The following is a 72089-nucleotide window of genomic DNA, read 5'->3' on the forward strand; positions in this document are numbered from 1 at the left end:
GGGTCGCAAAGAGTCGGACACAACTGAGCGACTGAACGGAACTGAACTGAACTGACTCTGACCAGTGTGAGATAATACCTCATTGTGTATTTGATTTGCATTGCTTTTATAATGAGCAATGTTTCACATCTTTTCATGTGTCCATTAGCCATCTGTATGTCTTTAGAGAAATGTCCTCTGCCCATTTTTTGATTGGGTTGTTCGTTTTTCTGGTACTGAACTGCTTGAGCTGCTTGTATATTTTGGAGATTAATTCTTTGTCAGTTGTTTCATTGGCTATTATTTTCTCCCATTCTGAGGGTTGTCTTTTCACCTTGCTTACAGTTTCCTTTATTATGAAAAAGCTTTTAAGTTTAATCAGGTTCCATTTGTTTGTTTATTATTTTTTTATTTCCAGTACTCTGGGAGATGAGTCATAGAGGATCTTGCTGTGATTTATATAAAAGAATGTTCTGCCTATGTTTTCCTCTAAGAGTTTTATAGTTTCTGGTCTTACATTTAGGTCTTTAATCCATTTTGAGTTTATTTCTGTGTATGATGTTTTCCTTCTTTTACACACAGTTGACCAGTTTTCCCAGCACCACTTGCTGAAGAGACTGCCTTTTCTTGGAGTTATATTTTATGCAATAAAAATTAAAATGTTATAAATGGGCACAAGTATATGTCTATGTATGGAATCCAAATATGCATTAACAACACAAAGAGCTTTCCAAAGAATCCTTTATTTTGGTGACGGCAAAGATTATGAATTTCTTCTTTTCATTCTTCTCCTCTCCTTCCTCTTCAAATTCTGCTTCTTTGTATTTGTCTTCATCTTCATCTCTCTTCATCTTCTTCTTTAACCTTTCCATGAAAGAGTGGAGGAATATTGCCCTAGTTGCAGAGGTTGATGTGATCATATGGAAAGGAATAACTAGTGAAACCAGAGATCCTTCAACTGCCCTAAGATTCCCACACTTTGCTTTATCATCATTCATATTTACAATATATCTTTCTTCTAAAGATCTCAAAGGCTCTGAAACTCATATTATTATCTTAAGGCTGTGACTCAAATACACACATATTTAAATTTAAAAAGAGGATGATTAATTTCAGAGAGGCCTGGCTCACTTGGTGCTGACTTGCTTCTTTTTCCTGTGGTGAGCCTGAGTTTTCTGAATCAGCTATTGTGTCCCTCTGCAGTAGATGGGTAACCAGTACCTGTCTTTGCTAAGTCAGAATATGCTGTATGCTCACGTTCCCTTTGCCTGACTGACTACACTAGGCTCTGTCACGTATACTTTTTATTCATGCAATGTATCAGGTAACAAGCAGAAGCAAAGGTTAATTTCCAGGGAATGCAAGCCGGACTAGTCACTCAAAGGAAATGGTTTGTGATAAAGAGTCATCTGTAGCCAAAGGCTTTTATTCCAGTCCCCAGCTTGTTTCATGTTTAAATATTGCTTATATGGAAAAATCCAGTGATACTTTGAGTGTGTATGCATTATTTTTTAAGTCGAGGTGATTCTAATATGATCAGCAGAAATCATGAATGACTAATTTGGGTTCTGCTTGTTACGAAAACATCTGTGAGATTTCTTTTTCTGATAAGTACATTTGATTGTGGGTATTCCAGAAGATTCTGCTTTTTACATTTTAATACCCTTGGTAGATATTTATTCAGTCCTGATTGTGTGCAAAGCTCTGTACTAGATACTGAGGAAGGAGGTTATTAGAAGAAAAGAGGAAAGAGATATCAAAATGATTATAACAGAGGTTCAGCCCTCAAAGGACTGGAGGAGGAAACATCACATACATTTCAAGGGTGGAAAGTGATTGGTCCCTTATGTGGGCTAAATATGATAGGAAATCTCATTTTCAAACTGAGACCCTAAGGTTGAAATTGTGGCTGCTAGTTCTTCTAGTCCTAGCAATATCTTTTCAGATCTTTTAATTACAAACATTCATGCAAACATCATACTTAATTAATCCACCCATGCTGGATTGATATTATCCAAATTAACTGGAATTTATGGAAAATATGAAGAAGAAGGGGAAGTAATTTCTATAACAACTTAAAGCTATTTTGTTTTTTAGGATTAGTACTAACTTAATGTACTTTCTATTCTGAACAATATCTTCCTCGCTCCTCTTTTCTCTTTTAGCCCCTGCCTTAGCACAGAGTCGGCCATGACTGAAGCGACTTAGCAGTAGCAGCAGCAATCATAAAGCTACTAAGTAACTCCTTAGAAAAATTATCTTGAATCAGAGGAAGAAATAATAAAAGAGTGGTGTTAAAGTATTTTCACCATAAAGGATAAGGGGAAAGGGAAGAATTTTTCTAAGAGGACATTAAATATATTTTTTTAGACTCAGGAGGAAGCTTAGAGATTGAGTTGAAGATCCTTCCAATAGGAAATTCCCTCTTTCCACCCCCTGTTAGGTGCTCAAGAAGGTTTCCGGTGCCTCAGATGATTTCCAGGTGACTACTTTTGGGTGTCCAGCTCTTATCAAGGATTAGTCAGGTGTTCTCAGTTGCAAGTGACAGAAAGCTGAGTCAGTGTAGTGTAAATTAAAATAGGAATCTATAGCTCTGTGTAAGTCGATAGACATAGCTAAACTCAGGAATTTATAGACATGCATTAATTATCTTGTCTCCTCTTTCCTCGTATGAGTTCAGTATCAAGCATTCTCTTCTCATGTTATGGCAGTGATAGGCTTATAGCATCCTTTCAGCCAGGGTTTGTAGTGAAAAGTCCAAGCTTCCTTCTTAAAAGAATGTGAGAAAAAAAAAGCAACTCAGAGCCAGTTGGGGGTCACATGTTCTCTTTTGAACCAGAGTGGTGGATTACTCTGGCCAGTCTCTGACACTAAGGGGTGTGGTCAATCCCACTTGAACTGTATGGATTTTAGAAGGTGCAGGGTTGTTTCCCAAGAATCGTTTGGTATCTAAGCACATATATATTTACTGCATATGTCTAACTCAACCAAAACAGAACTCTTAATCTCTCCAACTTAAATCAGCTCTTCCATCTCTGTTTTCTCCTCAAAAAGTGGTTGTGTTAGCTCTTGCCTAGTTGGTCAAACTTGGAAACACCCTGGACTTTCCCTCTTCTTTGACTTCCATAACCAATCACCAGGTTTTTTCTGGTGATTTTTTCTGGACTTTGATATTTCTCAAATCTGTCTGCTTTTGTTCAATCTGAAGATATAATAATTGTTCAGGTTCACCATTATCTCTGGATTTTTATAAGCCTCCTAATGAGTCTCCTTGTCTTTAGTCTGAAGCAGTGTTCTGTAATCTAAACATGTTCCTCTTTGGAAAACAGAGTAACCTTTTCAAACAAAATTCTGATCATTTTACAGCCCATTTAAATTACTTCAACAGATTTCATTACCCTCAGGATACAGTGCAAAACTCTGCATGATTGAAAAGGTCCTTCCTGATCTGACCATTGTATATTCCAGTGCCATAGAATAAAAACTTAGTTTGGTTGTCAGTTTTGCTTAGTTTGTTACTTAGTGTTAGTCACTCAGTTGCGCCCGACTCTTTGCAACCCCATGGACAGTAGCTCACCAGGCTCCTCTATCCATGGGATTTCCCAGGCAAGAATACTGGAGTGGGCAGCCATTCCCTTCTCCAAGAGATCTTCCTGACCCAGGGATCGAACCCATGTCACCTGCACAGCGGGCAGATTCTTTACTATTTCAGTTACTAGTGGTAAATAAAAAACTTTATTTTTATAGTAATGGATTTAGCATGAAGCAGAATGCAAAGGTTGAATAATTTTAAGAGAAAATAATTAGGGTATATGTGTGGCACTCAGTGAGATCTGACTCTTATTTCTTTCTGGGAACATGGATGGATTATCCTTCTTGAACCCTAAAGTTGAATGCTTGGTTCTGGCTAATGATTTGTGAGCAGACCATTTAATTGCTTGTGTGAGGCCTTCTGGAGCTTTCTTTTCTTTTGATAAAGTGATTTGCAATATTTCAGATAGTGACTTCTTCAGCAGCTTGGATCTTGAAAGGAAAATGACACTAAAGATTTTCCCCAGTCAGCTTGTGATGAATCTGAAGTGGGAGTAAGAAGAAAACCTTCTCTGTTTTAAGAAAATATTGGAGATGTTAGTTACAGCAGCATAATCTAGCCTATTCTGTCTGAGACAATGGACCGATGCTCTCTAACTTCATGAGATAATTCTCTCTATTCTGCTATTAGGAATTCAGGTGCAACTTGAGAAGTACTGGTTTACGGCATCTAGCTTAGTATTATTGTATACTAGATGCTCAAATAATGTTCCCAGAAGAGAATTTATTCTATTCTGAACAATTTAAATGTGATCTTTTCTGGAGTTAGAAGGATGTATATTTTTTGCTTTTCTATAAAATGATCATAGCAAATTAATGATTAAAATGATGTGACACATTTTATTTATATTTTTTCCTTCACAAAGGGCAAATACTATTTTTGGAAAACATATAATCATTCTTTCAGCACATAGCCTAGTACTATTCAGCAGTCTTTTCCAAGTTTATTTTATAAATACCTGAGGAATTTTTAGCACATTAAAATACATTTCCTTCCTCATGATATAAATGTGATGCCTCTGACTCTGTAAGAAATACACAAAATGGCTACCAGTGGACTTGTATATTACACATATAGTATAATGTCTGTGTTTGAAGTTAATCTTTTCCCAAACAGGTTTAAGAGAGGTCTAAGTGAATGCTTGTAAATTTGAGTCAGTGTTGGCCAGAAGTAAAAAAGCAAATACGGAACCAGAAGATTCCAAGACAGTTCTTTATTGCTATAAAACTACTGTATGCCCAACCCACCCTAGAGTATCATTGCAATAGGCAACTATGGGATTTATAAAAAGCTAAAAGCACTTACATTGAGCTATATAATAGCAGACCCTGCAATTAACAATGCTGAGATAGGCTATAAGATTTCATAGGGCTAGTCAAATTCTCTAAGTGAAGATTCTTTCCTTGTTTAGGTTTGCATGTGTTTGGTCCCTGAAAGTTAACTATCATCTGTTGATTTTGATTGCTGGTTTTTGCTTCATTCATTCACATGGTACATATTCAAGTTTTTTTAAAGGCACATCTTTCCACATCTCTAAGTGTGGCAAGAGTTTCTAACCTGGCTAAAGTGTAAATTCTTTTAAAATATTACTATATGTATTTTCTATATTGTTTAGTCACATTTTTATAAATGCTTTTTGAAAGAGTGGTACAGTTATAAAGGGAAGTTTGAACAGAGAACCATCTTGTATAAAAAACACCTGTGACTATAGGTCTGTTTGTCTTTGAGTACTAGTGTTTTAGTTCATGACTAGAAACTATATTCAGGAAAAAGTGTCCCTTTTAAATCATTTCTAACGTTAATTTACTAGATTCAACTGCTCTTTTCTTCAAAAACCATTTTCTATTTAATTACATTTATATACTGTTTCAGTAGATCAGTTTTTGTACACACACTCTCTTTTTTGTTCTCTCTCTTTCCTTTCACATATATATACACCTAGTCCAAGTAATGGAAATGAAAATGATTTAAACCTAATTGTATTAGCAATAAATTATGTATGTAATATTAAGAGGTGTTTATTTTGATGTTTTTACAGAAATTTTTCAGATTTTTCTCAAATGTTTAAATTCTCTAATTTTTGTGGTATAATAGGGCTCAAAATTCTGCAAGCCAGACTTCACCAATACGTGAACCGTGAACTTCCAGATGTTCAAGATGGTTTTAGAAAAGGCAGAGGAACCAGAGATCAAATTGCCAACATCTGCTGGATCATGGAAAAAGCAAGAGAGTTCCAGAAAAACATCTATTTCTGCTTTATTGACTATGCCAAAGCCTTTGACTGTGTGGATCACAATGAACTGTGGAAAATTCTGAAAGAGATGGGAATACCAGACCACCTGACCTGCCTCTTGAGAAACCTATATGCAAGTCAGGAAGCAACAGTTAGAACTGGTCATGGAACAACAGACTGGTTTCAAATAGGAAAAAGAGTATGTCAAGCCTGTATATTGTCACCCTGCTTATTTAACTTATATGCAGAGTACATCATGAGAAACACTGGAATGGAAGAAACACAAGCTGGAATCAAGATTGCCGGGAGAAATATCAATCACCTCAGATATGCAGATGACACCACCCTTATGGCAGAAAGTGAAGAGGAACTAAAAAGCCTCTTGATGAAAGTGAAAGAGGAGAGTGAAAAAGTTGGCTTAAAGCTCAACATTCAGAAAACGAAGATCATGGCATCCGGTCCCATCACTTCATGGGAAATAGATGGGGAAACAGTGGAAACAGTGTCAGACTTTATTTTTTTGGGCTCCCAAATCACTGCAGATGGTGACTGCAGCCATGAAATTAAAAGACACTTACTCCTTGGAAGAAAAGTTATGACCAACTTAGATAGCATACTGAAAAGCAGAGACATTACTTTGCCAACAAAGGTCCATCTAGTCAAGGCTATGGTTTTTCCTGTGGTCATGTATGGATGTGAGAGTTGGACTGTGAAGAAAGCTGAGTGCCGAAGAATTGATGCTTTTGAAGTGTGGTGTTGGAGAAGACTCTTGAGAGTCCCTTAGACTGCAAGGAGATCCCACCAGTCCATTCTGAAGGAGATCAGCCCTGGGATTTCTTTGGAGGGAATGATGCTAAAGCTGAAACTCCAGTACTTTGGCCACCTCATGCGAAGAGTTGATTCATTGGGAAAGACTCTGATGCTGGGAGGGATTGGGGGCAGGAGGAGAAGGGGACTACAGAGGATGAGATGGCTGGATGGCATCACCGACTCCATGGACATGAGTTTGAGTGAACTCCGGGAGATGGTGATGGACAGGGAGGCCTGGCGTGCTGCGATTCATGGGTTCACAAAGAGTTGGACACGACTGAGCGACTGAACTGAACTGAACTGAGGGCTCTTTTATAACAAATATATTCTCCATCATCAAAATGACTCCTAAAGGTTGTCATTGTATGTTTTCCAACTTCTCCACTCTTAGACATTAATATAAAAATAGTAAGGATTTAATATGTTTTTCCATTAAATAGATTAGACTATTTCACTTTTTTTTTTGCTTCCATGGGGCTCAGTGGTAAAGAACCCATGACAATGAAAGAAATGCAGGAGCTGCAGATTCAGTCCTTGGGTTGGTAAGATCCCCTGGAGATGGAAATGTCAACCCACTCCCAGTTTCCTTGCCTGAAAAATCCCATGGACAGAGGAGCCTGGCAGGCTATGACTGTGGAGTTGCAAAGAGTTAGACATGACTAAACATGTACACATTTCATCTTTTTACTTTTGAAGCTCATTTAAGTAATGCCTAAGTGATTAATTTAAAAATTATACTAGATGTTCATTATATCTCAGTAAAGCTGGAAGAAAAGAAAAGTAAACTTTTATTATCATAAGTTCCATGAGATTGTATTTCCATTGGTATTTGTCATCATTATTACAGAGAACCCAAAGCACCGTTGCTGGTGTCTGGAATTTAATCAAGGTGTTGTTCTTTTGCAGGTGGAAAGGGTTCACCTTGTGTTCAGGCAATAAGTGATTTCAGTGACTGAGGAGAAACTTAAAGGCAACTTAAAGCCAACTAAATGCCAGTCTACTTTCATTACAACCACACACCAGGATTTCTAAACAATGTCAGTGAACGATGACTCTCCCCCATTGGGGTATACTGCTTCAAAGATTTCCTCTCATCTAGTTCTTTTGACCACAATTTTTTTCAGGCTAAATTTTCTCATTATTTTACAGAGATAAAGGATGTCAAAACACTACCATTTTACAAAAGAATTTTGCAGACTCTTAGCATATCTTCAGTTTCAAAGTCATCTTAAGAAAGGGAACAGTTTTGTCTTCATTTGGTGATGATAAAGAGCATCCATTTACTATGATTCTGGGCTCAAAAAACTGAGGGCTATTTTGGGGAGGCCTTTAGAAGAGTAACTCAGCCCTCAAAATTTCAGAAGACTTTCCAGTATTTCCCCTGATTCCTGCCCAGATCTTTTCTTCTCTAGCTGTTTTAGTATAAATGTAGGTGACTCTACTTGGCAATTAAAGTAAACCAAGGTAACTGACTAGAACTGGGAATCTGTGCACAAAGCACAATGCTTGAGTAATTAAGACATCAATATATCATTTTTACAGTTCTCATAATGTGTTTGCCTAGGACATCCCCACAAATTATTCAAGGCATATGATTTTATTTTATAATTTATTTTACTGAAGTATAGTTGATTTACAGTGTTGTCTTAATTTCTACTGCATAACAAAGTGATTTGGTTACACACATATATATTATTTTTTTTATTCTTTTCCATTATGGTTTATCACAGGATATTGAATATAGTTCCTTGTGCTATACAATAAGACGTCATTTATCCATTCTATACATAATAGTTTATACCTGCTAACCCCAGACTTCCAATGCATCCTTCCTCCACCCCTCCTCCTTGGCAACCACAAGTCAGTTCTCTATGTCTGTGAAACTGTTTCTGTTTTGTAGATATTTATTTGCATCATATTTTAGGTTCCCCATATAAGTGATATCATATGGTATTTGTCTCTCATTCTCATTTACTTCACTTAGTACGATAATCTCTAGGTCCATTCATGTTGCTACAAATGGCATTATTTCACTCCTTTATATGACTGAGTATTTTCCACTACATATATGTACCACATCTTCTATATCCATTCATCTGTTGATGGACATTGAGGTTGTTTCCATATCTTGGCTATTGTAAATAGTCACAGTGTGTAATTTTACTTCATTGAAAACCTAAAGCCAACAATCTTAATAATGCCCTTTTCCTCTCACAATTGTTCAATCACTTATTATCACTTTTAATATTCTAGTACCTATGTTTGAAAACTTAAAGCAACAGACAACAGGGGATTGGGATACATTTACTCTGAAATTGCTTAGAAAGGCAGTGCTTCATGGTAAAAAAAATTAGACTCTAGATCCACCATTACTAATTGTATGGTAGCTTTCAGCAAGTCAGTCAACCCCTTAGAGCCTGCATTTCTTGGTCTGGCTCAATGTAACAATAAGGGCAATGGGGTATATGATTGGCCTGAAAAGTGCAACCCACGGCTAAAGTCACTCATGCGTGCATGTTAAGTCACTTCAGTCTGTCCAACTCTTCACTACTTTATGGACTGTAGCCTCCCAGGCTTCTCTGTCCATGGGATTCTCCAGACAAGAATACTGGAGTGGGTGGCTATGCCCTCCTCCAGAGGATCTCTCCAGACCTGCATCTCTTATGTCTCCTGCATTGGCAGGTGGGTTCTTTACCACTATTGCCACCTGGAAATCCCAAAGCCATTTAAATGTACTTATTTATTTTGTAAAATGTTACCAATCAAGCAAAGTAGTTCTGAGAATCACTAGTGACTCTAATTCAAAATGTTAATGCAGATATAAGGGTTGTATTGAAAGGGATGTATATTATGCCCATTTCCTCAAGTGAAAAAAAAAAGAAATTAGCCATTGAATATGCTTATCTTGTAGCAGAATGGATTTAGATGAACTATTAAGGAAAGCTTTCCAAATACTTCAAAATTATGTTACCCACATATCAGCTTGGAATGGTCATAAATCTCCAAAGTCTGTGCTGGCAGAAACCCCTTTGTGTTCCTCTTGAGTCCTCTGTCTCAGATTGCTGAGAGGGACCCAAGGTGGTAGTGGGGAGGAGAGAATGAGCAGGAACTGTTGCCCCTGGAGCTTCACTGTTTTGAACACTGTCCAGTTGAACACAAGTCTAAATAGTAAACAATCCATAAGGTCGTCACAAGCCTGACCTCACACAAGTGTATAAAAACAAGCAACTCACAGACTCTAAATCAATCGTTTCAGGCAAAGTAATATTCCTACTATCGCTGTCCTGGGACCACAGCAGACCTGGCCAAAGACTTCAGCAGAAGTTCAAATTATCATAATGAAGAAGAAAACCTTGGTTTTATTTACAGGTCAGTTAATTTATGTTAATTATCTGGAATGATAACCTAAAACTTACAATCAATCAGTTGAGAGAGATTTCCCAGAAGGAGGTTGACTTTGGCCTGTGTATTTACTAGATCTCGGGGAAAAGCTATTCTGCCTAGCCCCTCCTCTGTCAGTGAGAGATATTTAGAACACTCTTCTCATAAAAGGTCAATTTACCTCCTCGGTTCCCATGCTTGTTTCCATCTGACAGTCTCCCCTTCCCCAATTCCTGAACTGCAGCTGCTGCTGCTGTTTCTGAAACTTCTGTCCCTGGATCTGGGGAGGAAAAGTACTTCTGCTGCAAAATACTCTCTTTTTTCTGAGTTTGAATATCACAGCCCACATGTGGCATTGTATGTATTTTATGTCGTTTTATTTTATGTCATTTATTTTATTTTTATTGTATTATATTTTATGTCATTTCCTGCAATGTAGGCTAAGCCTCTGTTTTTTTTTTTTTTCTTCTGATCTCTTTGGTTCCATCCAGGAAGATTCTGTCGAATTTAAAGATCCGTCTACTCAACACCTTTCCTGGTTTTTTGTTTTGTTCTTCAAAATTTCCAGCCACTGTACTAAAATGTTGAGAGATTTTCCTGCCTAAGTTCTGAACCAAATGAAAAGTAAGACAACTGGGGTGGGAGGGGGAGGGACACCGAAATTACCTTTATTACTGATAAAGTCTAAATTGGTGAACATAGCTGTACTAGTTTCATAAAGCTGTAGAAACAAAGAATCATCGACTGAGTAGCTTACAAGCAATGTATTGTCCCACAGTTCTTAGGGTTGGAGGTTTGAAATCAAGCTGTCAGCCGTGCCATGCTACTTCTGAAACCCATATGGGAGAATCCTTCCTTGCCTCTTTTAGTTTCTGGTGTTTGCCAGCAACTTAGGGCATTCCTTGGCTTGTAGATATGTTGCTCCCATTTCTGCCTCCATTGTCACGTGGCTGTCCGGTCCCTGTGTCTCTACTCTTCTTATACAGACAACCAGTTGCACTGTCTTTGGTGGTGGTGGTGGTTTAGTCACTAAGGCGTATCTGACTCTTGTAATCCCATAGGCTGTAGCCCTCTTCTGGCCATGGGATGTCCCAGGCAAGACTACTGAAGTAGGTTGCTGTTTCCTTCTCCAAGAGATCTTCCTGACCTAGGGATTGAACTTGTAGCTCCTGCATCGCAGGCAGTCTCCTGTATTGTAGGCATATTCTTAACCACTGAGCCACTGGGGAAGATCCTACACTGGCTTTGAGGCCACCTCAATGACCTCAACTTGAGGTCTGCAAAGACTCTATTTACAAGTGAGGTCACATTGAGAGGTACTGAAGGTTAGGACTTCAAACATCATTTTGGAATGTAGTTTGACCCATAACAAGAACTTCAGTTCAGTTCAGTTCAGTTCGGTCACTCAGTCATGTCTGACTTTTTGCGACCCCATGAATCACAGCACGCCAGGCCTCCCTGTCCATCACCAACTCCCAGAGTTCACTCAGACTCACGTCCATCAAATCGGTGATGCCATCCAGCCATCTCATCCTCTGTTGTCCCCTTCTCCTCCTGCCCTCAATCCCTCCCAGCATCAGAGTCTTTCCCAATGAATCAACTCTTCGCATGAGGTGGCCAAAGTACTGGAGTTTCAGCTTTAGCATCATTCCCTCCAAAGAAATCCCATGGCTTATCTCCTTCAGAATGGACTGGTGGGATCTCCTTGCAGTCTAAGGGACTCTCAAGAGTCTTCTCCAACACCACAGTTCAAAAGCATCAATTCTTTGGCGCTCAGCTTTCTTCACAGTCCAACTCTCACATCTATACATGACTACTGGAAAAACCATAGCCTTGACTAGACGGACCTTTGTTGGCAAAGTAATGTCTCTGCTTTTGAATATGCTATCTAGGTTGGTCATAACTTTCCTTCCAAGGAGTAAGCGTCTTTTAATTTCACGGCTGCAGTCACCATCTGCAGTGATTTGGGAGCCCCCCAAAATAAACTCTGACACTGTTTCCACTGTTTCCCCATCTATTTCCCATGAAGTGATGGGACCGGATGCCATGATCTTCATTTTCTGAATGTTGAGCTTTAAGCCAACTTTTTCACTCTCCTCTTTCACTTTCATCAAGAGGCTTTTTAGTTCCTCTTTACTTTCTGCCATAAGGTTGGTGTCATCTGTATATCTGAGGTTATTGATATTTCTCCGGGCAATCTTTTTTTTTTTTTTAATTGATCACCTTTTATTTATTTATTTTTTCATTTAAAATAGCACTTTATTTTTTTTTAACTTTACAATATTGTATTGGTTTTGCCATATATCAAAATGAATCCACCACAGGTATACATGTGTTCCCCATCCTGAACCCTCCTCCCTCCTCCCTCCCCATACCATCCCTCTGGGTCGTCCCAGTGCACCAGCCCCAAGCATCCAGTATCATGCATTGAACTTGGACTGGCTACTCATTTCATATATGATATTATACATGTTTCAATGCCATTCTCTCAAATCATCCCACCCTCTCCCTCTCCCACAGAGTCCAAAAGACTGTTCTATACATCAGTGTCTCTTTTCCTGTCTCATATACAGGGTTATTGTTACCATCTTACTAAATTCCCTATATATGCGTTAATATACTGTATTGGTGTTTTTCCAGCTTGTGCTTCTTCCAGCCCAGCGTTTCTCATGATGTACTCTGCATATAAGTTAAATAAGCAGGGTGACAATATACAGCCTTGACGTACTCCTTTTCCTATTTGGAACCAGTCTGTTGTTCCATGTCCAGTTCTAACTGTTGCTTCCTGACCTGCATATAGGTTTCTCAAGAGGCAGGTCAGGTGGTCTGGTATTCCCATTTCTTTCAGAATTTTCCACAGTTCATTGTGATCCACACAGTCAAAGGCTTTGGCATAGTCAATAAAGCAGAAATAGATGTTTTCCTGGAACACTCTTGCTTTTTCCATGATCCAGCGGATGTTGGCAATTTGACCTCTGGTTCTTCTGCCTTTTCTAAAACCAGCTTGAACAAGAGCTTAAGAGAGCCAAATGGACAAGCTACTGAAACTCAGATTTGGACAGATTTACTTGTCCGGTCATGGCACTCTCTTTTGAGATGGGACTCTTCACATCAAACAAAACTTTTGGCATGGAGAACAGAGAAGAACTCTTACTCCTTGGGGTATTGTAGATTATAGAATAAAGACAAAATATCCAAGACACAATAAAGAAGCATAAAAAGCATTCACAAATAAGATTTTAAAAGATTAAACACATTTGTTTTATCAGTAAATATATATCCTTTAAAGATTCCATTAGGTGTCCTAGGTATTCAGTTGATTAACCTGTAAAACAACCATAGCCAAGGTTTATCAATAAGAATAACTGAAAAGAAAATAGGGATAATAATATTTTATACAACAAAGTCATTAACAAGATTAAATTTATACTACCAAATGACAGTAGAGAAGATATATGAAAAGAAACCTTACAAATGAGAGGAAAAATCGACAGAAGCAATAATTCAATCTGTCAATCTCCCCAGAGTTTCCTTCCTGCTCCCTACTCCAAAATAAAGGTGTACAGAATCTAGATAATGTAAGTAATGGGGATGGATTGATAATAATTCAATAATAAAACAAACTATAATTCTTCTCAAGTGTCCATGGAATATTTCCAAAAGTTGGTCATCTATTTGTTTTCATATGAATACACAAGAAGCCCTGAAAACTGAACCACATAGTAAACCAGGAATAAATACTACTATTTAAACCAAAACTAAACCCTTTAAAAATATTTTAAAATTAAAAATACTTCTCAAATCACTACTTCCTTGAATTATTATAGTCTGAGTTAAAAATAATGAATACTAATCTATTTGGAAAAATGTGTGGTGCCAAATTCCTACTTTGAAGGAAATCTATGGTCCTACATGCAGAATGGAAGGAAGTCAATTAATTAAACATTCAACTAAATGTAGGAGAGAAAGAACTATGGACAAAATCTAAAGGGAGAAATAAAATCAAACCACTCTGAAGAAGATTGTTATTCTAACACTGAAAGTGATAGAATCATGAAAAATAATTCTAGGCAAACATGTCTAGAAACTATATATGAGCCTGAGACAGCTGGACTGACAAGCCATTTTATTAATTACTGCTCTTTATTTGCTACTGTTTTACAAGATTCTGTTTGAATTAAGAAGGTATATTCATCTAGTCAGAAAATAAGTTCCTGAGTAATCGAAAGAACAATGACTAATTTAAGAAAGGGCAAAAGAAGAAGTAAGTAAAAAGATAAATATGGGAAGGCCAATGCAAATTCTGGATGATAGTTTGGGCCTTGTGCATGTTCAGTCGTGTCTGACTCTTTGTCACACTATGGACTGTAGCCTACCAGGTTTCTCTGTCCATGGGGTTTCCCAATCAAGAATAGTGGAGCAGATTGCCATTTCCCCATTCCAGAGAATGTTCCTGACTCAGGGATCAAATCCTGTCTCCTGTGCGTCTCCTGCATTACGGCAGGTTCTTTACTGCTGAGCCACCAGGGAAGCCACTAGTTTAGGCCTTATAGATGCCAAACTTTACACATGGGTGAAAAAAGAAAGCAAAAAGGTTAACATAAGAGAACAAAAATATATAAGACAATTATTAACAGACCTAAAGGGAGAAATTGACAGCAACACAATTGTAGTGGAGAATGTTAACACTCTACTTCGGTGGCTAGATCATCCAGACAGAATGTCAACAAGGAAACAATGGCCTTAAATGAAACATTAGACCAGATGGATTTATAAATTTGTAGAGAACATTCCATCTTAATGCAGCAGAATACACATTCTTCTCAAGGGCACATGGAACTTTCTCAAGGATAGACTATGTGTTTGCTCAGAAAACAAGTCTCAGTAAATTTAAGAAGTTTGAAATCATATCAAGCATCTTTCCCAATTGCAGGGGCATGAAACTAGAAATGAATTACAAGAAGAAAGCTAAAAAAACAAAAATAAAAAAAAATCACAAATATGTAGAGACTAGCAACATGGTACTCAACAATTATCAGGTCAGTGAAGAAATCTAAGGAGGACTCAAAAATTACCTGAAGACAAATCAAAATGAATATACCAAATATGGAAATGTGTGGGATGCAGCAAAAATGGTACTATTTGTTGTTCAGTTGCTATATCATGTCTGACTCTTTGTGACCCCATGAACTACAGGAGGCCAGGCTTCCCTGTCCATGGAATTCTCCAGACTAGAGTACTGGAGTGGGTAGCTATTTCCTTTTCCAGGGGGTCTTCCCGACCCAGGGATCGTACCCAGGTCCGCTGCATCACTGGCAGATTTTTTTACCATCTGAGCCACCAGAGAAGCCCCTATTTTATGTGTGCTGCTGCTGCTAAGTCACTTCAGTCGTGTCCGACTCTGTGCGGCCCCATAGATGGCAGCCCAACAGGCTCCCCCGTCCCTGGGATTCTCCAGGCAAGAATACTGGAGTGGGTTGCCATTTCTTTCTCCAATGCATGAAAGTGAAAAGTGAAAGTGAAGTCACTCAGTTGTGTCCGACTCTTAGTGACCCCATGGACTGCAGCCTATCAGGCTCCTCCATCCATGGGATTTTCCAGGCAAGAGTACTGGAGTGGAGTGCCATTGCCTTCTCCGATTTTTTTAGTGTGTATATGTCAATCCCAGTTTTCCAATTTATTCCGAGAATTGACATTATTAAAATATCCATATTACCTAAAGCAACCTACAGATTCAATGCAATCCCTATGAAAATCTCAAGTACACTTTTAACAGAAATAAAACTCCAAATTCTTGAATTCATGCTGCTGCTGCTAAGTCACTTCAGTCGTGTCTGACTCTGTGCGACCCCATAGACGGCAGCCCACCAGGCTCCCCCGTCCCTGGGATTCTCCAGGCAAGAACACTGGAGTGGGTTGCCATTTCCTTATCCGATGCATGAAAGTGAAAAGTGAAAGTGAAGTTGCTCAGTCGTGTCTGACCCTCAGCGACCCCATGGACTGCAGCCTTCCAGGCTCCTCCATCCATGGGATTCTCCAGGCAAGAGTACTGGAGTGGGGTGCCATTGCCTTCTATAGAGCTCCACAAAAGACTCTGAAAAGACAAAGCAATCCTGAGAAAAAAGAAGAAACCTGAAGGTAACACACCCCAATTTCAAAGTGTAATATAAAGCCATAACAATTAAAAAAAAGCATAGTATTGACAGGAAAACAGATGTATAGATCAATGGAACAAAATTGAAAGCTAAGAAATAAACCCACACATATATGGACAATTAATTTGCAACAAAGGAGCAGAAAGCATACAATGGAAGAAGGATACTATCTTCAAACAGCAGTGTTAGGAAAACTAGATGGCCACATGCAAAAAATCAGTCACTATCTCATACCCACTGTATGACATGTGTGTACCATACACAAATTCAGTTCAGTTCAGTTCAGTCGCTCAGTCGTGTCCAACTCTTTGCGACCCCATGAATCATAGCACGCCAGGCCTCCCTGTCCATCACCAACTCCCGGAGTTTACCCAGACTCATGTCCATCGAGTCTGTGATGCCATCGAGCCATCTCATCCTCTGTCCCCTTGTCCTCCTGCCCCCAATCCCTCCCAGCATCAGGGTCTTTTCCAATGAGTCAACTCTTCACATGAGGTGGCCAAAGTACTGGAGTTTCAGCTTTAGCATCAGTCCTTCCAATGAACACCCAGGACTGATCTCCTTTAGAAAGGACTAGTTGGATCTCCTTGCAGTCTAAGGGACTCTCAAGACTTTTCTCCAACAGCACAGTTCAGAAGCATCAATTCTTTGGCGCTCAGCTTTCTTCACAGTCCAACTCTCACATCCATACATGACCACTGGAAAAACCATAGCCTTGACTAGACGGACCTTTGTTGACAAAGTAATGTTTCTGCTTTTGAATATGCTATCTAGGTTGGTCATAACTTTCTTTCCAAGGAGTAAGTGTCTTTTAATTTCATGGCTGCAGTCACCATCTGCAGTGATTTTGGAGCCCAGAAAAATAAAGTCTGACACCATTTCCACTGTTTCCCCATCTATTTCCCATGAAGTGATGGGACCAGATGCCATGATCTTCGTTTTCTGAATGTTGAGCTTTAAGCCAACTTTTTCACTCTCCACTTTCACTTTCATCAAGAGGCTTTTTAGTTCCTCTTCACTTTCTGCCATAAGGGTGGTGTCATCTGCATATGTGAGGTTATTGATATTTCTCCTGGCAATCTTGATTCCAGCTTGTGCTTCATCCAGCTCAGCATTTCTCATGATGTAGTCTGCATATAAGAGTGGAGGTGATGGAATTCCAGTTGAGTTAATTCAAATCCTAAAAGACGATGCTGTGAAAGTGCTGCACTCAATATGCCAGCAAATTTGGAAAACTCAGCAGTGGCCACAGGACTGGAAAAGGTCAGTTTTCATTCCAATCCCAAAGAAAGGCAATGCCAAAGAATGCTCAAACTACTGCACAGTTGCACTCATCTCACACACTAGTAAAGTGATGCTCAAAATTCTCCAAGCCAGGCTTCAGCAGTATGTGAACTGTGAACTTCCAGATGTTCAAGCTGGTTTTCGAAAAGGCAGAGGAACCAGAGAACAAATTTCCAACATCAGCTGGATCATGGAAAAAGCAAGAGAGTTCCAGAAAAACGTCTATTTCTGCTTTAGTGACTATGCCAAAGCCTTTGACTGTGTGGATCACAATAAACTGTGGAAAATTCTAAAAGAGATGGGGATACCAGACCACCTGACCTGCCTCCTGAGTAACCTGTATCAGGTCAGGAAGCAACAGTTAGAACTGGACATGGAACAACAGACTGGTTCCAAAAAGAAAAGGAGTACTTCAAGGCTGTATATTGTCACCATATACAAAGATCAGCTCAAAAAGTATTAAAATGTATTATATCTGATAAAAGGTTAATATAAAAACTATACAAAGAACTCGTACAACTCAACAACAACAACAACAAACTCAATAACTCATTTTAGCTTCATTAAGCAATGAGCAGAAGAGTTGAAGAGACATTTTTCTGAAGTAGACATATAAATGGCCAACAGACACATGACAGATATTCAACAATACTAGTTATTAGGGAAACTCAAGTCAGAGCACAGTGAGATATCATGTCACACCTATTAGAATGACTATTGTCAAAAGGGCAAGAGATAACAAGTTTTGGCAAGGATGTAGAGAATAGACAACATTCACACACTATTGGTGGGAATACAAACCAGTGCAGTCACTACAGAAAGCAGTCTGGAGATTTCTCCAAAAATTAAGAGTAGGATTACCATATGTCCCAGCTATCATAATTCTGTATATTTATCCAAAGTATATGAAAACACTAATTCAAAAAGATACATGCTCACCTGAGTTTGTTGTGACATTATTTACCTAAGCCAAGATATGGAGACAACCGAAGGAAGGGCTCATTAATGAATAAATAGATAAAGCAGGTGTGGTGTGTGTGTATATATATATATATATATATATATATATATATATATGTATATGAGTGCAAGTATGTGTATGCTCAATCATGTCTGATTCTTTGTCACCCCATGAACTGTAGCCCACTAGGCTCCTCTGCCCATTGAATTTTTCAGGCAACAATACTGGAGTGGGTTGCCATTTCCTACTCCAGGGGACCTTCCAGACCCAGAGGTTGAACCCACATTTCTTGTGTCTCCTGCATTGGCAGGCAGATTCTTTACCATTGGGCCACCTGGGAAGCTGGTATATATATATATATATATATATATATATATATATATATGCATGCAATGGAATACTACTGATCTATAAAAGAGAACTCTTGCCATTTGAGACAATATAGATGGACCTTGAGGGTTTTATGCTAAGGGAAATAAGTTAGATGGAGAAAGACAAAGGCCATATGATATCATTCCTATGTGGAATATAAAAGCAAAAAAAAAAAGACAACAAAAAAAGTGAGCAAAGCAAACTAAACAAAAACAAACATATAGGTACAGAGCAGAGAGTAGTGGTTACCAGAGGGAAAGGGGTAAGGTTGGGTAGAGCTGGTGAAATGGGTTAAGGGGATCAACTGTATGTTGATGGATGGAGACAAAATTTTTGGTGCTGAGCATGCTATAGGGTGTACAGAAATGAAAATGTTGTACACATGAAATTTTATACACCAATGTTACCTCAATAAAAATAAATCTAAAATTTTTCTTAGAAAGGTAGCTATTGTTTGGGGTAGATACAGTGGTTTGTGGGGTAGATAGCAACATTTCCAGTGGTTAATCTAGTTAGTATCTACAGTGGGATACCTGATCTAGGACTTTTTTGCATTACTGAAAAATATTACCTTACCCTACCCCCAGCTTTACTGAGATATAATTGACAAATGAACTTGTATATATTTGAAGTCAACACCATGATGATTTGACATACACATACATTGAGAAACACTAGAATCAAGTTAATTATCACATCCATCACCTCACATTGTTAGTTATCATTTTTGTGTGTAGGGATAATGCTGAAGCTTTACTCTTAGCAAATTTCAAGTATATAATACAATATTGTTAACTATAATTATTATACTGAATAGTAGATTAGCAACTTTAAAATACACAGGATAGTATTATTAACTCTAGTCACATACTGTACATTGGATCCTCAGAACTTATTCATCCTACAATAAAACACTTTTATCTTTTAACCAACATTTCCCCATTTCTCCCAAACTCCAGTTCTTGGCAGCCACCATTCTACTTTGTTTTTATGAGTTCAACAATTATTTTTTTTTAACATTTCAAATGGAAGTGATACTATATAGCATTTGTCATTTGTCTTTCTCAGCCTGGCTTATTTCACTTAGCATAATGCCCTCCAGTTTCATCCATGTTATTACAAATGGCAGCGTATCTTTCTTTTGTTATGGCTGAATAATATTACTTTGTAATATGTATCTAACACATTTTCTTTTTTTTTAATTTATTCTTTTTTTTTTTTTGGCTGTGCTGGGAGTTTGTTGCTTTGTGCAGGCTTTCTCTAGTTGCAGTGAGCAGCGGCTGCTCTCTAGTTTTGGTGGCTTGTCTACTGTGGATCACCTGCCTAGTTGCTCCAAGGCATATGGGATCCTCCTGGATCAGGGATCGAACATGTGTCCCCTGAACTGGCAGGTGGATTCTTATCCACTGCGCTACCAGGGAAGTTCCTAACACATTTTCTTTATCCATTCATTTACCAATGGACATCTAGGTTGTTTCCATGTCTTGGCTATTTTGAATGATACTGCAATGAACTCGAGTGTGGATAGCTCTTCAAGATACTGATTTTGTTTCCTTTGGCTGCATACCAAGAAATGAACTTGCTATATTATATACACGTTTTATTTTTAAGTTTTTGAGGAACCTTTGCCTTGTTTTCCATAGTAACTGCACCATTCTATATGCCCATCAACAGTGTGTAAGGGTTCTCTTCTCTCTACGTCCTCACTAATATTTGTTATCTTTGGTCTTTTTGATAATGGTTATTCTAACAAATATGAGGTGATATCTCACGGTGGTTTTGATTTGCATTTCATGATGATTAATGATTTTGAACACCTTGAAAAATGTGCTTTAAATATTGAAAATACCCTGCATGGGACTTCTAAAGTCAAAAAGATTGAAAAAACTTGAAGGCAAAAGTATATCAGTTTTCATGTTTATATTCCTAGTGATTAGCACTGAATTTGAGCTGATAATGAATTATTGAATGAAGTGCTCATCAGCATATATTTATCAATTTATTTTTCAAACAAAAGAATATATGAAAAGTGTGGAGAAAAGCTAAGTTACATTATAGAACTGGGCAGAACTTCTTTAACTGGGGAGGGATATGAGTGATCTTTCTGAGGTGATGAAAGTTTTCATATCTTGATCCGGCTGATGGTTACTGAATGTGTATATATATAAGTAAAAATTTCTTAAACTGCCCACTAAAGGTTTATATACTTTACTGTGTATAAATTATATCCCCAAACCAAAATTAAAATCAAACTAATGAGTAAAGCTGAATGTTAGAGAAAAAGCTGAGTCTTTGGAATGTTTGACCAAATTCTGTACCTTGTTGTTTTCTCTTATTAAGCAAGGAGACTTAAATTTTTAAATTAATTTATTTTTTTTTATCGAAGGATAATTGCTTTACAGAATTTTGCTGTTTTCTGTCAGACCTCAACATGAATCAGCCATAGGTATACATATATCCCCTCCCTTTTGAAATTCCCTCCCCATCCAATTTCTCAGTGAAAAGTCTGCATGTGAGTGGGTCCCTGAGGAGACCCCAAAGAGACCACAGTACCTTCAGAGAAGACTTCGGGCAGCACATTCTGTACCGTCTCTCAGGGGCTCAAGCCATGCCCTCTTTGCCAATCATATACGTCCAAATGTCGCATGGACTCTACATGTCTTGGTTGGGTTTGCCTTGTTTTCTGCTTCACAGATAGGAGCAGCTGGACTTGATAAGAATACAGTCACTAAGTCATGTCCAGGTCTTTGCAAGCCCATGGGCTGCAGCACGCCAGGCTTTCCTGCTCTTCACTATCACCTGGAGTTGGCTCAAACTCATATCCATTGAGTCGGTGATGCCATCCAACTATCTCATCCTCTGTCGCCCCCTTCTCCTCCTGCCCTCAATCTTTCCCAGCATCAGGGACTCGATAGTTAACTGATTATCACAAATAACTTTTAGATGGAGATCATTCTGGGCTTGAGGACACCATGGTATCACGGTTCTAACTCTTTCTCCTGACAGCAACTCAGATAACCCACAGGATTTAATCCCCCCCACCTGCCCCCGCCTCAAATTCAAACAAGCAAAGAAACAAAAATCCTGTATTCCATGGAAACAATCTATGGTATCTTCGCAAAGAAACAGATATTCATCTTTGAACAGTACAGGAAGAACAAACATAGCCTTTAAAATCAGTTAAACCAGCCTAGCTTTGGATTGAGCCTTTCCATTTATTGTTTTATAATCTCAAGCAAGTCATTTCACCTCTCTGATTCTCTGCTCTTTATCTGTTAAGTGGGGATAATAATTTTGATTTTACAAGGTTGTCATGGGGGAAATCAAGGTCTCTAGTAAAGCACCTAACACAGTGCATGGCAGCAAACCCTTGGTAAGCACTGCCTGCCTCTGCTCTTCCTCCCCAGATGCACTGGCTTTCCTAGGAAAAGGTTGTTAAGAGGGTGAAAGGGCCTTTCCTTTGCATTCATTTAGGGGACTCCTGTAGCTTTTGGTTTTTAAAAATATTAAATTGTTTATGTTGTATGGGCTTTTAAAAATAGCTTAGAGGGCAATCCAGGGAACTCAACTAAAAAAGGATTATCTAGACTCTACAATGACTGTAGTGGAAAAAGAATGGAATGAAAAAAACAATGAGAAGGCTGAAGAAACGGGGATAGTGCTGTATACATTGTTTGTAAACAAGAACACTTCCTACACACATGCTCCAAACATCCCATTATTTTGCAAACTGTGCATTCTTCTCATGTATGGGGCAGTTTAAGTTAATGATGTGATCCATTCATCCTGCCATGTTTCATTTATATTTTCTTCAACAGTGAAATGAATTGAGAAAAACAATGCCCTTATTCTGTGAACAAGAAGAGGAAAGAGAAGAGTGTGTGTGTGTGTGTGTGTGTGTGTGTGTGTGTGTGAATGCTCCCCATAATTTGGGAGTTAGAGTAATTTTAACCAATCTAACTACAGGCTTCTTTTGAAAACCTCTTAATAATATTCAGAAACAAAGCCTAATATTAAGGACAGGCAAAAACTCTGTGGTCCTCTCTATTAAAGACCAACCCTTTCCTCTCCTGCCTCAGTCTGATTACCTCTGGGGAATGTGCTATTCCTTGGAACGAATCAACCCTGCACAAAATAAGAGAGGTTGAAAAGTTTAGGACGTGGAAAATATGTGGAATTTGCTTTGAATAATGATTTGTATTTTTCTTTTGCAATAAATATGACCAATGACCCAGATAGAAGGATGGCAATTACTTAATGAATCAAGCTTCAGAAATGCAAAAACACTTCATAATAAAAATGAAAGCAATAATAGTAGGAAGCCAAGTTAAGTAAATATGGGTAATGCTCCTTGTATCTGTACATTTACAAATTCCAAAGCCATGACTGGGAAGGGGATTATTCTAATGATAGCTCTGTTCTTGGTTTCCATTGCTTGTTGAGTTGGTTCTTCTGAATTTGTGCACAAATAAGGCTCTGTGCTGACTTTTCTCATGCATTTGGAAGTCAGCAGCTGGGACGATGTATCGCTAAGGTAGGACTGGGATTTAGCAGTGCCCAAGCCTCTGACAATCATTTACCTGTGTGCAAGGCGCTTTTGCCCTAACAATCTCAGGTCTCTCTAAGTAAATCATTTCTAAATCTGTTACAGCCCAGGTAGAAATTTTTTTGCTCAATTATATACTTAAAATCTGCTGTTCATGTGATGCTGTCTTTGACTACTGACCATGCCTTGACTTTGTGCAATGGGATATGCTTCTAAACTTTAGAGAAAAGAAGAAACTGCTAAAGGGGCAGGGATGGGAGAGGTGGCAGAACTGTGTGTGCACAAATTCTGGCCAATGTAGAGCTGTACCTTCATGCAGCCACCAACACAAAGGTCTTTGTCTTTTGAAAGACTTGTTGACAGCTATTCCCTTTATGGCATATGGTGCCACCAGATTGGTAACTTTGGGAAAGTCACAACTTTTCTTATAAAACAAGCTACTGAATTGGATGATATTTAAGATACATTGTGGGAATCCCTGATAGCTCAGCTGGTAAAGAATCTGCCTGAAATGCAGGAGACCCTGGTTCGATTCCTGGGTTGGGAAGATCCGCTGGAGAAGCGATAGGCTACCCACTCCAGTATTCTTGGGCTTCCCTTGTGGCTCAACCAGTAAAGAATCCACCTGCAAGGCAGGAGATCTGGGTTCGATCCCTGGGTTGGGAAGATCCCCTGGAGAAGGGAACAGCTATCCATCCACCCCAGTATTCTGGCCTGGAGAATTCCATGGACTGTATAGTCCATGGGGTCACAAAGAGTCGGACACGACTGAGCAACTTTTACTTTCACTTTAAGAGACATTACAGGAGCAAAAAAAAATTTGAAGGTCAAGAATATCTTTTAGAAATTAGAGAGACGTTGGATGTTAAAAAAAAAAAAAAAGCTTGGCGTTACATTCCTCCCTGGTCTCGGAGTAAACTGTAGTGCGTAGGAGATTAACCTGAATTATCTGATGGCTGTGTTTATAGTTGTCTCTTTTCTCCTTGCCAACGTTTCCCAAACATTAGTACACGTAAGAACCACCTGATAGGCTGTTAAAAAGGCAGCTGTAACTCCTGAGATTATTTCAGTAGGTTAAGGGCAGGACCCAGGGATCTGCACTTTTAAAGAGATACTAAAAAAAAAAAAAAAGAGAGATACTGGTGCGGGAATCACTAAAAATCCCAGTATTTTTAAGGGGAATCTTTCTGGGAGTTTGGGGGTAGGTTGACCAGCTAGAGGGGAGGGAGGGAATTCTTAACAGCCTGTCTCTGCTTAGGAAAGTTCTGATGTTGCTGGTGGGGAAATATAAAGTATCCCTCACGTGGGTTGAGGTTGAATCACTGCCGAAAGCTGTGGGTCCATTTCAACTACAAGCAACAAATAAATAAACCCACTGAAAAGATACTATTAGAGAAGAAAACAGTTCTAGTGTCCAAGAAATTAGTGGAATGTAAGGGAATTAACTGAAGGAGCATGAGGATAAGAAATAATTTTTATCAAATATCTAAAATGTGCCCAGTGCTTTATATACATTGTCTCTTTTAATTCTTATATTTGTGAGCAAAGATAGTTCTATTTTGCAAATGAAAAACCCGATGCTGATGGACCCAGTAATTTTCAACCCAACTGCACATTAGAATCACTTGAGGTTGGGGGAGGCAGGATCTCTGAAAAATTACCTATGTCTAGTTTACATCTCCAGCAATTTTGATATCATTGGCTGGGCACTGATACCTTTATAAGTGCCCTGGAGATACTAATGTTCAGCCAGGGGTCAGCATCACTGATATTAACCAAAGTTCACGGGATTAAAAGGATTTCCAAACCATCACTCACAATGCGCCTCCATTGATCTATGGATGTGCGTGCTCAGTTGTGTCTGACTTTCTGTGGCCCTGTGGACTGTAGCTCACCAGGCTTCTCTGTCCTTGGAATTCTCCAGTCAAGAATACTACAGCGGGTTGCCATTATTTACTGGAGGGGATCTTCCCAATCCAGAGACTGAATTTATGTCACCTATGTCTCCTGCATTGGCAGGTGGATTCTTTACCACTAGCGCCTCCTGGGAAGCCCTTTGATCTATTCTGGACACAATTCTCTGTTCAGGCCTGAACCTCTGAGGTAAGACTGTTCATGAAGATCTGACTTTGTTATAAATGTACTCAGGTCATAAAAACAAAATCTTAGGGGGAAATTTTGAGTAAGATAACATATTATTTGGTTATTACTATGATCATGGGATGTCACTGCTATTGTTATGATCCTCTTTAGATGAAGAAACTAGGGTCTGTGCTGTTTGTAACTTTCTTACACACTCAGGGACAAAAAAATTATTATTAAACTCAGAATAGTAGAGTCTTGGAGAATACTGATTTGTTTGAAATATATCACACTTCATACCTTACAAGTTAGTTGACATGTCTTCATCTACTGAGGAAGCACAGTTTGACTATCTCAGAGTTTTGTTCTTTAGTTGCTAAATTGGGTCGAACTCTTTTGTGACCACATGAACTGTAGCCTGCTGGGCGCCTCTGTCCATAGGATTTTCCAGGCAGGAACTATGGAGTGGGGTGCCATTTCCTTCTCCAGGGGATCTTCCCCCTCAGAGAGTTAAGAATTATCTATTTTCAAAGATTTTCTTGAAAAAATTAAATCTTCAAAATATTTATTTGAGTCCATCGCAAAGTCATTTAACCTTCTGAAAGTCTTAACTTCCATGACTGTCAAATATGGGCAATGACATCAAGCATATCTAAAGATGCCAAGGTGATAAATCAATACATTTTACATGCTTTTTGAAAAAAAAACTCTATTTTATTAAAGGAAGAAAAGCCATCTTTTTGCCTCCATATAGAACCTCAATATTAATATTATAGTAATACCTTAATATTAGTACTAAGGTATGTAATATTTAGCCTACCAAATTTTCAATTTTATTTAAATTTTATTTAAAAATGGTCTATGAAATAATAACATCAGTATTCACTGATGTAGCATTATACAATTGTTTTTCATAAATTTCTACTGCCTTCTTCAAGCATTTAATCCTATTGTAATTGCATCAGCTTAGCCTGGTAGGCTGCAGTCCATGGGGTCGCAAAGAGTTGGACACGACTGAGCGACTTCACTTTCACTTTTCACTTTCATGCATTGGAGAAGGAAATGGCAACCCACTCCAGTGTTCTTGCCTGGAGAATCCCAGAGACGGGGGAGCCTGGTGTGCTGCCATCTATGGAATCGCACAGAGTCGGACACGACTGAAGCGATTTAGCAGCAGCAGCAGCAGCAGCAGGGGAAGGGTGAGTAAAGTTTTCAGGTAGAAGACAGGTGAGACGAAGGCATTCCAAATAGAGGTAACAATATATTCAAGGAAAGGAGCCAGTACAGTGTGACTAGAATGTCAAGTATATGTGGTTGAGAGGTAGCACATGAAGCTAGAAAGGTAAACAGTGGAGGGTCAAAAAGGGTATCATTTTACGTACGCATATAACTGAATTGCTGCACTGTATAGCTGAAACTAACATGATACTGGAAGTCAACTGTACTTCAATTTTTAAAAAGGGCATCATGTACCAAAGGAAGAAGAATTTTGAACTTTTTCTTCTAGAACCTCACTGTCCAATACAGTAGCCAGCAGCCACAGGTGGTTATACTGAGAAGTGGAAATGTGATGAGGCCAAATGAAAATGCTCTAAGTATAAAATCCTCATGAATTTTCAGTCTGGAAAAAATCTCTAATCAATAATTTTTATAATATTGTATGTTATTATTATATGATTATATGTTAAACCCTATTATTTTGGACATTTTGAATTAAAGAAAACAGATTAAAATTAGCTTCACCTATTTCTTTTTACTTAAAAAAACATGGCTACTTGAAACTTAAAAATGACATGGGTGGCTTACATTTAATTTCTATCAGCCAGGCTACTCTAGATCAGTGTCTATAGGCCAGCACCATACTTTGTATGGTCAATGAGTTAAGAAAGGTCTTATATTTTCAAAAAATTGCTGTGGGAAGAGGAGGAAGAGAGACAAGAGCTGCACGTGGCTTGAAGTCTCAAGTATTTACTATTTGGTTCTTCACCAAAAAAGTGTCCTGGCCTCTGCTCTAGGTTCTGAGTGATGTATTGGCACCAACCAGGAGCTTGTTAGAAAGGTAGAACCTCAAACTCTAACTCTAGATTCACAGAATCAGAATCTGCATTTTAATAAGATCCCCAGGTGATTCAGATGCACATTAAAATTGAAGAGGCACAAGGGTAAATGCTAGAGAATCACTGAAAGATGTTAAAGGAAGAAAGTGGAAGGTTTATTCTCTTACACAATAATCCTTTCTTTTACACTTAGAATAAGTCAAATTATCTAAGTACTGTGTAATATTTTTGTTGAAAGGACGGATAAATATTTGATTTTTAAAATCTTAATCTTCAAAAAATATTCTGAATTGACAGTGTCTGAGATGTTTTTCAATTCTGTATTTAAAACAAGTTCATGGGTGTTGATATGATTCAATGACTTCAAAAAATTCTTTGGAATGTGAATCACAGTAAGCAATATTTTTTACTTTGATATCTAGTGTACATATAGATATATTTAACTTAAATCAAAGTTTCACAAAGTATTTAGCTTTATTAGAGATATGCTGCCATCTATTCTATTCTCCTCTACTCTATTCATTTCAGTCCATTACATTCGTTTTTAGGGAGTTAACTCAGGGAAGAAAATTTTTTGCAGATGAACCTTACAAACACCCATTCTGCTTGGAGATAATTTCCTTACTGTGTTACAGAGAGTTAAGAGTATGCGTTGAACATGGTGATTTCACTGAGCTGAGGAGATGAGATCAGAGTCGGAATACTGAAATGGCTGGAACCAGGACAACAGAAATGAGGGAGTGAAGGGTACCCAGGAGACCATGCTGGGGTCACCGATAAGTCTATGGCTAAAGGCTGGGCTATCCATCAGTGCGGGGTAAGATCACCTGAAAATTACGAGAGAACAGCTACTACACACTTGAGAGCAGAATAGATTAGGGCCAAGCATGTTGAGGCGAGGGTATGTAGAAAGATATTGGTGTTTTCAGCCCTGCCAGAGAAGATCACAGCACTTCTTTTAGAACTCAGAAAAGACAACACCTAGAATAAGACCCAGAGAAGGCAATGGCACCCCACTCTGGTACTCTTGCCTGGAATATCCCATGGGTGGAGGAGCCTGGTAGGCTGCAGTCCATGGGGTCGCTGAGGGTCGAACATGACTGAGCGACTTCACTTTCACTTTTCACTTTCCTGCATTGGAGAAGGAAATGGCAACCCACTCCAGTGTTCTTGCCTGGAGAATCCCAGGAACGGGGGAGCCTGGTGGGCTGCCGTCTATGGGGTCGCACAGAGTCGGACACGACTGAAGCGACTTAGCAGCAGCAGCAGAATAAGACCAACTCTACGTTTGTCCTAACAAAGCCAATCCACACCAACCCCCCCCCCCCACACACACACCCCTAAACGAAGCTCCAGGGGAGACAAAGCCTGTAGGACACTGATCTCATTAGCTTGGGTAACATTACATCCCAGACTTATCTGGTTACTTTAACAAGGACAACCTTCGTAGAAGAATATGGCTGGATATTCTAACTAAATCACCTATTACAACTGAGGTTGAAAGAGAAAGTCGAAGTGTACATTCTATGGCTACTGCAGTGAAGGATATTATGTTAGCTTAGCCCCAAATCATTCATTCATTTATTTTTTTGTTCATTAAATAATTCTGAAGAGCTAGTATTGAGCTGGGATACAAAGACTTTAAAAAGGTAATTCTAATTCTCGTGATGCATATAGTGAGTGGGAGAGTTAATGTTTATCTATGAAGCTATTCCAGGTGATAAGGACTTTGACATTTTGTAATTTCCTTATATGCCTAAACAATATTTTCAGAGTCGTATTTTTTCTTGGTGTTACAGATAAAATAATGCAATTTTTCCCCCTCATACTTTTAACAGTTTTATTGAAACAATGATTTAACAAAGGACAGAAAACCTGTTCTACTGTTCAGGATATATGATTTATTATTTTGGTGATATTTTATCCTAAGATAAATATGTGAGTTAGTTTCCAAACTATCTTATTAGATTTTTAATTCTGCATTATTATATATTTCATTTACATTTGAGATTCAATTGGAGCCTAATTGTAACATTTTATTAGAACACAGAAGTTAAGACAGTTTATGTTATTATTGTTTTTTGATGTTAGAGATTTTTTTAACAAGATTTTTTCCATAGTGATTCAGTGTAAAGATTCATCTTGAATTCTATACAAGAGTGATAATTTCCTTAAGTATGAAAGTAAATCCAAATAAGTGATCCTCATTGATGTAGTGTTTCTGTGACATGTACCTGCAGACTGCAAGGTAGGAAAGCCCAAGTTTAAAAACTGCTAAAGCTCTGCTATATATAAAATATATTGGGAATTGTGGTCCAGGCAGAAACAAGAAACAAGCTCTGTTCTCTCTGATATCTCATTATAGGACATATATAAAATAGATAAATATTTATGTTCTAAGAAGGATTGGGAACTACCTCTTTAGCAATAGTGTCACTTTTGATAATTTTGTATCTTTCAGACAGTTTAATCTTACAATCATTTGTCTTAATGTGCCTTATCTAGGTGTTAGTCTATAAGTCAACTTCAGTGTTCTTGCCTGGAGAATCCCAGAGACGGGGAGCCTGGTGGGCTGCCATCTATGGGGTCGCACAGAGTCAGACACGACTGAAGCGACTTAGCAGCATAGCTGATTAGCAATGTCGTCAGTTTCAGGTGAACAGCAAAGGGACTCAGCCATACATACACACGTATCCATTCTCCCCCAGACTCCCTCCCATATTCATATATATTTTTAAATATGTAGTCTGCTGAAAAATAATCTAAATGAAGTCTTCTGAGGCCTCTGTGAATCCTTTTCCATTATTATTCTTTTTCTTTCTGCCATGTTCTTAATGTTGGTTGGAAGGATAATTTAGACTAAAATGCCAACAAGAAAGATTATTATTATTTTTAAAATTCAGCAGTTGGTTTGTGCCTTACTTCTGCCTCAGCATACAGTGGGATTGTTCACCACAAATGGCCATGGTAATGGAAATAACAAGATGTCCTCAGGTCCCACCACTTGGTGTGAAAAATTCAAAGGGAATGTAAATTACCTAAATGATGAATCCCAATCTTTTTTACAGCTTTCATACTTATGAAAAGACTGTGGATTTGTAGCATGTAAGAGAGGGAGATGATTTTATTTTGTTGAAATGATTCAAACATCTGCTCCTTACTTTGAATAGATTTTGATTCATGTGCCTGTACAAACTTGATATCTATAAAACTGACTAGCAATGTAATATTTTGAAATTTTATTCTCTCTTTGCTTTAGGGAGCTCCAGAACCAGGAAGTGACTAATGATATTGCATGAGATAGATTAACTTAATTCTTTCATCATCAATTTTTGTTTGTGACTACATGCTAACAACTATGAAAATAGAGACTCAGTATTCATTGCTTGGAGCAGTTCTACTTTCCTGTTGTATAGCAGTAAGATGCAGCTTATGTTCCGTAACTTAAAGAATGCATACATCGCCCACCAGCATCAGAATGAGTCAGCAATATACCCTTATGCAACGAAAGCAAAAAGAAGAAAAGTAGAGTTTCCCGCTTCTGACTTAGTATGATGGACTCCCCAGCCGAGCAAACTCACACTTCAAACTCAATTTCACCTTAATAAATATCTGTATAATATTGGAAGAACATGTTTTGCCACCATCAGGTCTGTTTCATCTTGACAATTTAAGTCTTAAAGGAGAAACTCTTCACTTTTTATTTTTGCCTGATATCCTTTATACTCATTCCCATAGGAAAGGATAATGTTTATTTCCCATCATGTTGATGATTCTAATAACCAGTGTTGAATATGTGCAGAATTTCATTCCCACTTTAGATCTACTTCTCATATTATTTTCCAAATCTGATGTTTTGTAACAGCTAAAAGAAACAGTGCTTGCAAGTTACTGTGCTTTTTTTTTTTTTTAATCAAAGTTCCGCCATTTCTCCCATTCTTTCTCTCATTTATCATTCTTTCCTCCATTATTTACTTTCTCATTCTGAGGAGACTCATACAAACTTTCTTTAGTCAAAGTATAATTTAAGTTTGATTTCATAAGTCGATTATTGTGAGACCAGATGACAGAAGAAACTTCCAAAAGAGCATAATTAATACAGGAAATGAGGTTAATGATTCAGTAGGCGAAACTTACATCTGACTCACCGTACCACCTAATGAAGCGATATATTCACAGTAGAGATTTAGTAAATGTTTGTTGTCTGATTACTATGCCACTGATAAATCCTGAGTATAAGAAAAATGTCATGTAGAAATCATGAATTTCAGTTCTAGAGATTAGGCAACAGAAGCAGCAAGAAATCAAATGACATATTTGATGTGTGTACTGAGTTTGTAGTAGAAACATTTCTATTATTGGCTCTGATTTTGTCCTTGCATGTTTTCCTTTCACCTCTATCTTTCTCATCTTTTAAAAATGTACATTATGTCATTATATATATTTATCTTTGAAAATCTTCTTAGATGACTTTTGTAACAAGGCAGTAAAAAAAATTGATACCAAGGCTTTAGATTCAGAAATGTACCTTTACCATCTAAACCATATTGCTGCTGCTGCTGCTGCTAAGTTGCTTCAGTCGTGTTTGACTCTGTGTGACCCCATAGACGGCAGCCCACCAGGTTCCTCTGTCCCCGGGATTCTCCAGGCAAGAATACTGGAGTGGGTTGCCAATTCCTTCTCCATATTGAGGATAACACAACTTGGAGGCCAAGTTTCATGAAGATGATCAGAAACTATGGAGTAATCTATAACAACCAGTTTAGTCTATCAAGGAAAGACACAGAATCAAATCTGCTATTGTGTCGTGTTTTTCAATTATTCTGGCAGCCTCCGAGAAGTAGTCCATTCTTGAAAACAGACTCTCAGTGGGTCTTAAATTTTCAGGAAGTCTAAGACATCATGAAAATGCACAAACATACATACCCACTGTATTCTACATATAATTTCAACAAGTTTATAAACCCCTGAATCTGTTTGAGGACTTCTCATGGCACCACGACAGAATAAGAATCTCTGGTTTAGAGAAGCAGTTTGTGAACCTACTCTGGTTGGTTCATTTGCCAAATTTTTTTGTGGGGGGAGGATGGAGGTGCCAAGTTGTCTAATTTAGATATCTATCTTATGAAATCTTAGTGGAAAAATTATTTCCTTTCAAAATAGAGAACAAATTAAAAAAAATTGTGACTGCCATTGCACAGGTTTAATTTTCCTGTTAGAATTAGATTTTTTTTTAAGTCATATTGGATGTGATTCCTTAATGTAGACCCCTACTACCCAAGAGTTATCATAATAATTGGAATTCTTTCCAATTCCAGAAATAACTGGAGCAATTTTTAAGGGGAGAGATGGCCTAGATCAAGAGTCAGCAAAATAAAGCAAGAGAACCAAATGGGTCCTGCTGCTTGTTTTTAGAAATAAAATTTGTTATTGCCAATGGCTGCTGTGTTACAGGAGCAGAATTCCTGAATTTCTGTAGAGACTATAGAAATGGCAAAGTCTAAAATATTTGTCATCAGACCCTTTGAGGAAAATTTACTTATTTCTGCCCTGTATCATTCTAATTAAACTTGTCTCAGCCTCAGTGCTATTGACGTTTCAGACTGGATACTCTTTCTTGTGGGGGACTGTCTTTTACATTGTAGAGCGTTTAGCAGCTTCCCAGAGTTCTCCTTTGGGGCTTCCCACATGGTACTAGTGGTAAAGAACCCACCTGCCAATGCAGGAGACATAAGAGATGCAGGTTTGATCCCTGGGTCAGAAAGATTCCCTGGATGAGGGCATGGCAACACACTCACTTTGGTATTCTTGCCTGGAGAATCTCATGGACAGAGAAACCTGGTGGGCCACAGTCCATAGGATTACAAAAGTCAGACACGACTGAAGCAACTTCGCCCTCACACATGCTCTGTCCTCCCTTACCCACTAGATGCCAAGAGACCTTTCCTGCCTCCCATAGTGTGTGTGTTAGTCGCTCAGTTGTGTCTGACTCTTTGCAACCCTATGAACTGTAGCCCACCAGGCTCCTCTGTCCATGGGATTTTCCAGGCAAGAATACTGGAGTGGGCTGCCATTTCCTACTCCAGCCTTCCCCAGTGGTGATGGTCAAAAAGATATTCAGGGTCCTGGTTGAGAACCAGTATTCTGAGTAGATGGATTCTTTCTTCTTGCTTAGAGGGGAGAGGTGATGGTTTAGTTGCTAAGTTGTGTTGACTCTTGCAACCCCATGGACTGTAGCCCACCAGGCTTCTCTGTCCATGGGATTCTCCAGGCAAGAGTACTGGAGTGGGTTGCCACTTCCTTCTCCAAGAGGGAAGAGGATTCCAAAACCTATTCCTTGACTGAAGGTTCTCTCCCATTAGGAAACTCTCCACTAGAACATTCTTTTTCTTTCCCAAGCAGAGGATCTCTTCTGCTGTTTTGTTGTTAGTTTCTCTCTCTCAGTTTTTCAGAGAAGCAGACTACTACTGATCTCTATCTCTCGCCTAAAAGTATCTTCAAAAAACTTTTACTTATTAAGAAGTCACCCCTTCCTTCCTTATTATTATCAAGTGCTACCATCATTTCAAGCCCAAATAAGTGTAACAACTTTGATTTTCTACCATAGAAAAAGTAGAAGTTGTGTAAATGTAAGATATTATTACTGTTACCAGTATTGTTATTCGTTTCTGCTATGACTTAGCTTGAGGCCAATGTGTGAAGCTTTCTCCACTAAAAAATTTAGTGAATAAGAAAGATTTATAGCAAGTATTCCAATCAGATTACCATTGTCTGAGATTGTGAATCTGTTTCTTTTCAATTAGCTGATTTTATATCTAAGTATTGCCTTAACAATATAAGTATTTTCCTTTTCACACCTAATCTTCATTTATTTAATGGCAAAGTCTTATATGTATATAAATCTTGACTATTTCTTCCATGTTTCAAAATGAAGTGTCTTAGAAGAGAAACTAACTTTCTTTAAGGATTTTCTCTTAAAGGCTGACATAAAAAAATACATTTTTGTATTGATTTTTACATAGGTAAACAGGATTATAGTTTTAGTCATCAAAATAATATTGTTGAACCTGATGGCATGTGTACTTTCTGATCAGACTAGATATTATCTTTTAATATTTATCTTGAGTAGATATGGGTGAATTGGTTCTGTGAAAAATCTTGCAACCATCCAGTAAGAAATATTTATTTCCTCCACAGAGTCTAATCTAAGGTAGACGACATTTACACAAAGAAAATGAAGCTGTTTCATCACTTCAGAATGAACTGACATGATGTATCACTGCAAATATATTTTTTAAAACCCCCACACACAGATTATTAAGAAAATGTAATTTAGTGGTCAGGACTCGATTAATTATTTAGATGAGTGAGAAGTGAGTTACAAATCAATTCATTAACTCCAATGCTGTAATAATCCAGAAATTATCCTTTCTGACTTTTACCTGATGAGGTAAATATGACCTAACGTTCTGGAGGTTTGCTCCATACGTGTGACGACTGTGAGATTGCCATGGATCCGAGCAAAATATTGTTTCTTTGGCACAACTCATGCTGTCATTACCATTATGCAACCTTCATTTTCATATAGTTTAAATCCGAGAACCATCGGAGTTTAGTCAAGTTACGGTAAAACAATTCAACAGGTTGTTTACTTTGGTATTAGACATTCTTGTCAGGGGAGATATGTTCTTTTCTTATTTGGATATAAGAAATAACTTTTGAAGTATCAGGAAAACAAACATTAGCGTACTGTTTTCTACAACGCTAAATGCCAAAGTGATCAAAATTCCTTATGACATGCAAGTTGGAAACATGTAATGTTTTCTTTCTTTTTTGTCTTCAGTGATACAAGGTGGTCTCTTTTTTTCTTTTGTTCAATAATCAAATTTCCAGAGCCGGAAACTATTACCCTTTCATACTTGAGTGGATAGTTACTGACCTTTTTACACAAAGAGTGAAAAAAAGAAAGAAAAAACATCAATCCAAACCCATAAACCAGTGTTTTTATTTTGAAGAAAAACAAACTTTTTTTTTTTTCTTGAAAGGGACAGGAAAAAAAGAAAGAAAAGAAAGAAACCATAGCAAACAAATGTTTTGTGATTCACAATTGCATACTATTCATAGTGATGGTGGTTATTATCCAATTATATGTGGTTTCTCCTGTATCATCTTGTCTGTGTATTTTATGGGTGTCATTTTGTTTATTTTTGCTTTGATTATTTTAGAATTAGTACAACATATAGTAGGCCTGAATGCATCAATTTCAGGTCCAATCTTGTAAATCTCCACACCCATTTTGCATAAAAGCTTCCACAGATCAGATGAAATCATGTGTTGACAACTTGCATGTGTACGGTTACTTAAAGCAAATTCTAATTTTCCTCTTTCCTTATTTTCTTCCAGTTCTTTCCTTTCTATTCACTTATTTACATAATTTAAAAATATTTGGATCCTCATCATGTGCCAGAGGTGGTGCTTTCACATTATCTCATTTCATTCTCATGTTGACTCTGTGGTAGCTATGTATTTATTTCCATTTTCCGTTTAGAAAACCACGGCTCTAAACATGTGGACTTATCCAAGGATTACTTAGCTAGTAAGTATGATTCTATGATCTGATCATTTTCTACAAAACGTATTTGTTTATCAATTGAGGTGGCTGTATTTATGCATTTATCTGATGGGAATAAAATGGTTTAAAAATTTAATTACAATGTTCATTTACTAAATGACTGTGAGGGAAAGCTCTTGGTGAAATAATTTGCTGCCTTAGAGTAAGAACATAAATTTCTTAATTCTTAGGCTGCATATTCAAGACAATGTAACAATTGCCTGAAAACTGAAACATTTAATTAATACAAATATTTTTCTTTCCTACATAAAGTTTTTGTAGCTTTGACTGATCTTCTGAAGGGGTGTTTTGGCCCAACAGTGTCTGTGGCTATAAGCTAGCCTGTCTCCAGCCCTGAAAATCTTTGCCTTCCTTCCTACATTCTTTCTGCCTGCGTGAAAAGAACAGCTATGTATGTGGCATCTTATTTAATTTTGAATATATTGCATTGCATTTCTTCAAATTTTTAAAAAGCCATTTAATTTCCTTTATTGTGGTAAAATATACATAAAATAAAATTTACCACATGAACCATTTTTAAGTGTGCGACCCAGTGGCATCAAGTACGTTCACAATGTTGTGTAATCCTTACTGCCATCTAGTTCCAGAACTTTTCATCACGCAGAACAGAAACTCCATACCCATTAAACAATAACTCCCCATGCTTCCTCCCCAGCAATGTCTCGTAACCTCTAGTCTGCTTTCTGTCTTTATGAATTAGACTATTCTAAGTACCTCAGATAAGTGCAGTCATATAATATTTGCCTTTTTGTGTCTGGCTTGTTTCACTTAGTATATGTTTTCAAGATTCATCCTGGTTATGGCATGTATCAGAATTCCATTACTTTATAAGGCTGAATAATATATCATTACATGTAGATACTACATTTTATTTATTTATTAATCATTCGTCTATTGACAGATATTTGGGTTATTTCCACTTTGGGGCTATAATGAATAGTGTTGTTATGAGCATTGGTTTACAAGTATTTATTCGAGCCCCTGCTTTCAATATTTTGGGGTATATACCCAGGAGTGAAATTGTTGGAGCATGTGATAATTCCACCTTTAACTTTCTGAGGAGCCACCAAAGTGTTTCCACAGCTGCTGCACCATTTAAATTTCCACCAACAGTGGACAAAGGGTCAAATTTCTCCACATTCTTGCCAACATTTGTTATTTCTATGCTTTCAAAAAAATAGCAGCCATTCCAATAAATGTCTTTAAATTTTTAATATAGCATGTTCCTTGAATTATTAACAAAATATACCCATATATTTGTAAACCAACTTTTTCTTTTTTAGAAAATTGAAATGTAGTTGATTTACAATATTGTGTTAGTTTTAGGTGTAAAGTGATTCAGTTTTATAGCTATATCTACATAGATAGATAGATACATATACACAAACTGTGGTAAATTCTTAAAGAGGTAGGTTTACTAGATCACCTTATCTGCATCCTGAGAAATTTGTGTGTAAGTCAAGAAGCAGCAGTTAGAACTGTTAGAACTGGACATGGAACAACATGTCAAGGCTGTATATTATCACCCTGCTTATTTAACTTATATGCAGAGTACATCATGAGAAACGCTGGGCTGGAAGAAGCACAAGCTGGAATCAAGAGTGCCAGGAGAAATATCAATAACCTCAGATATGCAGATGACACCACCCTTATGGCAGAAAGTGAAGAGGAACTAAAAAGCCTCTTGATGAAAGTGAGAGGAGAGTGAAAGAGTTGGCTTAAAACTCAACATTCAGAAAACTAAGATCATGGCATCTGGTCCCATCACTTCATGGGAAATAGATGGGGAAACAGTGGAAACAGTGAGAGACTATTTTTGGGGGCTCCAAAATCACTGAAGACGATGACTGCAGCCATGAAATTAAAAGACGCCTGCTCCTTGGAAGAAAGCTATGACCAACCTAGACAGCATATTAAAAAGCAGAGACATTACTTTGTCAACAAAGGTCCACCTAGTCAAAGCTATGATTTTACCAGTACTCATGTATAGATGTGGGAGTTGGACTATAAAGAAAACTGAGCACTGAAGAATTGATGCTTTTGAACTGTGGTGTTGGAGAAGACTTGAGAATCCCCTGGACTGCAAGGAGATCAAAACAGTCAATCCTAAAGGAAATCAGTCCTGAAAATTTATTGGAAGACCTGATGCTGAAGCTGAAACTCCAATACCTTGGCCACCTGATGTTAAGAACTGACTCGTTTGAAAAGACCCTGATGCTGAGAAAGATTGAAGGCAGGAGGAGAAGGGGACGGCAGAGGATGAGATGGTTGGATGGCATCATTGACTTGATGAACCTGAGTTTGAGCAAGCTCTGGGAGTTGGTGATGGACAGGGAAGCCTGGTGTGCTGCAATCCATGGAGTTGCAAAAAAGAAAAAAAAAAGTTGGAGATGACTGAGTGACTGAACTGAACTGATGTTGGGTGGGCCAAAAAGTTCATTTGAGTTTTTCCATAATATCTTAATAGCTTAAGGAAAATCGAAATGAACTTTTTGGCCAACCCAACATATCTATTCTTTTTCAGATTCTTTTCCCTTTTAAGTTATTGCAAAGTACTGAGTATAGTTCCCTGTGTTGTACAGTAGGTCCTTATTGGTTATCTACTTTATACACAGTAGTGTATATATATTACTCCTAAACTTCTAATTTACCCCCTCCATCCACTTTAGCAACCACAAGTTTACTTTCTATGTCTCAAAACAAAACTTGTTCATTTGTATAATATTTTTAGGTTCCACATATATATGATATCACATGATATTTGTAAGTTAGCTTGTGTAATATTTTTAGATTCCACATTTAAATGATATCCCATGATATTTGTCTTTCTCTGTCTGGCTTACTTGAATTAGTATGATATTCTCTAGGTTCATCCATGTTGCTGCAAATGGCATTACTTCATTCTTTTGTATGGCTGAGTAATATTCCACATTTTCTTTATCTATTCATCTGTCAATGGACATTAGGTTGCTTCCATGCTAGACTAATTATTTTTAATAGTATCAGCCCCAATTTGCATGCTTTGATTCTGAATATAATACTAAGTTCTTATTTATTGTTGGGAGAATTTTCTGGGTAGGGAAAGAACATATTTTGATGAGTCAAGCCTATCTAATATAACTCTTTCTACTCAATACAGCCCTGAGCCCCCTGAAATTAATTGATATAGTTTATGACAATCTAACCTTTCTTTGGGTATTAGGCATAAACTCTTTACATGGTTAAAACACATTCTGGGAGAGAAAAATAACAGTAGATTTTTGCAGTGTAAAATTCTGGGGGTGAATCAAAGACATACAAACTATTATTTTTTTCAGGTGACTCAAATCTTCCTGGTCATCTGCTTAAACTACAAACCAGATATAGAAGATCATCAAAACAATTAGGAACAGCCTTTATAGTTATGTACAAATGTAATGCAAAGAATGTCATCCATCCTCACCCGGGGCAGGCATGGAATCAGATAAATGCTGGAGGAATTGCTCCCCTGCTTCCCTGCTCCCTCACCTTCCTCCCATGAAATTTTCAAATGACGAAAAGGAAACAAGGATTTTGGTAAAATGGCCAAAGAGAACCAAACTCGATAATGATGTCTTTCTCATTAAAGCTAGGTTTTAGGAAATTGTGCTAATAAAAATATTATGGGGTCTAACTACGATGATGTTGTTTTCATTATACTATACGTTTTGAGAAAATAGAGTTTTTAGCAAAAAATGTTTGCCGGTTTTATCTTACTCATCTAAATGGCATTGAAAAATACTTCTTTAAAAGCATAGAAAGTTGTAGTGAAAATAAATTCTTGTTTGATTTACCTGTAAGAATATATTAAAAACTAAGACTTGGAGTTTGCTTAAATTCTTCAGTGGCAGCCACATGTTGAGATGTTAGGTCAAGGTTGTTTATATTAGAGAATTTCTAATCTGTTTACGACACATAATGGTCTTGAAATTTCTGAAATATGGTTTTCTCCACCTTAGGGAGAAATCTACGATAGGGACAGGACTTTAAGTTATAAGACATATCGCTTGCTTTCTCCAATAATTGAAATTTATGTATTGATTTTTCTGAGCATTGTATATAGATACATAAAATGGATAAACAACAAGGTCTAACTGTGTAGCACAAGAAACTATATTTAATATCCTGTGATAAACCATCATGGAAAAGAACATGAAAAAGAATGTGTATGTATGTAAAGCTAAATCACTTTCCCGTAGGATAGAAATTAACACAACTTGCAAATCAACTATACTTGGATAAAAGAAATTTTTAAAAAAGTCTTTCCTGGGATTTTATCAGAATCTCATCTACCACACAACCTGGTGTTTGGTAAGAACATATGTGAAAGTGAGAAAATTAAGAAACCGTCTTAATTTAGGCCTAGAGGTTTAGGGAATTTTCCAGGCTGTACTGATAGGTGGAGGGCAATATATGGGAGCTTCTGGGATTGGGGAGTAATTCTTAAAAGTGTGGGTAGAAGGGGAGGAGTGAATAGGAGCTACTTGTGGGGTCAGGATTGAAGCTGACAGCTTTAATAACACTTTTTCCTCTTCAAATTTTTCTCACCCATTCCTCCTACCCAAACTTTCACCAGACTGATTTATGTGTTCCCCCTCTGCGCTCCTCTTTCTTACACTATACTCTCTATCACTATACTCAGCTTCTATCCTCTAGTTAAGGATCTTGGTAGGGCAAAGATAACCTCTTGGAGTAGTGCGGTCACTCTTCCAGAACATTTCATGACACCATTTCTCAACCATCACTGCTCAGTGGCTAAAGTGATTGATACATCTAAGAATAAGCCAGTCATTCTGCACCTGAGGTATCAGAGAGATTGTGACTAGCCATAAGCGTTCAGCACAGACCAAGTACCCCAAGTGCTTACTGATTTCCTCTGGATGGTGTGAAATATTTTTTTAAAAATTCATCTTTAAAGTGATGTAAGATGGACAGATGGAACTTCAGGGAGCCCTATGTGAGAATGTATATGTTTCAAATTGCCATTTAGGGATTTACTTTGGTAATATGGTCTATTGATGGAAGGAAAGTCTGATTCTTGAGAATCTTTGAAAGCTCACAGGCATTTTGATTTTTTTTCATCTGTTTTATATATATATATATATATATACATACTATTTATATATAAGTATTTTATATATAAAATTTAAATATATATATACATATTTAAATGTACGTTTATACTTACAATCACTCTCCATTCCCTCCTTCTCATTTCTTACTCCCCAGAGTCAAGACTAGTTTTAGACTCTTTAGTTTTCAGGAGGAGTTTTCTACCACAGCTGGACCCTCATTCTTCTGGAGAGATGTGTGCAGTGGTGATGAGGGTGGGACAGAAGTTGCCCCAGCATCAAGATATTATCCCTAATGTAGGAAAGAAAGAATTCTTGAATTACTGTTGTCTCTACAGCTTTTGGGGGCTTCCCAGGGGCCCAGTGGTAAAGAATTTGCCTGTCAATGCAGGTGAGGCAAGAGATGCAGGTTTGATCCCTGGGTCGGGAAGATCTCCTGAGGGAGGGCATGGCAACCCATTCTAGTATTCTTGTCTGGAGAATCTCATGGACCGAGGAGCCTGGCAGGCTGCAGTCTGTGGGGTCTCAATGAGTCAGGTATGACTGAGCAGCTGAGCCCTACAACTTGTTAACAGATTTGTTATTTCCACTTCATATATATTTTGTTGTTGTTGACATTTATTTTGGAATTCTTTGCAGTTTTGTACTGTATCTATCAAGGTTTTCAGATGAGATGTGTTTTATTTCTCATACTCTCGTATGTGTGTAACCAGCTCACTGAACCTGTGCAATGGTGACACAGGAGACAGGTTCAGCAGAAGGATGCTGAATTGGGAATAACAAGTGTCAAATAACAGCCTCCCCCTCAAGTCGCCATCCTCCAAACTAGGTTACACTAAGAAGACTTTTATTTCTTTACAATAAAAAGTCTTTATGGAAAGAATATCATGAAAATATAATGCTGCTTGAATGCAGATGACACCACCCTTATGGCAGAAAGTGAAGAGGAACTAAAAAGCCTCTTGATGAAAGTGAAAGTGGAGAGTGAAAAAGTTGGCTTAAAGCTCAACATTCAGAAAACGAAGATCATGGCATCCGGTCCCATCACTTCATGGGAAATAGATGGGGAAACAGTGTCAGACTATTTTTCTGGGCTCCAAAATCACTACAGATGGTGGCTGCAGCTATGAAATTAAAAGACGCTTACTCCTTGGAAGGAAAGTTATGACCAACCTAGATAGCATATTCAAAAGCAGAGACATTACTTTGCCAACAAAGGTCCGTCTAGTCAAGGCTATGGTTTTTCCAGTGGTCATGTATGGATGTGAGAGTTGGACTGTGAAGAAGGCTGAGTGCCGAAGAATTGATGCTTTTGAACTGTGGTGTTGGAGAAGACTCTTGGGAGTCCCTTGGCCTGCAAGGAGATCCAACCAGTGCATTCTGAAGGAGATCAGCCCTGGGATTTCTTTGGAAGGAATGATGCTAAAGCTGAAACTCCAGTACATTGGCTACCTCATGGGAAGAGTTGACTCATTGGAAAAGACTCTGATGCTGGGAGGGATTGGGGGCAAGCGGAGAAGGGGATGACAGAGGATGAGATGGCTGGATGGCATCCCTGACTCGATGGATGTGAGTCTGAGTGAACTCCGGGAGTTGGTGATGGACAGGGAGGCCTGACGTGCTGCAATTCACGGAGTTGCAAAGAGTCGGACACGACTGAGTGACTGATCTGATCTGATCTGATCTGAATGCAGAATGCTGATGGTGTATGTAGGTGACCATTTTACTAGAATATGGTCAATGATACAGTGCTAGCAATATTTTGTTTAGAATATGAGAGATAACAACTATTTAGTTATGCCCACTTCTGTGGTTCTCATCATGTGACCATCTCCTAGGTCCAGACTGCTTTACAAGATGGTTCTGATGATGATAATAGGGACAATAATAATGGCAACTATTTATTAAAATGTTCACTGTATTATACACTATGCTAAAAGATTTACGTATCTGTGTCATTTTGTCCTTCCAATACTTGATAATTACTATTATTATCTCAATTTTGCAGAAGGGGGAAAGGTAAGATTAAGGAGCTTGCCTGTGATCAAGCATCTGGTGAGAAGCAGAGCTGGGCATTGAGGCCTGATTCTAGAACATGTCCTAATATGATCCTGTGCCCCAAGGTGAACCTATGCTATGGCCTCTACTCTCATCCTACTTGCCGCCATGCTGAGTTTACTTTACTCTGTAAGGGAGCTTAATCCTATATTGTTCATAACAGACATCCTGGAAACTCCTGCGCACAATACCCCCATGGCTACAAGTAGCAAATTTTCATCTGAAAGGAGGGAAGTGCTGACCTAAAATAAGTAGACTTGCAGTTATTTCTCCAGCACAAATGGGTTAATTCAATTACAAAGAATTGTAATTCTTGGTCTGTAATCACGGCAAACCTCATGCAAGTCCCATCAGGGAGAGGACAGTCTTTTAAAAAATGGAAAAGGAAGTTTGGAGGGCTGTAGTAAACAAAGTACCTATTGGAGGAATTGAGTGTTCAATTGGCTTTTCATTGTCTGAGTCCTGACAGTCTGAACACTTGCTGGGAAAGAGGAGAAAACCTTTCTTCTTCCTGTTGAGCTGTGCTTTCTAGTGGAGTATATTCCCTTTCTGGTCACCTGATTCTAATTGAAGTTTCTGTTTTATTAATTTTTTACAAAGGTTAAATGTGTATTAGTTCAGTTCAGTTCAGTCGCTCAGTCGTGTCCAACTCTTTGCGACCCCATGAATTGCAGCACGCCAGTCCTCCCTGTCCATCACCAACTCCCAGAATCTACCCAAACTCATGTCCATCGAGTCCGTGATGCCATCCAGCCATCTCATCCTCTGTCGTCCCCTTCTCCTCCTGCCCCCAATCCCTCCCAGCATCAGAGTCTTTTCCAATGAGTCACCTCTTCGTATGAGGTAGCCAAAGTATTGGAGTTTCAGCTTTAGCATCAGTCCTTCCAATGAACACCCAGGACTGATCTCCTTTAGGATGGACTGGTTGGATCTTCTTGCCATCCAAGGGACTTTCAAGAGTCTTCTCCAACACCACAGTTCAAAAGCATTAATTCTTCGGCGCTCAGCTTTCTTCACGGTCCAACTCTCACATCCATACATGACCACAGGAAAAACCATAGCCTTGACTAGGCGGACCTTTGTTGACAAAGTAATGTCTCTGCTTTTGAATATGCTATCTAGGTTGGTCATAACTTTTCTTCCAAGGAGTAAGTGTCTTTTAATTTCATGGCTGCTAATACCATCTGTAGTGACTTTGGAGCCCCCCAAAATAAAGTCTGACACTGCTTCCACTGTTTCCCCATCTATTTCCCATGAAGTGAGGGGATTGGATGCCATGATCTTAGTTTGCTGGATGTTAAGCTTTAAGCCAACTTTTTCACTCTCCTCTTTCACTTTCATCAAGAGGCTTTTTAGTTCCTCTTCACTTTCTGCCATAAGGGTGGTGTCATCTGCATATCTGAGGTGATTGATATTTCTCCCATCAATCTTGATTCCAGTTTGTGCTTCTTCCAGCCCAGCGTTTCTCATGGTGTACTCTGCGTATAAGTTGAATAAGCAGGGTGACAATATACAGCCTTGACGTACTCCTTTTCCTATTTGGAACCAGTCTGCTGTTCCATGTGCAGTTCTAGCTGTTGCTTCCTGACCTGCATATAGGTTTCTCAAGAGGCAGGTCAGGTGGTCTGGTATTCCCATCTCTTTCAGAATTTTCCACAGTTTATTGTGATGCAGACAGTCAAAGGCTTTGGCATAGTCAATAAATGTGTATAAACATAAGTTTATTAAGTGAAAGTCTTTGTGTAAATTCTTTGTCTTTTTTCTTAAATTTTCAATATTTAAAATTTATTAGAGTTTTTATAAAAGACTTAATCATGGATTTTTCTAAATGAACCATCTATTTTCAACCAAATAAAAAGTTAACCAAGCAACTTTACAGTATTTTCTTTGGAAGGAAATACAGTTTAAACAATGACCAGCAAAGAGTAGATGTGAACTGAGCTCTAATTTTAGCTATTTCCATTAGAATAGAATCATATTCATTATAAATTCATTTAAGCTGGAATATAGTTGTCAACCCAGAAAAAAACAAACCAACAAAAGAAAACCAGAAAAATTTTGAGGGAAGAATGAAAATAAATCTTCCTTATTATCTCTGTATCTCCAACTGCATCTCTATCACACGTCTATAAGTGGAATAATGGCTACCATTCTAATGTTGCCACCTCATTAATCTGATAACTCTTAAGAGAAGGGCATGTTTTCCTTTGGTTTTCATTTTGGCAGTTGTGACATTGATATGCTAGGGAAAGGCTGAGTTCGTTTTTGAGACCAAAGTTATTAACTGTGGGAAGGTGCCCAGTGACCATAGCTGCGATCTGTAGAAATTCCACTGAAATTTGCTTGCAGGGAAATCTGATCTGATCCAAAGTTCTCTGATTACATCAGCAATGAGCATAAGCTATGTCATCTCACAGGACATTTAAAAGGGGAGGCAATCTCAAACCCCTCTGCTCCTCAATCCCATTTGGGATCCTTTAGAATTAAAATGATGATAGTATTTTCTCAGAATCTCTTCTAAAACTTCCTGCTTCTGCTCTTTCATTTATTGAATTGCTTCTTACACTGCTGTTTTTCTCAAGATCAGTCTCTGAGACTGTTATTTTTATTTTGCTCCATTTTGAATTTGTTGATTTTTTTCTATTAAGTTTTAGATCATTTTGTTTATTATTTATTATTATTAACTTAAAATAAGTTCTGAATTTTACTTTCTTTGGGTTTATTTTATCACTATTTTAATAATTCCTTGTGTTAGAGATTTAACCCTTTGATTTTTAACTTTTCTGATATAAGCATCTAAGGTTATAGATTTTCCTGTAGTATTATTTTAGCTTCATCTAATGAGCTTTCACATTTATAATTTTTGATCATTTAGTTCTAAATGTTTTCTAATTTCCATCCCATTTTGTTCATATTGTCTAAAAAGTGAAGGTTGCTGTATCATTTTGCTACATAAAAATATTTGTTGACTTACTGTTGCTCATTCATTTATTCAATATTATTATTGAACACCAATTGTATAATACTGTGCTACTCCCTCACAAGGCGCTGAATATACACTGTTGAATAAGGAAAACACAAACCCTAGTCTCATGGAATTTAAGATCTAGATTACTAAAAATGGAATGGCATTAAAATAATAAAATATTTCTTGTCAAAAATCTTAAGGCATAAGATATATGCTGTATATTTAGTATTTAATAGATAGAGGCAATTGTATTGGCTTCAACTTGACCTTTCCTACCTTAATAACCCTCACTCCTACACCAGTGAATCAATGCAAGCATTCTGCCAGCAGTTAAGTACATCTCTTCTAATTATTTGTTCTAGAACTGGGGAAGTAAGTACAGGATGGGTCTCTTGTGAGATGGATCTGAGCTAACTACCACTGATTTCCTGACCTCCATAGGCCCCTTGAGTTTAAGTAAACTCCCGAAGATAGTGAAGGATAAAGAAGCCTGGTGTGCTGCAGTCCATGGGGTCACAGAGAGTCAGACATGACTGAGCGACTGAACAACAATAGGCTCCTTGACGGTGGGCCACAGTGATGTTTTGGGTCTCCTGGAATTGTATCAGTTCAGAGCCAATGTCCAAAACTCTCAAAGGCACAGTTACCCTGGTAAAAGGCCATAGGTCCCTTTGGGGAAGGCTGGGAGAAAAGTGAACAGTATATATTTTAGATAGTGTACCCAGGCCTTTCTTCTAGGAGTTCTGGGTCTATAAACTGGCTTAAGTCTGGCAAATGTTAATAACAGAGAAATGATGACTTTTTTATGGTTTGTATTAGACTTTTGCTCATCTGACCTGAAATTTTCTGTGTAGATAGATTGAGGAAGCACTTAGGTTTCCTATCTATTTTACTTCTAGAAGCACCATGATCAGCTAGTGAAATGTCATAGATATGTACAATGTACCCTCTCTTGGTTGCTGCTTTAATTCTACTGTCCATTACATTATCACACCCACCCTACCTCTGGAGGTTGAGTGTGCCAGTTGGCCCCTGCCACTCTGGGATCCAATTATTCCCATTGCATTTAGTTTTCCCAATTCAGTGACTTCAGTCTCTACTAAGGTTTGGCCTCAGATGAGAGTGCTCATGGAGCTCTTCAAAGATGCTGAAACTGCTGTGACAAATTTCCTTCTCATAATTGGGACAGTGATATGTTTTCTAGATCCTCCCATTGGATAAGAGTAAGCCTCATTAATGGGTAAGAGTAAGCCTTATTAATAACAAATCTGCTCTAACATTCCAATCTCTCTGAATCCTTGAATCCCATCCTCTACCTTAAACCAAGGCAGAGGTAGCATTTCTAAATCACTCACTGTGGGTCACCTTTTGGTCCATGTTTTGGACAATGAAGCACATCACTGCAACCCTTCCAACTCAGATTGTAACACTGACTGCAGAATCTAAGTCTTATTGAGTCCGTATCAATACCTTTGACTGGATCCAACTTCATGCTCCTTGAACAGCCTCAGTGTCCATTTCTGCATATGTCCCTCAGATTTCTGTCTAGATTAGAAAACCCATGCAATTCTTCTGGGGTGTATTATAACACACCTCCTCATGCATCACACTTCATCATAACTTTAGGGGTCCACTGTAACTTGAATCTTGGAATAGGTCTACAAGACTTCCCAGGTAGGGCTGCTGCTACTGCTGCTGCTAAGTCACTTCAGTCGTGTCCGACTCTGTGCAACCCCAGAGACGACAGCCCACCAGGCTCCTCCATCCCTGGGATTCTCCAGGCAAGAACACTGGAGTGGGTTGCCATTTCCTTCTCCACCAGGTAGGGCTAGTGGAAAAGAATTCACCTACTAAATGCAGAAGATGAAAGAGACATGGGTTCAATCCCTGAGTTGGGAAGATCCCTTGGAAGAGGGCATGGCAACCCACTTCAGTATTCTTGCCTGGAGAATCCCTTGGACAGAGAAGCTTGGAGGGTTATAATCCAAAGGGTTGCAAGGAGTCTGACGTGACTGAAGTGACTTAGCACACACACTCATAAGTCTAGAAGCAAAGAAGAGTGGTTAGGGAGTTCTTAGGAGAATCAGGATTTTTTTTTAAATTTTATTTATTTTTGGCTGTACTGTGTGTTTGTTGCTGTTCTTGCTTTCCCCCAGTTGTGGCAAGAGGGAGCTACTTTTAGTGGTGGTGCACGGGTGGCATTGTTGCAGCTTCTCTTGCTGCAGAGCACAGACTCTAGGGCTTGCAGACTTCAGTACTTGTGACACATGGGCTCAATAGTTGTGGCTTCCCGACTCTAGAGCACAGGCTTGATAGTGTGGAGCTTGGGCTTAGTTGCTTTGCGGCAGGTGGGATCCTCCCGAACCAGGGATTGAACCCAGGTCTCCTGCATTGGCAGATTTTTCACCACTGAACCATCAGGGAAGTCCCAGGATTGTCTTTTACGGCTTGAATGGCAACTGCCTCAGGGGAGTTGATTATGGTTTCCTCAGGCAATATAAGGTTAATCCCCTTACACAGGGGTGAAGAGGCTGCTTCCACTGGTAGAGAAGACTCATCAGACATTAGGGGCTCAGTGTCCCTCATTTCATCAGGGTATACCCACATGTTCCCACCCCAACTTAACAGGTCCCATTCTTTCCCAATCCATATCCTTACTTTCACAGTAAACATCCTGTGAGAATGGGAGTACAACTTGTAATTCAGCCAGTCACAAGATAAGATTCTGTGTCTGATTTTCAGCAATCCTTGCCCTGTGGCTACAGTAGATAAAGCTCTTCTTAGGAGTAGTCATTTACAGATGTGAGAGTTGGGCCATAAAGAAGGATGAGCCCTGAAGAATTGATGTGTTTGAAATGTGGTGCTGGAGAGGATTCTTGAGAGTCCCCTTGGACAGAAAGGAGATCAAATCAGTTAATCCTAAAGGAAATCAACTCTGAATACTCATTAGAAGGACTGATGGTGAAGTTGAAACTCCAATATTTTGGCCACCTAATGTGAAGAGCCGACTCATTGGAAAAGACCCTGATGCTGGGAGGATTGACGGCAGGAGGAGAAGGGGATGATAGAGGATAAGATGGTTGGATGGCATCACTGACTCAATGGGCATGAGTTTGAGCAAACTTTGGGAGATGATGAAGGATAGAGAAGCCTGGCTTGCTGCAATCCATTGGATTGCAGAGAGTTGGACATGACTTAGTGACTTAAGAACAAAAGGACATCAGTGGACACGTCAAGTCTTTGAGGGAGTACTTGAGCTGGGAATCCAAATCTCTGAGCTCATCCTTTACTTTCACCACTTTGTCCAATGTCATTAGGAGTAACCAGGCAATCTTGTTCTATTTATTAGCTTCCCTGGATTGTTTAAAATTATCACCTACATAGCCACTGAGCTCTTTGCTTCTTAGGAGGGGTTGATTAGGAGTATCCAATGGAAATTTTTGAATATCTCTGTTGCCAGCTCAGTCCACAAACTTCCAGTTCTTTCTATACCACTTGCTGTTGTTATTCAGTAGCTAAGTCATGTCCAACTCTTTGAGTCTCCACAGACTACAGCCTGCCAGGCTCCTCTGTCCATGGGATTTCCCAGGCAAAAATACTGGAGTGGGTTGGTGGAGTGGGTTGCCCATTTCCTTCTCTACAGGGTTCTTTCCAATCCAGGGTTCAAACCTGTGTCTTCTGCAGTGGCAGGTGGATTCTTCACCACTGAGCCACCAGGGAAGCCTTTTTTTTTAATCACTAGAAATATAGTAATTATCATCTTTAAATCTAATCATATTAGACAGTCAATTCCAGAAACTCCTGAAACAACTAGAAAACTCATCCCTAAACTTCTGTTACTCTAGAACCACTCTTGATACCGAAATTTATGTTAGAATGGGTTCTCCAGAGATATAGAACCAAAAGGGTGTGTGTGTGTGTGTGTGCGCGCGCGCATGTGTGTAGAGAAAGTGAGAAATAGACAGACAGACAGAGATTGATTACAAATTGTTGGCTCAAATAGTTATGGAGGCAGGCTGGAACCCAGAGGAGCCAATGGTATAATTCCAGGATGAATCTGAAGGTCTGAGAAGCAGGACCACAAAGGCTATAAGTTCCAGTCTGACTCTGAGTCAAAAGGCAGGAGAAGACTGAGGTTACATTAGAAAACTGTCAGATAGAGAGGAATTCTTTCTTATTTATAGGAGGGTCAGTCTTTTTGGTCTATTCAGTCCTTCAACTGATTGGATGAGGCCCACCCACATCAGAGAGAGCAATCTACTTTACTCAGTCTCCTGATTCAAATGCTCATCTCATCCAAAAACACCCTCATGACATACCCAGAAGGATGTTTGATCAAATATCTGGGCACCCTGTGACCCAGTCAAATTGACATTTAAAAATTAGCCATCACAGATGGTAAAATTGCCATTAGACCAAAAGATGAAAGCTGCCAGTGGAAGCTGGCATACTGAGAAGATGAAAAATCCTGAATTCTTAGTAATCTGCAGTAGCCATGACAGCCTGGGAGCTTCTACGGAGACTCTTGCAAGAGAAAGCTAAACTTACAGCTTTTTGTTGTTGTTGTTGTTAATGTACTTTGCTCAAGCAGAGTTGATTTACATGGTTGTTCAGTGCTAAAGAATCCACCTGCCAATGCAGGAGCCACAGGAAATGCAGTTTCAACCCCTCTATTGGAAAGATCCACACAGGAGGAGGAAATGGCAACCCGGTCCAGTATTCTTGCTGGGATATTCCCATAGTCCATGAGATCGCAGAGTCAGACACAAGTGAGTGACTGACCATGCACACAATAGCTTTTCAAATCCATTCTTAATTTCTTTTTTGCTATCACTTTTTAAGTAATATTACAATTATATTTTTTTCTTTTTGATTCTTAAATACATGGGCTTTGTTTAAAGTAATTCAGAGTGAAGAAAAGTATTAAACTCTTTTGGGAAAGTTGCATTTTATTCCCTATATGTATAACAGTATGAGAGCTGAAGATGTGGATTAAAAAAAGAGATTTGAGGGGGAAAAGACCTATGTTTTCTTTATGGCCTTTAAGACAGTTTATAAGGGTATTTTGCCAAATATAAAATAGAATGTGATGCAGGGGCAAAATTCTGTTTGTAATTCCTAAATCTTTCTTTCTAAAACTGGTGAAAAGTTAGCTAAAGAAGCACCATGCTCCTTTAGCCACCCCTGGCTCTGCCTGGGAGTTGAAATATTTGTTCTGAGTAATTTTACTCCACAGTGTTGGGGCTTACATGTGTGTTTACTTTTTATTAGACATGTACCAATCTGACTTGTTTGAGTTTTATTGGCACTTACAGCCATGAGAAGATCACTGATTCATGACAGCAGAATTTTAGATGATTCATTCAATGCATTAATCAAAATAATTAGTTCAGCAATGATTACATTAGAGAATCAGTAACTAACTTATCTTTTCTTATTTAAAGGCACCTGGATTACTTGGTATCGAGACACTGTAACGTTTATATTTATTGAAATATAATTTACATAAAATAGAATGCACACATCCTGGGTGTTCCAGTGACTTTTGACAATCACGTAAACTCCTGCAACCTTTGTCTACATTATAGAGAATGGACTGGAAGGAAGCAAGACGAGAGATATGTCAAAGTCCATTGCTTGAATCAGGGAGGTAGGGCTTATGAAAAGGGACTTGAGTTAAGACGTATTTCAGAAGTAATTATATCAGGCAGGTGAATGGGTACTAGTGGTGAGGAAGGAAAATAACTCAAAGATGTCGCCAAGATTTCTTATTGAAGCCACTGGCCACATGGTAGTACTGTTTGCTGAGATTGTGAGTACTTAGAAGGCTGAAAATGAATGTGTGTGTGAGTTTGTGTGTGTGCATGTGTATGTGTGTGCATGTGTATGTGTGTGCATGTGTGGTGGGAAGAGGCAGAGATGGGAATGCTGACAATTTTTGACATACAGATTTTTTTGGTGTTTGCAGGACTTTCAAATGGTGATGTCGACAAGGCACACATCTGGAGCTCAAGAGAGAAAATACACGAATGAAGATATGAATGTGCAAATAAGTGGTTACTGAAAGATAGCAGTGGATAAAATTGCCTATGAAGAGGTGTGCAGCTTTTGAAGATAATCAGAATATTGTCTCCCAAAGTGGGTTCCATGGTAGACTAGTTCTACTAGATACTTTGACTAAAATTACTTTGTGGTCAAATAAGTTTAGAAAATGCACCACGTAGTACCCTTCTCTTGAAAATGTATGAGATACGCTATTGGGTTAAAGACCAGGAAGTCCAACAGTATCAAAATATATTGGATGAGATGGTTGGATGACATCACCAACTTGATGGACATGAATTTCAGCAAGCTCCAGGAGTTGGTGATGGACAGGGAGGCCTGGCATGCTGCAGTCCATGGGGTTGCAAAGAGTCGGACACAACTGAGTGACCGAACCGAACAGACTTTCACAATGCAGTGTTTCCCAAACACCTCCAACTGTCATACAACAGGAGAAGGAAACCAAATCCTACCAGTCGTCTCCCTTGTGGTTTCACCTTCTGGATGACCCCCACCCAACCAACTTGGCTCTAGCAATGGGAGTTCACTTTCCAATAACAGTAGAATGCATAAGTCTTTATGCCCAGAGTTGCAATACAATCAAGTATTTTTGTGTGTTTTTGTTGCTAAATACTTAACATCATATTTAAAGCAAATTCTGGATGTCATGGTTGACATATCTATGCACTTTATTTTCTTTTTTTTTTTTTTTTTTTTTTGATTTGAAAGAATGAACATTTATTGAATCTTAGCCTGTAAGCTGATATTTACTTTTAGTATAAACAAACAAGTATTTATTATGTGGAAATGTTTATTTATTGTCACTGAAAATGTCTTTATGTCAACGAAAGTTACAACATAGTGGATCAATTGGCCAGACCAGAGTCTAGAAATTTTTCTTGACTCTTTATTTGTCCTAATTCATTTAAACAGTTAATTTTAAGACAATGCTTCATTGTTGGACTTTTTTAAATCACAAAAGTAATGTCCTCATCAGTATAAGTAAAACACTGCAAAGATACATGAACAGAAAAATCAAATCTCTTGTCTTTTGGTTCAGTATTTCCTCAGTATCCTTATCCTTCAAAATATATTTATGCCTATAGATTGGACCTTTCTTTCTTCCTTTCTTGAAAAAATATTATACTAAAAAGTAAAAAGCCATAATTTGCTTTTTTTTCCTTGTAAAAAGTCTCATCTTATTGTTGTTGTTGTTGTTGTTTTTAATCTCCCAAACTAGAGTAACACTGAGCATTTTTTTGTAGGCTTAGTCATTATTTGTATTGCATATCTTTTGCTCATTTTTATATTTTGCTTATCAATATATCTCAGCTTTTAATGTATCAGGAGTATTGATCATACAGGTGACAAATAGTTTCTCCCATCCAGCATTTGAACGTTTCTGTTTATAGTGTCTTTGCTGTATAGTTTTTCATTTTGATGTGCACTAGTCAGCTTCTTCTGTGAGTCTTGTTTTTGTGTTATTTCTGTGTCACTCACCTTGTTGTCTATGCTTTCTTTTTATACTTTCATTTTATTTATTTATTTTTTTTTTTTTTGTTTTTTTTTGTTTTTTAATTTTATTTTATTTTTAAACTTTACATAACTGTATTAGATTTGCCAAATATCAAAATGAATCCGCCACAGGTTTACATGTGTTCCCCATCCTGAACCCTCCTCCCTCCTCCCTCCCCATTCCATCCCTCTGGGTCGTCCCAGTGCACCAGCCCCAAGCATCCAGTATCGTGCATCGAACCTGGACTGGCAACTCATTTCATACATGATATTTTACATGTTTCAATGCCATTCTCCCAAATCTTCCTACCCTCTCCCTCTCCCACAGAGTCCATAAGACTTCTATACATCAGTGTCTCTTTATTTTCTAAACTCAGTTTAAAAGCTGATGTTGGTGTTATTGTTTAAATACAAAGATAACTCCGACTTTGCTTTGTTATGTAATACTTTACAGTGGAATATGTTAAATCATTTAAAGATGTTTTTGAAAATAGTTAATCTTTTTTATTTCCTTTTTACGATATATTTATAACTTTGAAAGGGAGGGCTATAGCAGCCCAGTGATTGCCAAATCTTTCCAATGTGCTGAGACCACATTGTGAAGATCAGAGCCTGTTCAATTAAACAGGATTATTTTATAGTTGAACAGGTAAATAGGCATCTAGGTATGGTATTTTAAAATGAAATTAACTGGAATACTCTTATCCATTTCATGGGTTTATTGAGTACTCCTAAGTTGCTGACCTTCAAGGTCATTAAGATTTCTCAGCTAACAATTGGATCTATATTCCAAAATTCCTTACTGGGCTATTCTACCTGGATATCCACAGGATAAATCAAGCCTGATTTATCCAAAGTAGAGTTTGTTATTTATCCTCACTGAAAGGAGATATATGTAAACTTCAATCATTTCTATCAAAGCTACTTTCCCCCTTGGTTTCTATCTTGCTTCACGTCATTCTTTGATTTATTCATTCAGCAAATTTTATATGTGTATGAAGAATCAGTCCTTATTTTACTTCCCAGAGCAGAACAATGAAAGAAACAGACCAGGACATTTTCTCTAAAGAACTCATATTTGGATAATATTGGTGTCAGAGATGCAGCCAAGTATCAGGCAACCTTAACACTTTTCACTCTCATTTCAAATAGAGTTTGGTCAGCGATTCAGTTGTTCTGAAATGCTTTTGAATCTCTCGACTCCACCCCACCACATAAAGACAGCTAGTCTTGAGTCAGATCATCATCTTTAACCTGGGCTATTGCAATACTAGTTCCTCTACCTTTGTTCTCTCCTTTCAGTCTCTCTTGTCTCCACCTTTCTGCTGAAATTAACTTTCTCAAACAGAGATCTGATCAAACACTTCTGCTTTAGAATCTTAAATGACTGGCTAGGGAAACACCTAATCTTTAAATAGATTAGAAATCCTAATCTGATTTCATGTGCATTCTTAATTTCATTTCCCACTTAAAATAATTTATTTATTTTTAATTGAAGACTAATCACTTTACAGTATTGTATTGGTTTCTACCAGACATCAACATGATTCAGCCAAACATCAACATGAATCAGCCCTACTTTTGCATTATTGGGATACAATTGACATACAGCACTATGTAAATTTAAGATGTACTGAAAAATAATTTAACTTCTATACATCATGAAATAATTACCACAGTAAGTTGAATGAGCACCCATCATCTCATAAAGAGACAAAATTAAAGAAATAGAAAAAATATATTTTTTCTTTGTGATGAGAATTTTTAGGATTTAGTTTTTATATAAAGCAGTGTTAATCATATCAATCATGTTGTACAATACTTCCCCATGCTTTGCGTGTTATGGATGCATGCCAAGTTGCTTCAGTTGTGTCTGACTCTGTGCGACCCTATGGACCACAGCCCACCATGCTCCTCTGTCCATGAATTCTCCAGGTAAGAATACTGGAGTGAGTTGCCATGCCCTCCTCCAGGGGATCTTCTGACCCAGGGATTGAACCCGAATCTCTTATGTCTCCTGCACTGACAGGAGGGTTCTTTACCACTAGCGCCACCAAGGAAACTTACTTATCTTATAGCTGAAATTTTGTACCTTTTGACCATCTTCATCAAACTTGTCCTTCTCCCAAACCCCCATCTCTTGTAACCATATCTGATCTCTTTTATTTTGAGTTTGTTTTGAATTATAATTGATCTACAATACGATGTTATTCCCTGGTACACAACATAGTGATTCAATATTTCCAAACATTTTAAAACGATCACTATAAGTCTAGCTTCCCTCTGTCACCATGCAAAAAGATATCACATAATTATTGACTACATTCTCACACTATACATTTCTTACCCATGAAATCTGTAAGTGAAAATTATACCTCTTAATTTCTCACCTATTTCTCTCCTCCCCCAACTTGCCTTGCCACTGGCAACTGCCTGCTTGTTCTCTGTATCTATGATCTACTTTTCTTTACTTATGTTTATTCATTTGTTCTTTTAGATTCCACATGTAAGTGAAATTACATGGTATTTACCTTTGACTTGTTCTGCTTAGCATAACATCATCCATGTTGTCACAGATGGCAATATTTCATTCTTTTTTATGACTAATATTCCTGTATGTGACATTTTCTTTATCCATTCATCTATTCATGAGCTTTTAGGTTGCTTTCACACCATGGCTATTGTAAATAATGCTGTAATGAACATGGGGTTGCACACACCTTTTTAAATTAATATCTTCATTTTCTTTGCATATATCCCCAAGAGTGGAGTTGCTAGATCATATGGTAATTTTATCTTTTTTATATTTTGAGGAACTTCCATATTGTGCCTCCACAGTGGCTGTGTTAATTTACATTTGCACAGATTTCATGTACTTTCTTAATTTTCTCTCTCACTTCTCTCTACATCCCTCCCAGAATCTCTCTCAGATACAATATGACTTTGTTTTCTCTGTTTCTATATTATGCTCCCATTTTTTCTCTAATTTTTTGCTTAGAATCTCTTTAATTACCTTCATTCTCATTAAACATGCTCATTAAATACAGAGTTCTACAGACAGAAGGAATAACTTTTCCCACTTGCTGTAGTTCAGTTGCTAAGTCGTGTCCAACTCTTTGTGGCCCCATGAACTGCAGCATGCTAGGCTTGTCTGTCCTTCAGTATCTCCTGGAGTTTGCTCAAACTCCAGTCCATTGCATCAGTGATGCCATCCAACCATCTCATCCTCTGTCACCCCCTTCTCCCACCCTCAATCTTTCCCAGCATCAGGATCTTTTCCAATTAGTCAGTTCTTTGTATTGAGTAGCCAAAGTATTGGAGCTTCAGCTTCAGTATCAGTCCTTCTAATGAATATTCAGAGTTGATTTCCTTTAGGATTGACTGGTTTGACCTCCTTGCTGTCCAAGAGACTCTAGAGTCTTCTCCAGCACCACAGTTTGAAAGCATCAATCCTTTGACACTTAGCCTTACTTACGGTCCAACTCTCACTTCCATACTTGACTACTGGAAAAGCCATAGCTTTGAGTATATGGACCTCTGTTGCAAAGTGATGTCTCTGCTTTTTAATACTCTGTCTAGGTATTTTTCCCACTCTTACAGCATGAATCATGTTAGAAAAATGAAGTGCATATGTGCACCTCTCTCCCATGATAGATTGTGAGCTTCTCAAGAAGGGGTTAGCAAACTTTCTGTAGAGGGCTTTGCAAACCAATCATCTCTGTGTCAACTACTCAATTCGGCCATCTTAGTGTGAAATAATCTATAGATAAAAATCTAAAAAGTGAGTGTGGCTGTGATCCTGTAAGACTTTATGGACAGAAATTAGAATTTCATGTAATTTTCACATTACAGAATTTTTTTTTCTTCTGATTATTTCCCCCAACCATAAAAAATGTGAAAACTCCTCTTAGCTCATGGACCATACAAAAGTAAGCTTGGAATGTGTGCCATGGTTTCCTAACCCTGTTCTAAATGGTAGTCTATCTTATACTTATTTTCATACTCTGCTGTCAATGAACAAAATACCTGGCACTGAATTAAAGTTTGCTAAAATGAATCATATGGAGAGAAATGGTTTTCATTTTATGTTATCTTCCATCAGAAACTACAGAAGTGTGATAGAGTAATATTTTTTAAATTACTGAAAATCTACTAGAAAATCAGTTCTAAGTTTCAATCTTTGTTTGAAAAATCTTTCTGATATATTATTCCAATTTTCTGCCCTAGTAAGTACAGTTTAGTGCATATATTTAATGATTATCTTGCAGTGCCCCCAGGTCATGATTAAAGATAAGAATTCTCATTGTGCAGCCAAGCAAATGTAGATATAGAAAGTATGACTAATTGAACCCCGAATGTATTAACATGTGGACTGGGATTTACTCTAGAAATTGCCTTTTTTGATGCTGAGAATAAATCTGTGCTGTATACTTGTTTTCTAGAGATCTCCTTTTTCAATAAAGTGGGACACAGGAAGAAAAACCAAAACAAAACTAATTACTGAAAGGTTCTTAATATTGAGTGCCAATTTTATACTGCTTCCTATAAAGGGAACTCTGAACATTGGTGTCATTGATTTCTATTGTCTTGCTTCTTATTGCCTCACACAGGAGAGTTAAAAGTGCAATACTGGTTAAAAAGAACACTGAAAAGCAAGTCTGTAACACTGACCTCAGGAGGAAAAAAGAGAGAGAGACCACAGGTCTCTATAGCATACGTGCATGGTTTTACTTATGCAGTTGAAGCTTCCCTTTAGACTAACAAAATGGAAACTTAGAGTAGTATACTAGAACAGTCTAGGAGTCCCTCCAGAGGGAAGAAATATAGACCTTTGTGAGTTTTTTCTCTTCTCAAAGTTCAGCTGAGCACTTTCTTCTATTCAGGTAGATTCTTTATCTTATTTTCCAGCCTGGTGCAGTAGGAAAGCACTCATTTGGATCGGAAAAAGGACTTGAGTCCTTATCTCTTTCTATACATTCTTAAATATATGCTAATATTAATATTTATTTCATAAAATTGCAGTGACATTTGATATACTAAAACATTGGATAGTCTCTTATATGGAATGCTTGGTAGGTATGTGGTCCCTCTACTGGGCCATCTAACCATCTAATATAGAACAATAAACATAATACTGATTTCTATTTCTCATTACTTTGTTGTCTATTAAGAATGGGATGTGGAAGGGAGGTTCTAGAGGGAGGGGACATATATATATACCTATGGCTGATTCATGTTGATGTATGGCAGAAACCAACACAATATTGTAAAGCAATTATCTTCCAATTAAAAATAAATAAATTAAAACTAAAAAAAAGAACAAGGATCTCAAGAGATGGTCTTGTTCAGCCATTGATTCTACTAGAAGAGACATCATCTCCAGTTTTACAAGTACAAACTGCTTTACAACTACAACCAAGATGTAAAAAAAAATGAATTAACTTGTCCAAGGTCAAGCATACCTTCTATTCTAGATTATCAGTAGTTAAGTGGCATTCTTGAGAGGGTTGTCATTGGGAGAGATTGATTTGGCTTATAAATCCTGAGAAGCTAAATGGAGTGAGAGGAAGTTTCAGACAAAGGCCAGCCTGAGCTCTGCTATGCTCTTCTCCACATGAGACACAGAATGGGGAAACTAACATCAAGATGGTCACCCAGGGAGTATGCTTTGAGAGGTGTCAGGGAAGACTGTCTAGAAAAATAGATCTTTTATCCCAAGTGCCATTGTCTGAAATTTCATAAGAATTCAATCTTTTGGATTAAGCAGTACCCTAAACTTTTTTTCTATTCATTCAAAAATTGTCTATTGAGCATTAATGATGTACTAATGCAGTATTAGGAAATGGAACAAGAGAAAATAAAACTGTCAGCTATTAAGATGCTCACAGTCTAATGAGACAGAGAAAAATAATAATGCCAATAATAGCTAATATTTTCCATGTGCCAGACACTGCAAAATACAAGTATCGGTATAGGGCTTCCCAAGTGGTTCAGTAGGTAAAGAATCCACCTGGAAAGAGGCAGATGCAGGAGACTTGGGTTCAATCCCTGGGTTGGGAAGATCCACTGGAGGAGAGCAGAGCAACCTGCTCCAGTATTGTTGCCTGGAGAATCCCATGGACAAAGGAGCCTAGTGGGCTACAGTCCATAGGGTCACAAAGAATCAGACGTGACTGAAGGGACTGAGCACACACACACTCATTGTCTCACCTAGCTATCAACCTAACAATTAATAGCTATTTAAATGGACGTTGAGTCTCAGTGAACTCCGGGAGTTGGTGATGGACAGGGAGGCCTGGCGTGCTGCGATTCATGGGGTCGCAAAGAGTTGGACACGACTGAGAGACTGATCTGATCTGATCTGAAAACTGCATTTTCCAAAGGAAAACTGAATTCTAAAGGGGTAGATGATATTTTAAGGAAACTGACCTAGGTTAAGGCCGTGGGAATAAAGATGGAGAGGAAAGGATAAAGACTCAATAAGACAATTCCTTAACTAATCCCTTACTAGTTGCTATTTTGTAATATCATTTGCAAGTTTCTCCTTTTCTCACCAACTTTCTGATATTGAAATGTCCCAAGGCTCAGTCCTTATTTTTTACTTGTCTATTCTTACATTCTCTTTTAGTGAACTTAATTTAATCCTATGGCTATAAAAACCACCCATATGCTGACAATTCCAAAATTAATTTCCCTAGCCCAACCTCTTTCTCATGCTCCAAACCTATATATGCAACTGCCTGCAGGAAACCTACACTTGGATATCTAGTAGACACCTCAAACTTAATATGTTCAAAGCTGAGCTCAGCTTCCCCTAAGACCTGCTCCATCTACCCTGGTTGATAACTCTATCCCTCTAGTTATTCAGGACAAAAACCTTGGAGTCATTCTTATTCCCCATATATCAATCTGTCAAGAAATCTCATTGAAGAGTAACACCACCAGTTAATAAGACACATTGCCACCATGTATTTTTGATATGATGCATAAAGAAACACATGTCTGTGATATTTTATTTTTTTGCAAAAAAGGAATCTAATCATGAGGAAATATCAGAGAAAGCTAAACTGTGTGACATTCTGCAAAATAACTGACTATTAGTCACTGAAAATGCCAAGATCATGAAACACAAGGAAATACTGAGGAGCTGTGTGTCACAGATTAGAAGAAATTATGGAGACAGAATGCAGTGTGGGATTCTGGCACAGAAAAAGGACATTGAGAGAAAACCAGAGAAAGTCTAATAAAGTTTGTAATTGCTTAATGATATGTATTATTGTCAACTTTCTGGTTTTAAACAAGACACGGCAGTTACATAAGTTGTAAATAAAATATCTGGGCAAGCTAAGTGATGGATAGGGCTTCCCTGGTGGCTCAGATGGTAAAGAATCTTCCTGCAATGCAGGAGATCTGGGTTCAATCCCTGGGTTGGGAAGATTCCCTGGAGAAGGAAATAACAATCCACTCCGGTATTCTTGTCTGGAGAATTCCATGAACAGAGAAGCCTGGTGGGCTACAGTCCATGGGGTCACAAAGAGTCAGACATGACTGAGCTATCAACATAACACAAGTGATGGATATACAGAAACTCTATTTTTTGCAGTGTTTCCATAAGTCTAAAATCATTTCAAAAGAAAAAGATAACCAACAGCAGCAGCAGAGATAATGATATCTTGAATCAAAATGATTTCAACAGTGATTATAAGAAGTGACCAATACATAAATTCTGAAGGGAGGTCCAATAAGACTTCTTTTTCTTTGTAGTGTTGGTCATCTTTTCTTTTGAAATGATTTTAGACTTATGGAAACACTGCAAAAAATAGAGTTTCTGCTGCTGCTCATTATCTCTAACTTGGGTTATTATAATAACCTTCTAATTGGTGTTCTTGCTTCTATCCTTGCTTCTACAAAATTGGTTTTCAATGCAGTAGCCATAATAACTCTCTTATGAGTTAAAAAAAAAAAAAATGGAACCCTATAGTTTTTCCCCATCAGACTTTGATAAAGACCAACGTTCTTACATAGGAGCACAAAACCTTGTACTCTCTGGCCCTCGGTTCTCACTATGGTCTCCTCTGGTGCCACACTCCCACCCCTTTGCTTGCTCCAGCCACACTGATCACGTTTCTGTTCCCTGAACAGACCAGGAACATTGCCACTGGAGAACCTATGCACTGGCTGTTCCTTCTGCAGGAAACACTCTTGCTCCAGATACCATTACGGCTATTCCTCCGTACTGAAAAGCAAGTCTTAGTAAGGCTTGTCTGTCCTCTTCATTAAAAATTTCAACCCCCACTGCCCACTGCTCATCCACACTGTCATTCCCAATCCTCTTAATTCTACTTAAAAGTTCTTTCCCATTGCATTTCTCATTCTCTAAGAGATTAAGTTACTCATTTATCATCATAATCGTCATTATGATTATTATTAATAGTCCAGTCTCCCGAAACTTGAATGTAAACTCTAGGAGGGCAGGGATCCTTTCCCATTTTGCTTGCTTATATATCCCAAGAGCCTAAAAACACTCCTGGCCTGGAGTAGACACTCTGCAGATACTTGTTGATAAATTGAATAGAAGGTAGAACAGAGAGAAATTAAAAATCACTTTGGTGGTAAAAGAAAAGATAGGGTGTGTTGAAATTCTATGGCTATTGGATATGTGAGGCTAGGTGGCTTAGTGGTCAAGAATCCACCTGCCAATGCAGGAGCCACAGGAAACATGGGCTTGATCCCTGAATACAGAATATTCCTGGAGAAGAAAATGGCAACCCTCTCCAGTATTCTTGCCTAGATAATCCCATGGACAGAGGAGCCTGGTGGGCTATAGTCCATGGCGTCATAAAGAGTCAGACAGCACTGAGTGACTGAGCACCCACAAGGACCTGGGAAGGAAGCCTGCTCCACTTAGTCAATAAAGAAAGACAGACTGACAAGGGAAGCTATCTCTTGGATATTGCTGTGTCAATGTCCAACAAATTGTTTAATGTGTAGCTCTGCAACTCAGGGTGAAGATCTGGGGTGGAGAAAGAAATTTATAAGTCCTCTTGTAATCGTAGGCATGAGAAGAACAAGAAAAGAAGGTCCCTCTTTTTATTTTAAGGTATATTTTTATTCGTTTGTTTGTTTACTTTGGCTGTGCCACACAGCATGCAGTATCTTAGTTCCCCAATCAAGGATTGAACTCATACCCCCTGCACTGGTAGTGTGGACCACCAGGGAAGTCCCAGAAGGAAGGTCTCTTGCAGTATAGAATATTCTTGTTTATAATGTCCATGTCCACATAGGAGGAAGTCTGAGTGCCATGAAGCTCTGGAAGGCTGGGGGTGGGGATGGAGGAGGTCACAAATGAACGTGACTGGGTGACCGAGACACACTTTACTTACTTCACAATTTGGCATAAAGCTAAACCGCTTATGGCTGAGGATGGGGAAGGATTAGAGAATGCACATAGCAGTTTCTTGTCATTCAGGTTAAGCAGAACCAAAATGTAATGGAGCAGAGCCCTTAATGTCCTACCCAAAGTGAAGCAAATCAGACTAAACATACCTGAAAATTTTTCTGTTATAGCTGCAGTTGGGGCAGGATGAGGGACACAAGTTGGGTGTGGAGGGCTGTTCACAGCCTGGTTCTTAATTTTCTAAATTCTAATAGCCCAAGGAACACTCTGTGGTGTTTCTCTCAAGTCTCTCAGGCTATCACCTTGTCCTTTCTTCAGAGCATAGTTTTGTCATTAAAGCTTTCATTTGGCAAGAATCCGATTCATCAAGGAAGACAGAACTCTGTGTTTGCACGCTTCAAGGCAGAGTGAAAGTCTACTTTGGCAAGCCTTACAAGGAAAGAGAGAAAAGAAAATAAGAGCCATAAATCATCTGGAGGCCAGAATGCAGGATTAAAGATACTTGATCCGTTTCAGAAAGGACTTCTGCTTGCATATGTTTACCTAATGGTTTGAGCTGGACAAGGGACATCTCATGTTAGAGGCTGCCTTGGGGAAAGAGGAGACTCCATGGAGACTGGCTTAAGGCTTACACCCCAACACCCTTGGTGAGTCCTTGTTCCTAGGCAGTGACCACTTTGAGAATTTCACATTGGTGTTTATGTGACAGTACAGCTTCAGAAATAATAAACACTTGTAACTCAAGCCCTGTTGGTCTGTGTTAAACAGAAGAGAATGGCAGGATTCCCATCTTATAACTAACCTGCTCTCCTTCATATGATGAATTTAAGTAACTGAAGTGCAATCACAAAGTCTGGATGAGAATCAGATTTCAAGGGAGCCTGTGCTTCATGGGCTTCCCAAGTGGCAGTGGTAAAGAACCCACCTGCCAATGCAGGAGATTTAAGAGGGGTGGGTTCCATCTCTGGTGGGGAAAATCTCCTGGAGGAGGAAATGGCAACCCACTCCAGTATTCTTGCCTAGAGAATCCCATGGACAGAGAAGCCTGAAGGGCAACGGTCCATAGGGTCGCAAAGAGTCAGACATGACTGACATGACTTCATGCACGCATACTTTATGAAATCAGGCAATTAAAAAAAAAACAACAACCTAGGTTTTCAGATGTGTATTCTCAACACTTGAACTTCAATGAACTCTTCTTCCTTTTTAGATAGGCTAAGAACAGCTGTACAATCCAGCATGAGTCACCCAGGTCATGATTCCCTGTTGATTTTGTAATAAAATGCTGCTGATCAAATCTATCATGTCACTCTTTACATTATGAAGGAAAACGATTTCCATGCATCAAACTACATCTGAAGACTGAGGAGAAAAGATATCTGTCATAATATGTTTTTATGACTTGTATTTTATGACTTGTAAGTATTAATGACTAATACTATTCGGCATCAAGAAATATGGTTAAGGACACTTTAGGTAGGACAGTGAGATTTGGTTTTGACATATGGCAGACTGCCTTACCTTAACTCTGGTTAGCAGTATCCATCTGGAAATAAGGTAATGTGAAAAAGGAATGAGCACTTTGGAGCCTCCTGTTAGCCCTCCTGTTATCCCTTGAATTTGGTTAAAGGCCGCCCTCAAAGGATCACTTGTCAGCTCATTATATTTGATTAGAAGGCACATACCCAGAGAGAAGAAAGGAACAAACCTGCATTTATTTAGCTAGGGTTTCCTGCTGTGATGTGTTTCCAGTGTAATGACGCATGCATGCAAGAAGTTAGTTATTCTGTGAACAAATATTTGTTGAATGAATAAGTAAGTAATTAGCCAATGGCAAAGTGTGCTCCTTGATTCCAGGGGACAAGGGTAACTTTTCAAGTGCATTCTCCTACTGTTCCCTGGAGTTGAAGTAATATTAACACAGGACATACTCATGGTGCGTACATTGGTGGCTTCTCTACTTAGGCACTAGCCTTAGAAAAGTGCCTTCACATTTCCCTGAATGCTAAGAATTAATCCCTGTCTAGGCTTCCCTGATAGCTCAGTTGGTAAAGAATCTGCCTACTATGCAGGAGATCCTGGTTCAAACCCTGGGTTGGGAAGATCCCCTGGAGAAGGGAAAGGCTACTCACTCCAGTATTCTGGCCTAGAGAAGTCCATGGACTGTATAGTCCATGGGGTCGCAAAGAGTCAGGCACAACTGAACGACTTTCACTTTCAGTTCCTGTCTAGCTGGGAATCAAAGGTAAGTGTTGTAACCCATGTAATCTTTCTGGAACACTCAATGTGTGTGCTGGTCCATGGCCATGGGCCATGACCAGAGGTTATTTACTCATATGAAATAGACATTTCATATCCATTTTTTCTTTACAGTTTATGTGGTCAAAACAGCCTAGGTCAGAAACATGCAGCAGCCATAGTCTTCACGTCACAAGAGTGGAACTCTTGGACTTTAGTTACCTTCTTTACCTGTGTAAACCACAAAGACAAAAGCTCATCCCGTTGCATCACTGTGGCTCAGTTCATCCATGATGGGTTCGCAGAAGCCAGGCTTGGTTTCAGAAATGTCTAATTAAACCCCTGTGATTTGGAGTCTGGGAGAACAAGATGTGGCGAGTGGTGCTCATTGTGGATCTGCTGAGTAAGCAATAGACTCCTGTTTTGAAGGTGCCTTCAGTTACTTCAGGTCAAAGAGATTTGCATGAGACATTTTTGCACCTGGAAATAAAAATTGCATGCTTAGTAATTTCAAATATGGTAAAGGAAGTTTTATTAAGGCCTCAGGGAAGAGCGGCCTTACAGGTCATACATGCTTACACGAGTGTGGAGCAAGAATAGGGCACACTGAAAGAGATTCCAATCTGAGCCCGGGGCAGGTGGACACTCATATTCAGAGCAGTTCTTCTTTAGGGTGGTATTAGGAGTTAGAGCTGGGAAATGCCTCAGAGCTAGGTGAACAGAAGCAGAAATCTAATGTGCCTCTTTTTTTTTTTTTTTTTTTAATAGGAAATACTCAAGCTTTGTGGGGCAGATTAAGTCTGAGAAATCTGAGAGTGGTTGGAATAGTTATACATTAGAAATCTGGCAAGATGAAAGGCGAGTGATTAAGGTGGTTTCGGTCTAAACCAGAGTGAGTGCTCAGCACTCTTTTTGGCAAAGCTCGTTTTGGCAACATTGTTACACCCAACCCAGGAGAGAAGCTTGGGGTTGAAAGATTAAGGGCACCAGAGGTCAAAGGTTAATTGTGTTAATGTATTTATTTGGGAAAGTCTACAAAAGCCCTTATTAACCTTGGCTTTTGAGGATGGAGTTGACAGGTCCTCACTTTCATGATCACAGTTTCATCTGAAAATGTTCTGAAGCAGTCCAGTATCAAAACAGAATCTCTGTACCTCAGGTAGAAACATGTTGAACGGCACGGTACCTGTAATCCTCTGTACACTGGCAGCTTCGTGGCTTAGATACCTATCATGTGAGCTATTCTTCTGTTCCTATAAATTTAGTTACTATTTCAGGAGAGAAGGTAATTTATTATTATTTTTTTTTAAATGGAGTGGAGGGAATGTTCCTTATTATTAAAAAAAAAAAAAAAAAACACCTCCTCTTTGGAAATTAAGCTTTCAGCTCCCTAATCTTTTAGGGGAATACTTACTAACTGAGGAAAAAAAAAATTCTAGGTGTCTTTTAGTCTCAGGGGGGTTTAGCAACAAACCATTATTGTTTGCAGACTGATTCTTCTCTGAGAAGACAAGCTGCCTTAATGACAGCTTATGCAATAACAATCCATGATATAGTACTTACCAGGATGGAGCAACAACCGTGCTTTAAGCCAAGAAGAAGGAGGAAAAAAAGGCAGTATCTTGTGCGTGAGAAGCTTGTAGATACCCTGAGGTGACTTCATATAATTCTAAAATAGCAGGTAGCTTCTTGCATAGCTAATCGAGGCATCGGCGCCTGGAGCGAGTGGAGGAGGCTGACAACGTACTTTGGTTTCAGATGCATTCAGCTCTTTTTTGAGTGATATGAGCTTAATTCATATTCTAGTTTCTATCCTAAAAGTTTATGTGTTCTGATTTGGCAAACAGCCTCCCCCCAAATCTGACAGCTTTGTGCTTTGATAAAGCTGCTGATCTTAACGTCTTACTTGGATTTGTTCCCCTATGTGCTGAGAAATTTAGCACAGCTGAATAAAGGGAACGGTTGGGTGCGTGTTTCTTAAGCACCTGAATGATACACCTCACCTTCCCCTTTCATTCATGGCTTAGTGAAAGACACAGGTATTCACCAGGACAACTTGAAATACACACTGTAGATTGAGTGGCAAGAGCTTATGGAGAAAGGAGTCACCCTGCCTTTGCAAAGTAGGTTGGTTATTCCTGCAAAGACTCCCTTCTTTAGAGTGAAGGTCACAGAGTGGCATGCTTAGATAATTTTAACTGTCAGTATCTTGAGGTTTTCCTCCAAAAGTCTAACATCAGCAGATGCTTTTGGTTGGTACTTGTGTCAATCCAGATCATCCATTTGGCTTAGGTCATAGAGGAAACGGTTTCTTTTAGGATCCATTGCCTACTTGCTAGGCAATCTCAGGCATGAAGAGGATCTGCCTTCCAAAATAAAGGGCTCCACGTCACATTTATTACTTCGATGCTCAGGAAGCTACAAGTGGAACTGCACATGCCAAGAGCCCATAATTTTACTCTAATAGATATTTAGCAGCTTAAATGAAATAACAAGGAATATGTTCACCCAGGCGCCATCCAGGAGGATTGGTGGGTATTTTACATTCCACTCTTTGAAAGGAAAAACACAATTTTTTTAGACTTTCCCAAGATCTATGAATATTTTGGTATGCAGAGCAATAATACACAGAAGCATACCTGTAAGACTGAACCAAGTTCTGTTATTCACTGCGATCAGTAAATATAATGTAGGCTAGTCAATCAAGTTGATTTTTTTTCTTCCAAATCACATTCACCCAGGCAGCCACTTGCCTTCTGCCTTGTTTGTTCACATGCTGCTTGATTTTCTTGAGCACAGTATATGAATGCCATGACTTGTCACTCTGTGTGCCTGTTTCACCTTAATCCTCAGACCCCAGCTCTCAGGGATGGTTTGTGGTCCTGGTACTTTTCCTTTCTAGCCCTCAGAACTCCATAGTTACTCTGTTCCAGGCTCATAGATTTCCAAGAAACTATTATGAGTTTTCTTTTGGTCCCTATCTGGTGCATCGATTCAGTGTTGGGCTACAGTCCATAGTGTTACACAGTGTTGGACATGACTGAGGTGAAAATCATCTTCTAATGAGTAAGAATTATTATGAGGAGTTCCCTGGTGGTCCAGTGGTGAGAACTCAGGACTTTCACTGCCAGTGGCCTGGGCTCAGTCCCTGGTTGGAGAACTAAGATCCTGCGAGCCACACAGTGTGACCCCCAAACACACATATATAAATATTTATATAATGAGTGTCCACTGATCTTCGTGACTCTTTACCTCACCTTCCGACCATCAGCACAGTTGTCTTCCTTCCACCTGGAAATGATCCAGTTGCTGCCCTGCTCAAGGATCGCTGCTCATTGCTGGTTCTGATGGTTCCAGTTGGCCTTCATCCAAAGCCATTCTGCCATTCCTACTTCATGCCCAAGGCTCTTTTACCCCAGCCCCACAGGCATCTGGCCTCTGCCAGATTGCTCTCACTCCTCTGCACCTTGGTTTATGCTCTGCCAAGAATATCACTGTCTTTCTCTGCCACTTGTTAAAATTCTATTCATCCCTCCAGGCCCTGTTCAAGTGTCGCCTCCCCTGGGCAATCTTTTATCTAAATATGTTTTGAAGTCTTCCCTGACCATCTAGTTAGAACTGATTGCTCTATTGGCTACAGTCTCGTAGCACTTTGCTTGTATGTCTAGTCAGACTTGCCCAAGTGTGCTTTTTCATAAGGTGAGCTGCAGATATCTGTCCCCTGCAGGGGATTCTAAACATCTTCAGGGCAGGAATTTAAAAAAATCTCAATATCTATGTAGTGCTTTGCTCATAAGATGGATAAATGGTTTAGAATTGAAATAAAATTAGATATTACACGGATAACTTGTCAGTATCTGTAAGTGGGCTGGAGCTGCTGGTCTGGGCACATTTATTCCAAAACTTAGTAGGTAAGTGTGACTGTAGACACATGAGAGTACAGGAAATTAACAAGCACAGGACACTCTAATCTCTTTGACAGAGGAAGGGGGAGTCCTCACTGGTCCTGCTGGTGAGAAAGCAGATGGGAGGTGAGCTGGTGGCCAGGAGGCATCTTTCACTTGGGCTCACCATAGAGAGGTTAGGGGGCAAGAGTTTCCTTCTCTGTAGAGAGAGAAGGCTACTTCTGCTTAGTGCATCATCCCCAAATATGGTTGTGAGGCACTCCATGGTGAGATCTGAGCAGAGGAAGGTGAGATTCATCCATTCATGATAAGAAGAGGTTGACATTTCATAGAAAGCCTGATTCCAGCACCAAGAAGGACACCATGTAGTTAGATAAAAATGCTCACTCACTCTACAGATGGGAAGGCTGCCCAGAGGGCCTGTGTGCAGGATGCTACTCATCCACAGAAATGTCTTCTCCCCTTCCTTCCTGATAGCAGAGTTATAGCTGGGATGGGGGCTGCCTGGCTTAGCAGTGCCCAGCTCCCTCTGCAGCCAGGTTTGAGGCAAAGAAACATGCTCAAAATTGATGTGTGCGATTCCTCACTCTTTTCAAGAGAGGGTGTCTGGCCCTGGATCTCTATTTTTCCCTCTCTGCCTTCTGGGTGGTGGGGTGGTGGATGGACCATGAATCTGAGGATGGAAGTCATTTGTTCAAGATGGTGGAGCCATGTCAGCCAGGCTCCTGCTAAAACTAGAAACTTTCAGCCACTGTCTTGCATTTTTTATAGTAGCTTTTGCTCTCCTAATACAGGGTCTTTCCTTTTTCCATCTGTATAAAGCTATCAGCAAACATTTATTGAACACTGACTGTGTTTTAGACCCTCACTCTGTAAAACTCAAACTGGATGATTCTTAGTCCTTGTCTTTAAGGCGTTTATAGTTCATTTGGACAGATAAAACACATAATAAAAAAAATGCCTGTACAAGTATGTCATCACTCAGCTCACAGACAATATACACTGGAGGTTACAGGAAAAAAGAGATTCCTTTAGGCTATAGTGAGCTAGAAAGTCTCGTGAAGGATGTGAGATCAGATTTGGAAAGATGGAGAGGTACAAGGAAGGCATTGTGGATGGGCAAAGGCAATGTGTGTCTTGAGATTGGGGGAGATGTCCGTGACCCCTGTAGTCTGGACACAAGAAGCAATTTACTTACATCAGGGAGGAGCTGCAGTTGTCTTCAGGAAAGTGGTTGGGATGTAATTAGGAAAAGTCTTGAATAACATATGGACTTGGGAATTGGTTTCTTCCTGGTGGCCAATGGGGAACTAAGGAAACATCACTGCATATTGCTGTGAATCTTGCAGTTTACAAGTAGTGACCCAAACAACCTTTCGTTTGTTTACAGATCTGTTGTCCTAACACCTTGTAGGAAGCTGTGAGAAATCTGGTTTAGTCTCCAAAGTACAGGTTTTCGACAAATGGCTGGTTTGTGTACCTACAGCCTCAGGCCATTCCACAGAACAAACTGCAGAGGAAGAAACACATGGATGGCTGTGTTACTGATTCAAACCTTTCCTTTTAACCCCACCTTCAAAACAAACTTCCTCTCATCTTCCTAGTCTTCCATTTTCTACATCAGTGAATTTTCACTGCACCTGTCTTTGCATAATTACTTCTTGAAAAAAAGGCAAGTAAACTTTGCATGTTTGATCTCATTCTTCTTACCTCACGAACTGGCTTTTTATTGATTTCCCTGTCCAAGAAATCATGTTCAGACTCAGTACCTCTGCAGTTAACCTTGTTTTTATTTATCAACCACCTAGCAACACAGTCGTTCAGGGAGCCCTTCTTACCAACTGGTATCCTACACACATGTATTTCTCCAGTATTATGTAGATTTTTCCAGCTACATATGGACTTTTTCTTTCAGTCCAATGACGATCACTTCAAAACTTAAGAAAGTCTGACTCCTGGAAAATTTACTCCTAGGTGTTTTTTATTTGTCTTATCGCTGAGTTAGACTATTGTGGTCTTGAAAGGTGCAAAAGTTTGGATGAAGGAGAGTTTGATTGCAGCTGGCAAAATTTTGAGTCATAACTTCAACTTGGGCGGGCTAACATTAATTTCCATGTGTTTCTTGAGCATGTGAGGTTGGAAGGCCAAGATGCTGGAACGATATTTTGTGACCCTTTGTCCAAGAATGACCTTCTATTAAATTATTGAATTATTGAAGTGGGAGAAGATAGTGTAAAAATAAAAAGACTTCTCAGATGTTTGAATTGTCCAAGACATGACTCCTGCCAATATGATGGAAAATGTTGATAATTCATTGTAACATCACAGAGGTGTCAGGAAGGAGATGCCTTTTGAGTTGTAGAAGAAAAATGATCAACTTGTAAATTTTGTCATCTCAGTAACTTCTTAAGTTATGAAATATTCAGTGGCCTTCATTTTAACAGAATTGTGCTCAACAGTCTGGTAATTTAGTTTTGTTTTTATTTTATTTGGGCAAGTTGTGCTTAAACAGGTCATGATATTATATTCTTTACTATACCTGATTCTCCTTCTTACAAGAGGAGGACTGTTGATTAGGGAAGGGAGTTGCTTTTGTGTTAGTGTTACCGGGATGCTTGCTGAAATGTGAATCTGGAGTGAACAACGTGATCTTTTATTTATCTCCATCCACATATGGCTTCACTCATGTTTTCCTACACCTCCCTGGCAGTTGCTGTTACCTTCTATCTTTTGTTCTCCCACATTACTTTCTTAGTTTCTGCATACTGCTGTTTTTGTTTTTAAAGTTTGTG

General features: G+C 38.6%; 1 long non-coding RNA gene across 1 annotated transcript; it reads left to right on the forward strand.

Annotated features, from left to right (window-relative positions):
• Nucleotides 1-24446: 24446 nt before the first annotated feature.
• On the forward strand, nt 24447-31241 carry LOC129624137 (uncharacterized). The gene is made up of 4 exons (XR_008700771.1): nt 24447-24514; nt 25333-25416; nt 28088-28269; nt 30712-31241. It is a non-coding gene; the product is annotated as an uncharacterized LOC129624137 (long non-coding RNA).
• The last annotated feature ends 40848 nt before the right edge of the window (nt 31242-72089 follow it).

This window comes from Bubalus kerabau, chromosome 12 (assembly GCF_029407905.1).
Source record: "Bubalus kerabau isolate K-KA32 ecotype Philippines breed swamp buffalo chromosome 12, PCC_UOA_SB_1v2, whole genome shotgun sequence".
Lineage (NCBI taxonomy): Eukaryota > Metazoa > Chordata > Mammalia > Artiodactyla > Bovidae > Bubalus > Bubalus kerabau.